This window comes from Oreochromis aureus, linkage group 10 (assembly GCF_013358895.1).
Source record: "Oreochromis aureus strain Israel breed Guangdong linkage group 10, ZZ_aureus, whole genome shotgun sequence".
Classification (NCBI taxonomy): Eukaryota; Metazoa; Chordata; class Actinopteri; order Cichliformes; family Cichlidae; genus Oreochromis; species Oreochromis aureus.
The window spans coordinates 3,071,593-3,132,540 of record NC_052951.1 but is presented as its reverse complement, the minus strand read 5'-3'; the positions used below and the strand labels follow the sequence as shown (position 1 = coordinate 3,132,540).

At 42.7% G+C, this 60,948-nt stretch overlaps 6 protein-coding genes across 6 annotated transcripts in view; 5 read left to right on the top strand and 1 right to left on the bottom strand.

The window, feature by feature from the left end:
• The first annotated feature begins 463 nt into the window (after positions 1–463).
• On the top strand, positions 464–10,834 carry ei24 (EI24 autophagy associated transmembrane protein). Its single transcript, XM_031755850.2, has 11 exons — positions 464–627; positions 1,744–1,880; positions 3,655–3,800; positions 4,667–4,727; positions 4,876–4,942; positions 5,028–5,152; positions 7,166–7,285; positions 7,385–7,496; positions 7,584–7,695; positions 9,262–9,336; positions 9,421–10,834. Exons 2-11 carry the CDS (start codon positions 1,839–1,841, stop codon positions 9,581–9,583), a joined length of 1,023 nt encoding a protein of 340 aa, XP_031611710.1. The 5' UTR covers positions 464–627; positions 1,744–1,838; the 3' UTR covers positions 9,584–10,834.
• A 565-nt stretch (positions 10,835–11,399) lies between these two features.
• Positions 11,400–19,449, top strand: stt3a (STT3 oligosaccharyltransferase complex catalytic subunit A). The gene is made up of 18 exons (XM_031755848.2): positions 11,400–11,535; positions 12,261–12,381; positions 12,476–12,536; positions 12,627–12,748; positions 12,865–13,010; positions 13,919–14,009; positions 14,401–14,507; positions 14,593–14,757; positions 14,916–15,096; positions 15,179–15,334; positions 15,423–15,514; positions 15,917–16,072; positions 17,082–17,270; positions 17,400–17,516; positions 17,593–17,695; positions 17,902–18,090; positions 18,254–18,369; positions 19,087–19,449. Exons 2-18 carry the CDS (start codon positions 12,294–12,296, stop codon positions 19,123–19,125), a joined length of 2,118 nt encoding a protein of 705 aa, XP_031611708.1. The 5' UTR covers positions 11,400–11,535; positions 12,261–12,293; the 3' UTR covers positions 19,126–19,449.
• Positions 19,450–19,864: 415 nt separating this feature from the next.
• On the bottom strand, positions 19,865–22,699 carry si:ch211-266i6.3 (cytoskeleton-associated protein 2). Its single transcript, XM_031755833.2, has 7 exons — positions 22,552–22,699; positions 22,173–22,253; positions 21,357–22,039; positions 20,960–21,278; positions 20,805–20,865; positions 20,482–20,722; positions 19,865–20,381 (listed from the first exon to the last, which is right to left on the bottom strand). Exons 2-7 carry the CDS (start codon positions 22,212–22,214, stop codon positions 20,117–20,119), a joined length of 1,611 nt encoding a protein of 536 aa, XP_031611693.1. The 5' UTR covers positions 22,215–22,253; positions 22,552–22,699; the 3' UTR covers positions 19,865–20,116.
• Positions 22,700–23,624: 925 nt separating this feature from the next.
• Positions 23,625–30,790, top strand: thap12a (THAP domain containing 12a). The gene is made up of 5 exons (XM_031755867.2): positions 23,625–23,816; positions 24,659–24,776; positions 24,943–25,041; positions 28,189–28,225; positions 28,361–30,790. The coding sequence occupies exons 1-5, from the start codon at positions 23,731–23,733 to the stop codon at positions 30,172–30,174; spliced, it is 2,154 nt and encodes a 717-aa protein (XP_031611727.1). The 5' UTR covers positions 23,625–23,730; the 3' UTR covers positions 30,175–30,790.
• A 1,390-nt stretch (positions 30,791–32,180) lies between these two features.
• Positions 32,181–45,983, top strand: si:dkey-250d21.1. Its single transcript, XM_031755841.2, has 11 exons — positions 32,181–32,554; positions 34,288–34,408; positions 35,019–35,126; positions 35,228–35,264; positions 35,399–37,203; positions 37,305–37,335; positions 39,639–41,407; positions 41,495–41,543; positions 41,654–43,452; positions 43,650–43,686; positions 43,799–45,983. The coding sequence occupies exons 1-11, from the start codon at positions 32,460–32,462 to the stop codon at positions 45,331–45,333; spliced, it is 7,386 nt and encodes a 2,461-aa protein (XP_031611701.1). The 5' UTR covers positions 32,181–32,459; the 3' UTR covers positions 45,334–45,983.
• A 6,027-nt stretch (positions 45,984–52,010) lies between these two features.
• wnt11 (wingless-type MMTV integration site family, member 11) overlaps positions 52,011–60,948 on the top strand; it is a 9,883-nt gene continuing 945 nt past the window's right edge. The window contains exons 1-6 of the mRNA XM_031755857.2: positions 52,011–52,358; positions 53,908–54,103; positions 55,765–56,009; positions 57,881–58,158; positions 58,258–58,550; positions 60,867–60,948. The exon at positions 60,867–60,948 is cut by the window's right edge and continues 945 nt beyond it. Coding sequence (XP_031611717.1) covers positions 54,021–54,103; positions 55,765–56,009; positions 57,881–58,158; positions 58,258–58,550; positions 60,867–60,948 — 981 coding nt within the window. The 5' untranslated portion in view covers positions 52,011–52,358; positions 53,908–54,020. The remainder of the gene's footprint in view (positions 52,359–53,907; positions 54,104–55,764; positions 56,010–57,880; positions 58,159–58,257; positions 58,551–60,866) is intronic.

The following is a 60,948-nucleotide window of genomic DNA, read 5'->3' as shown; positions in this document are numbered from 1 at the left end:
AATCATTGCTTTATTCACTACCTGCTGCAGTTGTATGTGGATATGTTCTAAATTTATTTTCATGTTATTCCATCTTGAGCCGATAGCAACACAGCAAAGCCTTTTTAAAACTTCATTCTGCAACCTTATACCATTATAAGACAATTCAAAGAGTGCCTTTAGACAGGCTCTGTTATTTCTGGTTAATGTTTTTGAAATGATGCTAGCTGTTCAATGTCTTTACCTGAACTCAGTCAAGTAGTTTTGTTGCCCAAAGCTAACCAGGTGAAAAAAACCTTTTTATCTAGCTTCTCTCACAATCATACAAACATCAGAGATGAAAATAAAATATCACTGTCGTCTTAATAACTTATTATAAATACGTAATTAATGCTCGACACACAATAAAATGCGTCATAATGTGGACACACCCCTTAGCATTTTAATGAGCTTTTACTCCACTTTCTCCTTTCGCCTTCCAGTATTGAGGACTACGCTTCCCATGCTCCTTCGAGGTTGGAGTTTGCGCAATTTGTTTTCCACGGCCCTAGCTGCTGCCAGTGGCTGTATGCTGTTTGTTGTGTTTACATTAAGGAAGAGAAAGAAAGAATTTCCCAACTTATTGTAACACCGTGACTGTCGCATGAGGTAAGCACCAGACCTTTGTTAAATGTGTGCTCTATCTGTCTGTTAATCACTTGTGTGGACGTTATCAGGAAGAAAAAGTCTACAGTTAAATTAGTTGTTGAGCGATAACATTTAGCTAGCATCACAAACAGACAAGCTAGTTGAACACTAAAGAAACCAGCGAAAGTCATAGATTACAGGGCCATAGGCAACATGCTGAACTCTGTATATGAGATTATGCCAGTTTTAGAGGATTTTTAAGCAGACCACATTGAGCCAGTTAGCCCTGAGTGTGTGTTATCATCTTTTTGTGCTAACCCACTGAGTCAGCTTGCTAGCGTGAATAAAACAGTATCGCACAGAGACAATAGGGTGGACAAACGTTTGCATCTTAAGACAATGGAGAGGACATCGCTGGTGTGTAATGTCACCATGCAACAAATAAGACGATAGCAGCGTTTATGAAACGCATATAAGCTTTGCTGCTCTTAGCAAGGCATTAGATGCTGATAGATTTTGTGCAGAAGTTATTAAGTTGTGATCTGTATTAAACTCGTTAGGTATTCTGTAAAAGCACGTGTTTAGTGTGCGGACAAGGACAAAGTAAAGATACGATTTAGAAGTATTTTAGAAAGACTCTGATATATATTTTTTGTCAAATGTGGCTGATAATGGGATGGTTTTTAAAATAAAGAGTTACATCATCATCAGCTTGTGAAACAGTAAAGTAAAAATGGCGACCAAATAGCAAAACGCTGAGAGAATTTGCCAAACATTGTATTGTTGAACTATCTTAGTATTAGAAGGCTTTTTCTGGTGTATGTGAAACACTGACTAATGGAGGTTTATTTTTATGCATGTGCATGGAAAACTACCAGATTTAGAAAGGCAACTGTTTGTAAAAGCCAAATGATAAGCTTGTTATACAGATAGCTGATTAATTGAAGAGGTAAAAACATTAAATATTATGTGACAGTTCAGTTAACAAAAATCACAAGAAAATAGTTTTTCAAGCAGTTGTGTGTCTTAGCAAAGCAAGTAGCAAGAGCTGTTAGCATCTGCATTTCAATGGTTTAAAGTTTTCCATTCAGTAGCTCCGGCGCTCACTCTGTTTCCTTGGGTTTTGGTTTGTTGCAGGTTACTGGGTGAGCCCCTCCCTGCCATGAGAGCGGACCACCAGGTCACCAGCCCCCCCTCCTTCTGCAGTTGATGGATCTGCAGCTGGTGCAGAGATGACAGACAGCGTCAGGGCTTTCCTCCGCGATGTTGCGACGGTTAGCAAACACTGCAGCCATAAATAATTTATGACATAACGTGCAAGTATGTAGTGTATGCAAACTGAAACAGAAACATTCAAAACAATGCACCCATTCAGCCTTGCTGGTTGAAACAGTAGAGAGAGCGAGCTGAAGATCGTAATTCTGACTGATTTCAGTGACATACACATCATTTAGCAATTTAGCTTAGTGTAAATAGTATGTTCTATACATTTAGTGTCAGAGTATTGGATGTTAAAGTTCTGCTAGTAGCCAGTTTTGAAACTTGGCAGACATCTTGGAATAAGCCCAGACTCTCATTTTGAAGTCTCTTTCTAAATAAAAGTAGAGAGATCATTTCAGTGGTCACTGGGACAGAAAAACTGCTTGCACAAGTCATATTCAATAAAAACTATCTCACAAGTTTGGAAATTTTGCTCCAAGTTTAAAGAGCTTTTTGCTTCTTAAGTTACACTGTTTAACAACATTAATGCTTCAGTAACAGTCCAGTGCAGAGCCAACACAAACAGCATCTCTACTCATCCCACGAGAGCACTGAACAAATGTCACGCTAATTCACAATGTGGATCCACAGTAGGGACATTTGCCTTATTGTGGGGCGATCGTGGCTCAAGAGTTGGCAGTTCGTCTTGTAATCGGAAGGTTGCCGGTTCAAGCCCCGGCTCCGACAGTCTCGTCGTTGTGTCCTTGGGCAACACACTTCACCCGTTGCCTACTGGTGGTGGTCAGAGGGCCCGGTGGCCCCAGTGTCCAGCAGCCTCGCCTCTGTCAGTGCGCCCCAGGGCAGCTGTGGCTACAGTGTAGCTTGCCATCACCAGTGTGTGAGTGGGTGGATGACTGAATGTAGTGTAAAGCGCTTTGGGGTCCATAAGGACTAAGTAAAGCGCTATACAAATACAGGCCATTTACCATTCGCCATTTACCATTTATTGTGTTAACGAGCAGAGAGAGGTGCCGCCATGCAGCATAAACTGCATGGCCATGCATCTGTGCAACAACGAGATTGTTTCCTGTTTCAGCACTCACTAAGTGCATAGAAATATTCATCAGAAATTGAATCTGTGACTGAAGTGTAAGAAGAAGAGCAAACTCAAACAGACAAAACCTCCAAAGACACAATAATGTTTGCATACGTTTCTCTAAGTGGCTTTACTGTGAAGCAAGTTCATCATAACCAGGTTTTCTTTGGATTAGCTGGCTTTACAAAACCTAAAACCCCAGGCATTGGTCAAATCAGGACATCATCAGCTCACCCATGGAAATGCATGCAATGAAGCTTGCATCACACAGTTTGAGCTGAAGTTAATGCCAGAGGCTGATGTTGCTCTGCAATTACTGATTCAGCAGATCGTTGGCAATGTTTAGGCATTATTCAGTAAGGTCTTTAGAATGACTCATTCTTTTAGAAATGTTGGTAAAACCAGACTGCATGGCCATGAGACTGACAATGTGTGACTTCAAAGATTAAGATGTGTTGCCCAATGCTTTTGTCTATTTAGTTTATGCAAATTCAAAGCATGACAATGTAAAGCGCAGTTTGCGCTACTGTGACTACAGCTGGGCTCCAGTGACGGTGTTATTAAGCTATTTGAAGCATTACCTGTAAAGCCTGAACGTGACTGGGTTACTTCAAGAGCCTCCAGAGATAATGTTTGTCTTTGAAATAAGGTCACATGTTCTTTACTTGCCTCACAGGGATCATTCATTACAGAGTAGATTTCAGACTAGTAGAAATGCTCCAACTGTCTCTTTTTGTATTTATGCTCTACAGGGGATCAAGGACTCCATATTGGGGATTGGAACAATCTCCAAGCTGGATGCTCGTATCCAGCAGAAAAGGGAAGAGCAGCGGAGGAGAAGGGCCAGTGGGGCCCTGGCACAGAGACGGGCACAGAGTGAGGAGCGCAAACCGGACAAGTAAGCACCAGAACACATTTTGTTTTCTTCACTCATCCACAGTCAGATGTAGGGCTGGGCAAAACGATTATTTTCCTAATCGATGAATCTAGCGATTAATTTTTCGATGCATCGATGAATCAAATGATTAATTTTTCAATCCAAAGCAGAAGCTGCTTCTGGATGCCGTCGTTTGAGGTGCTGGTGCATAGCCGTCATGCTTTTATGATAGGCCATTTCCACCTTACAAAGCCGACAAACGACTGAATCACTTCCTTTTCTGTTAAACTATCCCCATACTGTAGATCTGCGTGTTCGGGTGGAGTGATTTAAGTCGACTGCGGCTGCCTCACTCATGTTGCCGCTACTCGCTGCCGCCATGTCTGTTTTGAAAGTGACGACGCATCAAAGTACATTTTTGTACGTCGACGTATTTTATGTGTCGACGTAATCGATTACGTCGACGTGTCGTCCCAGCCCTAGTCAGATGTCTATGTTCTCACATCTCATATAGAAAATATTAAAATCCTTGTGAAATATCGCTTTTTAATAGATCTAATTTTGCACCATTTCGTCACTAATCGGATGTCTTTAAGAGAAAGAGCTGGCTAGATTATTCTGTAAATGCAATTGAAGAGCAAGTCTTTTATGGGAAGTAATTGCTGAGCTTATGAAAAAGAGCTGTTTGTAAATGCTTCTGTGTTTTTGTGTCTCTAATACTCGTAAATATAATAATGTGTGAATTACAATATGTTATCTAATTGGGGCCATCATCATATCTACCCTGCAAACTGCAATACGCTGACAGTTCTCAGGGGTTTGTTTAGAAGTAATGAAATCAAGTCATGTGAAAGTGAAACATCGGTGTCGTTCATTTTCTCTTCTAGTGAACCCAAAGTAGCCAGCAGGATTTTTCAATGCTGTGCCTGGAATGGAGGAGTGTTCTGGGTAAGCTTAAACCTGACTGTTACTGACTCAAATGTGAAACATCATTATCCACTAAAGTGTCAAAGCTGAATACCAAAGTTAAACAACCACGCTATGCAGGGAAGCACAAGTTAAAGAATAACAGCGATATTTCTCTTTCTCTTTCCAGCTCAGTCTGTTTCTCTTTTACCGGGTGTTTATTCCACTCCTGCAGGCTCTCACGGCAAAAATCATTGGTATGAATGGCTGCTGCTCAATCTGGATCAAGTTTTCTGGTACGTTACGGGAACCAGATAATTAACAAAGCTGTTTTTACTCCAGGTGACCCCTCCCTCCATGGCAGTGTGTGGTCCTGGTTAGAGTTCATCCTGACGTCCGTCTTCAGCGCTCTCTGGGTCCTCCCCTTGTTTGTCCTCAGCAAGATTGTCAATGCCATCTGGTTCCAGGTCAGGGCCTGTTTTAATATCAGAGTTCCACGCCATGCACACAAGATGGTAACGTTTTTTATGCCCTTCAGGCATCAGAGACTGTTATTACTTCTGGTGTACGATTTTCTGTAGTAGCATTCCACTTTAGCTCACAGCGCAGTAGACTATACTGAATCCGTGTTGGCTGCTGAGATTTATAAAGCCAGCGCTGCCTCAAGGGCTGCTGACTCTTCCTGTGTAATGGTTCAGACTGGTCTTTCATCAAAAAGAGCCACAAAATGTAGACAGAAAGAAGAAAGACAGAGGATACAGAGAAGTTTAAGGGGTGTTTAATAAAGCTGTTAGATGGCATTGCAGGGCTTTATTCATAAAGAAGCTGTAGACACACATATTGCTTCTATACATGGATGAGGCCATATGTGACGTTTAATTATACAGAAACAGTCTAAGGTTAAACTTTTGTTTGTCCTTCCTGTACAACAATTTTTTATAAAAATTGGGATATTGTGTAAAATGGAAATAAAAGCTAAATATGATTATTTTAAAGCAACTATTACAAACTGAAAATTGTTGTAATAAAAAAACCTGAAGTTATGTAATGCTGTGTGCACCTCATAACTATGTTCTTTAGTGAGAGGTAAGTAACGGTTTAAAAGAGCATCCTGGTAAGTTAGAATGGGGTCATGATTTTGAATAACTCAACCATACGGTTACAGAATGTTTCTCACAGTAAAGAAAGTCATGTGAAAAAGAAAGTACACTCATTTTCCCTTCCAAACCTTCACATATCTTCAGCTATCAGAGCGTACAAGCTGAAATTAAACCTCAGATGACTTTTTTTTAAAAACATCAGTTAAGCTAAAATGTAGAAGCAGTGTGTGAAAAACCAAGTCCACCCTTACTGCTTTCACAGGAATTGAAAATGTAAGTAGTCGCGAGGAGCTAATTAATTGTTCATCAGCAAGTGTGAACATCGCTTTGAAGCAGACATTTTAGCAGTTTGCTGATCGTAGAGAAATATATTGGAGGTCATCCCCTCCAAAAAGAACCAGCTCGTGATTGGTTTATGCTAGGGTCCCACAGCTTAAAAAATAACTTAAAAAAACCCAACACCAGAAGTATCAACATACCACACTGCTGACCACCAGAGGAGACTACCAGCTCATCATCAGGTGTGATTTCCACACGTAGGAGCAGATGAGCCAGGGAAAGGAAAGCAGTCTCACTGAATCTCACCGATTCAGCAGAACCTAGTGGCATGTGTGCATCATGTCTTGGATCTAACTGAATATGAATCCATTTGTGACTACCACACCAACAACAGAAAACCTCAAATATTGTAAAGTTGTTGTTTTTTTTAATGGTTAAAACAGGTTAATCACCCTGCTTCCACAAGAAAGGGGTAATCAAACTCACTTCTTCTTGCTGATGGAACAAGCACAGTGCCACACACTGTCAGAGGAATGGCCCACTGGTACTGCCTGCGACTCTCATCAGTCTCATACTCCTGACTCTGATGAGCAAGTGGAAACCAACTGTGCTCAATCACAGAGCTGCAGAAAGGGTGATGCATGAGGAGGCAGGAGAAAGCAGAAGCACTATGGGATGTAAAATAATACGGCACATAATATTATTCAAATATACCCTCTATTAATTCAAGTCTTTGTGCACAATATACAAGGCTTAAAATCAATATGAAATGAGTAATCTATTTAGATCTTTAAAAAGGACATCTTTGTCAAACAAGACCTGGCTGATTTCAGCACGATAATGCCAAATCACATTCTGCTATACAAAACCTCAGACCTGTCGATGAACTTGTGACAAACATTTGTTGTGTTGTCAAACGGGGAAAAAATGACAAAAGAGATTGTGATCTTTTGAGAGGATGATATTCAAAAATAAGAACTGGAAAACATTTTCCCAGCAGGGTTGGTTGTCCGTTACAGAGTTAAAAGCAGTTATATTCCAAATGAAACCTCCAGTTTGGCTGCAGTGACACTGATATCATTACATTGCTCTGTGTTACAGGACATAGCTGACCTTGCATTTGAAGTGTCTGGCTGTAAAGCTCAGCCATTCCCCAGCGTCAGTAAGATCATTGCAGACATGCTTTTTAACCTCCTCCTCCAGGCGCTCTTCCTCATTCAGGTACATTTTATCCTTTCTTTAAAATAAATCTGCATAGCTGCCTGTGTTTCTCGCTTTATTCCAACTAGTGTCGTCATGTTTACTTTCCTGGTCCTCCAGGGTATGATTGTTAGTCTCTTCCCCATCGATGCCATTGGACAGATGGTTAGCCTCCTCCACATGTCTCTGCTCTACTCCCTGTACTGCTTTGAGTATCGCTGGTTCAACCATGGTGAGTCCTCTGTCAGCTTCTATACAGACACAGACTCTGAATTCAATGTGAACCTCTAAACGATGTGTTTCTTTGTGTCTGTCTAAGGCATCGAGATGCACCAGCGGCTGTCCAACATTGAGAGGAACTGGCCATATTACTTTGGCTTTGGCTTACCCATGGCTCTGCTGACCGCCATGCCCTCATCATACATCATCAGGTTAACACTGTTAATTATTCAGGACAAAAATAACCTGCATGATTTTTTTTTTAACATTTTTACAAGTATTTTGTTTGTGAGGTCCATTTTCAAGTCATGTTTTATTTTTTTTACACCTTATACATACACACAAACTAGAGAAATGTATATAAAACAAATAAAATGCACATATTGGAGAACAAAGTGCTCAGAAGTAGTGCAAAGGACTTGGTCTGTGTAGGGAGTCCATATGTGATTGGCCTGAGACCATGGCTCAGATTGGTGAGGTGGGTGGGGGTGATAGTGTTTGTTGGCCCAGGGGAAGAAGCTGTTTGTGAGTGTGGAGATGTGGGACCTGATTGACCTGAGGTGCCGACCAGAGGGCAGTGAGTCAAACAGGTGGTGGGTGGCGTGCAAGGGGTCACGTGTGATGGCCCTGGTTTTCCTGAGACGGGAGGATCTGGCGATGGCCTCCAGGGGTGGCTGAGGGCAGCCAATGATTTTTAGGGCACTGTTAATTACCCTCAGGACAGCCGTCCTGTTCTCATTATTGTCCCCTGTGTACCAAACACCCAGGCAGTAGGAGAGGACGCTCTCCACTGGGGAGCAGTAGAAGGCCAGCAGCAGCTTCTGGTCCAGGTTATTCTTCCTCAGGACAGGAGGAAGTGCAGCTGCTGTTGGGCCTTCTTTACTAGCGCGTTTGTGTTGTGGATCCAGATCGGATCAGCGGAGATGTGGTGTGCCCAGAAAACTGAAGATGGAGACAGATTCCACCTGTTCTCTGTTTATAATGAGAGGGGAGGGGAGTGGACCTGTCTGTGTCTCCTGAAGTTCATTATGAGTTCTTATGTTTTAAGGACGTTCAGCTTTGGGTTATTTCTTGAGCACCATCGGGACAGGTTTTCTACCTCTACCCTTTATGCTGTCTCATCTCCATCGGAGTATGGCAATCACAGATAGCAAACATCTGTGTCCTGCCAGGCGTCAGAGTCCACACTGATGCCTGGCAGGTGTGTTCACCTGTAACAAGGAGAGTTACTGTACAGTTTTATAGATCATGGTAGGAATGATTTCCTGAAGTGTTCTTTATGGCAGCGCTGTTGAATCACTCTGAGGGAGACAGAGCTGTGCTGCCTCAGAAGTGCGGAGTAGAGATGGGCTGTCCATGATGGAGAGCAGTTTGTTCAGTGACCTCCTAAACCTCACTGACTCAGACGCCTCCAGATTCTGGCCAGTGATGGTTCCAGCATCTCTGGGTCTATTGCTGACTCTTCTTCCCAGCATATAACAGCAAAACAGATGGCACTCGCTACCACAGACTGGTAGAAGATCTCCAACATCCTGCTGCACTCATTAAAGCTTCCTGAACTTCCTCAGGAAACAGTCTGCTCATCCCCTTCACTTTGAGAAGGGGGGGAACTCCACTATTTATAATTACAATATATTACAATGGAGTAATTAGTTATAAATACATATAATGAAAAGTCACAAAACATGTCAGAACTTTTTAATAGAGAGGAATCTGGAATTTGGACCTTCTGCTCTGTTTTTAATGGTTTTTAAATGTTATCTTTGTTTTCTATGCAGCGGTTGCTTGTTCTCCATCCTTTTCCCTCTGTTCATCATCAGTGCTAATGAGGCAAAGACACCAACAAAGCTGTAGTGAGTGTCCAACAAACACACTGTAAGAACAATAAATAAAAGGATCTCTTTCACAAGTGACTGATGTTGATTTCACTCTTCCAGCCACTTCCAACTGCGTCTCTTCTCCCTGGTCGTGCTGATCAGCAACAAGCTTTTCCACAAGACTGTCCACCTGCAGTCATCACTGACGTCATCTGCCTCCACGGAGAGGCTGTCAACGCCTCACACCTCCCCGACCCGCCAGAGGCTGCTGCCCACCCAGTGAAGGAGATAGGATAGTCACCAACAAGTGGTTTCACTGAAAAGTGATTTTTTTCTTTTTCTAGATGGATCGCCCTTAATGAAGATGAGTTCAGCTGGTTCATGTGGTTCAGGACAAAGGGTTTACATGTTTTTGTGTAATTTGTGCCGCCTCAGTTACTCATTTTTATCCACCTTTTCTGTGTGACACAAAAATCGACTGACCTGTGCCTCACACTCAAAACACTTCAAATACTAAGATCCAGACTTCTTTTTACTTTGACTTTTCTTTCTTTCTTTGTACAATGTGCCATTTGAGTGACTCTCCTTTTAATAAATTACAGCACAAGACATCACAAAGTTTTAATTTCTTTAAGCAAATGTGACTAAAGAAGGATATTTTTCTCTTTGAAGGGGCTTGTTTGTGTTCAGAAGCAAAGCACATGTGTGTTTTCTTAAAAGTCACATCCCTCCCTCACAGATCCAACACTTTCTTGCACACGGACGTGTTTCTCTATTAAATTCTGCTCTCCTCACAGTCCCGTCTGCAACCTTGTACAGTTATAAAGGGAGGCTTTTTAGTTTCAAATCCCCACAGCTTTGTTTTCAGTAGAATACAAGCATCATTTCAGGAGCTGCTATTAAAAGGCAGAGTGACCTTTTTGTAACGGAAATCAACCACAAAGTCACTTGTGTGCGTTGACAAAACTGTTCCTCTGCGTCCCATCCCCAAAATAAAAAGTCTGGATTCTGCTGTCTAACGTCACAGTGCACACGGCTACACCGGCAAAGGGCAAGCTTCATTAGAGCTTTTAGTGTATTGATAGATGAGACGACACTGCCAAACTGCTACATCTTTAACTTTACTTTGACCACTTCAACGCTAATCTCTATCACAAAGGAGTCATGTAGCTCGTAGCTTTACAACAGACAGGTGATCAGCCTCGACTCGCTTGCTCTAGTGCCCCTTCCACCTTAAAGAGAGCTTGATGCAAATATAACTGATCCCCAAAGATCATTGGCTGTTTGGTTATTTGTGCTGTACATAATGTTAATACCTCCTGAATGTTCAGTCAGAAGCCCAGCGCCACACAGTAACCCCACCCAAACCTTTGTCTCATCAGAGCTAGTGGATTTGGAGAGGGGCCATGATTTTAAACAGTGTGCAATTATTGTAAGAAGAGCATAGTGTTTGTGCAGACTGAAATTTGTGAGTGAGGTTTTGTAAAAGTAATACTTCTAATTTGAATAAAATTGGTCAGTATTCAATATTTGAGCTCTTGTGTTTCTGTGTTTTTTGTTTCTCTACGACATTTCAAACTCAGCATTGCAAAGATAAGGATGGATAAATGATTTATATTACTGAAAAGCAGATGGGGTCTTTGGGTTGTATTCCAAATTGTTCACGATTGATTAAAAAAAATGTTTCAGGCATCTAACAGAAAGGTATCAGAGATGTTTTGAGAACTGGCTTAACACAGATCCAGATGGACTTTTGTACTTGATTGAGCTAAAAAGATCTGTAATTAACTGATCAGCAAAAGATACAGTGGGAGGATTCATTATTTGATCCTCTGTTACATTTGGAAGATTGTTCATGTACAGAGAAAATACATTTCTAATTTTTTATGGTAGTTTTATTTTACTAGAAAGAAAAACTTTACATAAAAGTAACAAGTTGATTTGTAAGAGGAAACAACGTGAAAAATAATGAGAATGAATCTACACCAACGAAATGAGGTGAAATTATTTTCCACCAACAGGGGGCTGTGTTCTTTTCTCGGTAAGGACACGTCACTACACTACAGCAGCAGGGTAAGGAACAAAATCTGATTGACATCCAAAGAACCAATAAGATACGAGAAAGTAAAACGTTGAATGACACATAACCAATAAGCACGCAATATGTTCTAGTCGGGGCGGGATTAGCTCTCGGTGAGGGTTGTGTGTGAAAAGTGAGTAGCAGGAGCGGAGCGGGTAAGTGTCTGAAGATTACACATTAAAAAGCGTTAGCCTTTCCAGGACTACCAGTTTTTGTTTTTTGTTGCTATATGTGAAGGAGACGCAGATACTTCTTTTTAAAAAAATAAGCCAGAGAGTTGGTGCGTGACTGTGGTTTTCATTAAAAAGCGGCTAGCAGGTTAGCCTAGCAACTAACACACTTTGAAGTGGATGCAAGCCGGCCTGACGCTGACTAGCAATAACACGCTGCATAAACTACAACTATGCGTGAATGCACTTTACATGTGCAGTTGTTAATATCTGGTTTAACAGTACTAGCTGCCGTTCATTTGCTCTTTCTGTGATGTCGGTTAGCTGTCAGCACTTGAGGCTCGTTCTGATAGTGGTGCTGTCTTGAAAGCATGAGGGCTCGTTGGAGCTTAGAGGTTCGACTTTACACTTTTCGTAAAACCTTTTTAATGCACATGTGAAATAGACGGGCACAAATCCATGCAAAGGGTTTCCAGAGTGGCTACTTCCTGCTTTGTGACGCCACACGTTAGTGCGTGGCCTTATGTGGTTGGGCTGGACGTGGAAGTTAACTCCTGACATCTGGATTGCTGGTTCTGTTTCTTGGAACCTGACTTGGAAACATATTCCGCAGGATTTTTAATAAATACATAAACAAATGTCAGTACTGACTAAAAGTGCATCTGTAGTGTTTTCTATAGTGCTTAGAGCCATTGTCTTTCTCCCATTAGGTAGTACGGGTAGCTTTCCCTAACCTCGCCAAGATGACCAAGCTGGGCTTCCTGCGTTTGTCCTATGAGAAACAGGACACGCTGCTGAAGCTACTGATCCTGTCTATGGCCGCTGTCCTCTGTGAGTCCTCTGCTCCCTGCATATGACAGCATGGACAACACTATACAACACACACATCACAATGATCCATGTGATTTTTCTTTCCCCTCCTCAGCATTCTCCACCAGGCTTTTCTCTGTGTTGAGGTTTGAAAGTGTCATCCATGAGTTTGACCCGTAAGTACTGCCTGCATCATCATTCATTACATTAATAGTTTTTTCCTCCTGAAGAGTCCCGTCTCACCTTCACCTTAATGTCACAACCAGGTACTTTAACTACCGTACCACCCGCTTCTTGGCAGAAGAAGGATTTTATAAGTTTCACAACTGGTTTGATGACAGGGCTTGGTATCCTCTGGGGAGGATCATTGGTGGCACCATTTATCCGGGTAAGACCATAAATTGTTGTAAGATTCTCCTGTCATGTGGAGCAGTTCGTGTGTTATGTGAGTTTTTGAAGGCTGACGTCAAATTATGATGGTGTCCTTCTGTTTTCTTTCTCCAGGACTGATGATCACGTCTGCTGTCCTGTACCATGTCCTACATTTTTTCCACATCACAATTGACATCCGTAATGTCTGCGTCTTCTTGGCTCCCCTGTTCTCCTCATTCACCGCCATAGTCACGTACCACTTAACCAAGGAGCTGAAGGTAAAAAGGAAATCGCCCTATGACACAGACACATTGTTCATTAAGAATCATGTAACAGGAAAACATTTTCATTGGGTTTGGTAATGGATTATAGTTATAGTTAAGTAGTCTACTTTGTTTGATATGAATACAATGGACAAAAAAGAACATCTAGTCATTATAAATTAACTTACCCACCAGGAGACTTCAGCAAACTTTTAAGTTTAGACTTTGTGAAAGTTGCAATAATAACTTGATTTGATATATGCAGGCTCCAGTTCTTCATTATTTGTTTCCATGCTCTGCCCCTCTCAGTACAGGCACAATAACAGCTGCATTGATCAGTGTATTAGTTCATGTTACATTGCTTATGACTGGTCCGTATTCATCAGTTACATAGTTAGACGATAATCCCAAATCTCTATCTTTAGTCCCAAGACTGCCTGATGGAACTGCCGAGTTTGAATGTAACCAAAGTGTTAGGGACACAATCCAGGACATGTTTTATTTGGGACAGTTCAGTGTTGTACAGTTTATATCTGGCTTAGTAGGGACCAGTACGGTTTTTTGGTCTCTGTCCCACATATGGTAGATATAAGGTGTGTTTTTACAGAGGACATGCTCAGTTTGGTTTCTTTATGCTTCCTCGAGTAAAGCTTGAAGGAGGAAAACAGGTGGGCCACTCGTTAGCTGAACATTCCAGACTATTACCTGCTCTCTGAACACAAGGGCACAAATCAACACAATTAGACATCAAAAACAGACTTCACACTAGGAATCCAGGACTTTAAACGGTATTCACCAAGTGTCTGTGGGGTATTTGCATTGAGACTGTTAGAACAAAACTGAACATGGTAAAGACTCTTTATTGCAGGACCGTGGTGTTAACCTGCACTAGTTTTAACTAGGTGTGTTTTTTGTCTCTTCAGGATGCAGGTGCTGGGCTCCTGGCAGCTGCCATGATTGCAGTGGTGCCTGGTTACATCTCTCGTTCTGTTGCTGGCTCCTACGATAATGAAGGTAACTGAAACTCAGTGGCTGCCCATTTTATTCATCAGTCAGAAAAGGCTTTTTCCCTGGTAAACTATGTTATATATTCAGTCAATAATGAAAGTAAAGCTGTAGCATTAGAGGATATACACCAAAAGTGCAAGAAAGAAAGAAAGAAAGTGTACTTTATTGATCCCCGTGGGGAAATTCCTCTCTGCATTTAACCCATTCACTCAGTGAAGCAGTGGTCAGCCTTTGGGCGCCCGGGGAGCAGTAAGGACGGTACCTTGCTCAGGGGTACCTCAGGGTAGCTGTTCAGGGGAATCGAACCCCCGACCTTCCGATCATGGGGCCACCACTCTACCTACTGAGCTATCCCTTCCCAAAATGGTATAATAAGAAAATGATTGTCCCTGCTCAGGTATTGCCATCTTCTGCATGCTGTTGACCTACTACATGTGGATCAAGGCTGTGAAAACGGGCTCAGTGTATTGGTCATCCATGTGTGCGCTGGCTTACTTCTACATGGTGAGGAGATGCAGCTGATCTGCATGTTGTACTGAGTGCATTAAGAGGTGACTGTGGTCATGAAATGGTCTCTGTGTGCATTTAGGTTTCCTCCTGGGGTGGCTACGTGTTCCTCATCAACCTTATTCCCCTCCACGTCCTGGTTCTGATGCTCACAGGCCGATTCTCACACCGCATATATGTGGCTTACTGCACAGTCTACTGCCTGGGCACCATCCTCTCCATGCAAATCTCTTTTGTTGGTTTCCAGGTAAAAAGAACCATCTCATTTCATCACCTGACGCACCCTCCTTCCAGGACGGTTTTTTGTTAAAGATTTAAAAAGTAGTGATATTCTCATGATGAGAAGTTTCACTGTGCTTTGTGTCACACTGTTCAGTTCCTTGTCTCCCTTTTTTCATTTACCAGCCGGTGCAGTCATCGGAGCACATGGCAGCCTTTGGCGTGTTTGGCCTCTGCCAGATCCACGCCTTTGTGGACTACCTGCGCAGCAAACTCAATGCTCAGCAATTTGAGGTGCTGTTCAAGAGCGTCATCTCTCTGGTGGGCTTTATCCTGTTGTCTGTAGGTGCTGTTCTCATGCTGACAGGTAAGAGGATTAACAATAATAGTAATGAATGGGAAAACCTTTGTAAAAGCTTTTAACGTGACATGATAAGTATGTTTGTCAGGTAAAATCTCTCCGTGGACCGGGCGTTTCTACTCCTTGCTGGACCCCTCCTATGCCAAGAACAATATCCCCATCATCGCCTCTGTGTCCGAGCACCAGCCCACCACCTGGTCTTCATACTACTTTGATCTGCAGCTCCTAGTCTTCATGTTCCCAGGCAAGTCAGCAAAAGCACAGAGTAGCACTGGCTTAATGTTCTGTAAGCACTCCAAATTTCATTCCAGATTACCTTTCTCTTCTTACAGTCGGTCTGTACTACTGTTTTAACAACCTGTCGGATGCCAGGATCTTCATCATCATGTACGGAGTCACCAGCATGTACTTCTCAGCTGTCATGGTACTGCTGCTTAAATGCCCTTTTGTGTGTGTGTGTGTGTGTGTGTGTGTGTGTGTGTGTGTGTGTGTGTGTGTGTGTGTGTGTGTGTGTGTGTGTGTGTGTGTGTGTGTGTGTGTGTGTGTGTGTGTGTGTGTGTGTGTGTGTGTGTGTGTGTGTGTGTGTGTGTGTGTGTGTGTGTGTGTGTGTGTGTGTGTGTGTGTGTGTGTGTGTGAGAGAGACACATGCCATCTGAGATAGTTCTGGGATTTTAAAAGTTACCTGATGGCATCACTTTTACACCATTAAATGTAACCGAAGCAAACAGGAAATGGTTTCTAGGATGTTGTATGTACCCTGTCTGTGTCATATGTTGGTTGTTTTTGAGTTTTTCTTTTTTAACTGCATTGTTTGTTTCCTCCTCAGGTGCGTCTGATGCTGGTACTCGCTCCAGTCATGTGCATCCTGTCAGGCATCGGCGTGTCCCAGGTTCTGACCACTTACATGAAGAATTTGGACGTCAGCCGGCCAGACAAAAAGAGCAAGAAGCAGCAGGATTCCACCTACCCAATCAAAAATGAGGTGAGTTGGGTGACAGGATAAGCTTGCTGTGGAAGGTGGTGACAGTCTGACTTTTGTTATGCCATGCTCGTGTTGTGACATGAAAGTCTGTGCATTCGGACAGGTTAAACCTGTAAAAAAAGGTTTAAAATAATCCATCATTGTCAAGCTCTCAGCTCAGTGTTTTATAGTCTTGATTTCATGTCTAGTTTAAAATCTTGTCCAAGAGAAAGCAAACCTTTTCATCTCTTCTTCTCTACAGTTCTTGTATTTGATATTTCATGCAATTTGAAACAGATACTACACCTAAAAGTGAATTGTTGTATAACTACTGTTAGGTTTACAAACAATTGTGGGATAGGTACACTGCATTGTTGAAGGTTCACAACCTTGACCAATTAAAAATTGTTGTTTAGTTGAGATTCTTCCTCATGATTTAGATGATTTTGCAGTGTAGCGATGGGTGTAAAGCTACACCGCAGACTGACCTGCACCAGCCAAGAAATGTAACTATGTATTGCATTTACACAGATCTCAACAGCAATGATAGATCTGTTTGATGTAACATGCAGTGTGACCTCAGTGTGTTGACAACACAAAGATGGAATTTGCTGTAATTGTATCTCGTTTGTGCTAATGTTAGTATCCTAGCAGTCTTCGTGTGTCTTAACGTCAGTAAATGTTGTTCAAAATTTGTTTGCTCCAAGTCAACATGAGCGCTCCGTTTCACTTGTGCCTGCAGAGCAATGTAGACACGCCCACAAAAATTATAAGTGTAACAACATTACTCACTAGAGGAATAGAGTTTAGCAGATCCACTTCATAGGTTCTCTCTACACTTTCTCACTTGAGTATTTGGCTGTTTTCACCTTTGAGACAAAACTCAAAGATCGGAGAAATCTCCTCCCATTCTTTATTTCCATTACCCGTTAAGTGGCCCCTTTCCTGGTTTTAAACTACCTTATCCCAAATAAAGTGTAGTAATAATGAATATAAAAGCGTGTTGACATGCTCTGTGTAAACCTACCAGGTTGCCAGTGGGATGATTCTGGTAATGGCTTTCTTCCTCATCACGTACACGTTCCACTCTACCTGGGTGACCAGCGAAGCCTACTCCTCTCCATCGATTGTCCTGTCAGCCCGTGGAGGCGACGGCAGCCGCATCATCTTTGATGACTTCAGAGAGGCCTACTACTGGCTCCGCCACAACACTCCTGAGGTCAGTTAATCTCCACGTGAGGAAGAAAATGTGGATCATTAAACTATAGATCGTCGTCATGAGTGATCAACAGTCACAGCCATTTGATCAGGTTTTCCATTTACGTATCTGAGTGTTATTTTTCCTCAGGATGCCAAAGTCATGTCATGGTGGGATTACGGATATCAGATAACTGCCATGGCTAATCGAACCATTCTAGTGGACAACAACACATGGAACAATACTCACATCTCCAGAGTTGGACAGGTAAGCTGGGTGACCTTTAAGGTGACATTGTCTATAAAATCCTGCTGTGCTGACCATGCTGCTGTTTCTTTTGCAGGCCATGGCATCCACAGAGGAAAGGGCCTATGAGATTATGAGAGAGCTTGACGTCAGTTATGTTCTGGTCATCTTTGGAGGGCTGACGGGCTACTCTTCAGATGGTACGCCGCCTAATAATCTATAACTAGTGCAGCACTTAAGATGTTGTGTTTTTAAGCTTCTAAATGGGTATAATTGAATTTTAGGGGTTCCATTTTTTTTTTTTTTTTTTTTGTCAACTCATTAAACATTCAGCACATGAAGTAAGACATTACTGTTTTGAGAGTTATAAGCACCTTTCTAATTGGTGTATGTGTTTGCATGACAGACATCAACAAGTTTCTGTGGATGGTCCGTATTGGAGGAAGTACAGACACAGGCAAGCATATCAAGGAGCACGACTACTACACTCCCACCGGAGAGTTCAGGGTGGACCGCGAGGGCTCGCCAGTCCTGCTTAACTGCCTCATGTACAAGATGTGTTACTACCGCTTTGGCCAGGTCTACACAGAGGCCAGTGAGTATTTCTAGTACCTTCCAACCCTAGTCTGATCTATTTATCACTTTATATGAGCCTCTAAAATCCCAACTGGAGGAACGTGATTCAGAAATTTAAAAAAGCAAAACAAACACACAGCCAGTGATGGTTTTTCTGATTAATTCCATTTCCTCTTTTGCAGAGCGCCCACCTGGTTATGACAGAGTGAGGAATGCTGAGATTGGGAACAAAGACTTTGAACTGGATGTACTGGAGGAGGCCTACACAACAGAGCACTGGCTGGTTAGGATATACAAGGTAAACAAGCTAACTTTGTCTCTATAGGGATCACAGTTGGTATAGTTCTGTATTTTCATGTTGAGTGTTTGGTTCCAGAATATTTCCATCGTAGGTTTACTCATTTCAGTTTTTATCACTTTTAGTTTTTCTGATTATTAGAATATGAAGGGGAATTGTTCAGGCGCAGAATGGATATTACAATGTAAATAACACTTTGACTGCCATCTGCATCATTAGGTGAGATGTGTTGACAGATTTTCCCCAAGCAAAAACTAAAACTAAAGACATTTCCTTTTTTCCCCCCCTTTATTTTAGTTTTATTAATTGTCCTTTTACCTAAATTTGGAGTTTCAGCTCTGACAGCTAGTCAAATTTAAAAGCATGATTGACATGAAACTGATCGGCAAGCAATTTCATAAATTCAAGCACAAATGAGCATTTGCTTGCAACTGCCTCAACCTTCTCATATGCTTCTTATCTTACAATAGTAAACACTGTTTTTAATTTAGTTAAATGTTATATGACTAATCTGTAAAAGCTTAAGTTTACTGATGAATACAAATACTTGTGACTTTAATCTTTGAGTGATTTAAAAGGTAGTTTGTTTGAGGGTGGGGCTTTTTGTGTCTTTTTAATAAAGTGACTTTTCCACAGTTTATAGCTAAACTGTGTAAAGATCTAAAATCAGTTTTAGAACAGAACTTTCTAAACTAACAGTGTTCTCCTGTTCTCCAGGTGAAAGATCTGGACAATCGGGGTCTTTCAAGGACATAAGGTGCACAGAGAGCAGTGAAAACGGCCTTTAAGCGCACTGAACGCCTTCCTCTGTGGTCAGCAGACGAGCGGGAAAAGAGTACCTTTTTTATATACCTTTTGTTTTGGGGAAGAAAATGGCATCACACATTTCTCCTTTTTCTTTATAGATTTTCATTTTTTAAATTTTGTTTATAATGAAACATCTCATCTGGGATCAGAGGGAGATGATGTCAAAACGTCCAGTTTGATCTAGGAAGTGTATTTTGCCAAGAGGTGGTCATTTGTGAGCGGTTGGAATTTTTACAATGTGGTCAATTAAAGTGGGATTAAATCGGAATACAACTGAGTGTCTTTTTTTCCCCCCTTCCTCCTCACTGAAATGCAGTGCAGGCTGTAGTCAGCTGTTGATATTCAGTTGGATCAGTGTTGTTGGCTGCCCAATCCTCTTGTTTCTCATGCTTTGAACAGCAGGCTAGGAGCAAAAATGTAAACAGTTTACTGCTGACCAATCACGTAGGTAATAGTTGATATGGAAAGCAAGAAAATAATTAGATTTGCTTTTGTTTTAGTCTCCTCACCCACTTTCTGCCAGGGAACAAATGATCCACGAGCTACTCTAACAACAGCCAATTAGGTGCCAGAATGCTAAGCCTATTATTGAAAGTAGGGTTACTTAATATTTTAACTCTTGCTCACTTTACAGATGGAAGCCAATTCAATTTATTACATAGGTTCTATAAAAAGATGCACTCAACTCTTTTTTTTTTTTTAACGACAACTTTAGAAAAGTGTTTAATTGTCATGAAGTGTTAACTTTAGAAAAATTAGTATTAAAGGAAAAGCAGGAACATAAATACAGTTTAGGACAATTCAATATTAAAATCATCTTTAAAGTGTCCATTAGGTTGAGTCCCAAGCATTGCTGAATATCCCCCCCCTTAGAAATAGTACAAATATAGGTTGTTGTTTTTTGTTTTTGTTTTTTTTTTTTCTTTTTTTTTTTTTTTTTTTAGAGGCTGGACTCGTCCGGGAGATCTGCCACCAGTGCAGCGTTCTTTCTGTAGATGTAGGCGTTAGGATTATCATCTAGCTTCACCAGCTCAGCCAGCGATGACACGCAGGGATCGTGATCGACGAGCATCTTGGGCAGCTGGCTGGATTTGTTGTGGATGCGGGAGGAGCGGCGCACAGGTGTCAGAAACTTGAGATCATTAATGTTGCTCTTTCTCCTGGATGCACTCGTGCCGACCTCACCTTCAATTGTTTTTCTGACACTGAAATGTTGAGAGAATCATTTTGTAAGAGTTAAGAATGAAGTGGCTCAAATAACCAAGTAACTGAATAGATTTGCCAAGAGAACGTTGACTGGCTCACCTTTGCAAGTATGGCGTCGTTTTCACGCTGTATCTGATCACTGATGCATCCTCCATCACGTCATCATCACTTTCTACATCATCTGTCTCCACTTTCTGATCATCACTTTCTTCTGCTTCATCCTTCACCTGCTTACCAGCATCCTCAGGCATGTCAATCTTCAGTTCCTCCGCTTTACATTCATCTATAGGCTTGCTGTCCTCCATTTCACTGTTGCACTTATCTGTCAAATCTGTGAGTTCTTATCAACACAAATGACAAATATGTAAACAAAGGCATATGTATAGATATTTAAAGAACTGACATAATACTGATTATTTTACCATCACTACATCTTGATGGCGTTTCCATGGCCTCCAAGGCATCACAGAGATTCACAACAATCTATAAAACAAAGGGGAGGGGATCTTTGATGTTCAATATTATACATTTTAATCGAGCTAATTAGAAGATGAAACCATGCTCCATTTCTGCTTACATCATCCACTCTGTCTTGTGACTCAGCAGACAGATCCCCATCAGAATTTTCTAGGTCTAGTGTAGTGTTCATGATCACTGGAGTTTGGCTGGATGCCGTTGGTCCTGCCCTATGAGTATCTCCACAGGAAACAGTGCCAACAGCAGTGTCAGCGTTGTCCGTTTCCAGTCTTGGTTCAGGCATGTGGCGTGCAGCAGGCTGAGATCGAAGTTTGACGACAGGTTTTGTAGAAACTTTGGTTTTGGAGGGCTTTGCTGTCGACATGGCTGGTCTCTTAAGAGCCTTGCCCTTTGAAGCCAGCCACTCAGCCAGTTTTGCTCTGTAGAAAGCACATAAATTAAGTTTCTTATTTTATTGTAATACAGCAAACATTGCATGTCCGTGTGGAACACCTTACTTTCTCTCTTCTGCAGTCTCCATAGTAAATCTGTATTGACTGATAGTGTTTGAGGCAGGAGGCTTGCTGACCTTCTTGTCAGGTTCTGAAGTCTGTGTCTTTAGGTTGCGAGTTCCACCTGCCTTGGTGGGAGCCACAGTAGTGTTTCTAGAGCCAGCAGTGGTTAGTGTTGCTGAGACGATTCTTGCAGGAGGGCGAGCAGAGGAGAATCCAGCAGCAGGACGACTGCTGGCAGCAGGCTTGGAAACCTGAGCAGGTCCATCAGACACCGACTTGGACCTCACTGGTGCAGGTTTTTGAGTACCATGTCTCTGCATCTCAGCAGCAGATTTAGATCTTCTTGCCATTTTTCCAGGCCTTTGGTTCTCCGTTTTTGGTGCCAATGGGTTAGGATCCATCATACCTGCACTTGCCTTCCAAATAGACCCAATTTTTGACTGGACAATCTTTCCTTTATACATTCCTAGAGCATTTCTTGATGACAACACAGCAGCTGGTACCGGTTTCTGGGCCTCAGAGACTGACCTAGTGTCAGCTTGTTTAGCCTTAGCTCTAAGGGGCTGACTCTTTGGTAGGGTCTGCTGTTTTGGGCCATTTTTCAGTTGGAATGGCACAACAGATGTTTTCTCCCCTTTTATAATTAACTTTCTTTCATGTGCAGGCTGGGCATTTTCCTTGTTTCCCTGTTAAAAAAAAAAAAAAAAAAAAAAAAAAACACACAACATTACATCATGAGATCTGCTAAATTGAAAATGGGCATCTGTGGATAATTTAGCTTTCAAAAAAAAAAAAAAAGTGTCATTTATGTCAGCTTACTTTCTTGCTGATGTGGTTCCGTCTTGACACTGCAACTTCCATTGTGTAGGCCCTCAAAACTGATTAAATTAGTCAGGAATGCTGGAATGTGAGCAAAGCAATGAAACACTGCGTGAATATAGTGATTGAATTAGTTATTAACATCACCTTGCACGTTAAGTGCTCGAAGTGGTAGCATGACGCGAAACTCAGTCATTTAGTAAAAGCTAAGAACTTAAACTCCTCTTTACGTGTTGAATACGCATATACAGTACTCTGTCGTAAATTAAGGTTAGCTAGCTAGTATAAAGCTAAAGAATAACACGTTGGACATAATGAAAATGTGCCGTTAGTCTCCGATAGTTGACTTAAGTAAGGCTTATATCAAACACTGACTTACCCCGTCTGCGTTTCGTTATAACCTTCCAAGAGACCCCTCCACCTCAGCGCCACAGCTCAATCTGAGGGAAAAACACACCTCGTTTTGCTTCTTCAGGATTTGACTTGGCACTGCAGCGCTCCAATTGGTCACCCCTGTATCGCGAGAAACCAAAACCAACCAATAAAATATCTCCAAACTAAGAGCGAGAACAACAGATAACGTCATTCTTCCATCCGTCAATTTTTTTTTTATCCCCCCTTCTGTTTAAATGTTTGAACCCAAATAAAATTCCTGTAATACCGGTCCGTGCTGACCGATACACACCCAAGGTTGCCCTTAAAAAAAGAAGTCGAGACAGTTAAACAGCCGCGAACACCAGCTGTCAGGAATTAGAGTTGGAACAAATGAATACACGAGAGTGTGACTTATGAAAGCCTCTACTGTATTACGCGGTGCTTTTATGTCAGTCTTCACAAGGCTTTAACTTTGTTTTCTGCACAAGTACATAAAAGCAAATTCTCTTTTTAAAATAAAAATAACAGCCAATGACTGTGTGTGATATATTAATATTACGGATACCACGCCTCAGCACAAACACAAGATACATTTGGGATTATGCCTCAGCATGTTTTTAGAGTTTGAAAAGACCGCTGAGGATTATGGGACAGAAAAGAAACGCGCGCTCATTTGATGCACGTTATTCTCCACGTCAATCTAATCATGTGCTAGAATAACAGCCTTCAGAATAAAGTCGTGTGAGCACGTGAATTATAACGGCATGTATTGCATACCGAGTAGGCAATTTGTAATATTTATCCATGTGTTTGTTGTTTGTTTGCTTATATGTGTCGCGTTTTAGGCATTTTCATTAGGTCTATTTAAATTCATAAACCTTTGTTGTGGGTAAGCTAGAAATATAGAGTAGTTTAAAAATAGCCTTTAAAACGGTAAAGAAGTACAGCAGCTTTTGAGTTAATAAGGAACTCAAAATCTTTTCCTTAAAAAGTAGAAGAATTATAAAATACTAAAATTATTTTATAAAATGATATAAAATTATTACCCAGTAAGCCCAAAGTATTTTATTTTGAAAGCACAACTCGGAAGCTCTTTTATGCTTCCGCTATTGATGTTAGCAGTTCTTTTGCTACCCTCTGAAAATATAACGATAAAAGGGGTTTCTTTCGTAAAATATATAGAATGCAAAATCACTGCGCTGTGCCGAACTGTCCCAGTGGCAAATCTGACCCTCAGCCTCTCTTCCGGTTCCCGAATGATGCAGAAAGGTAACTGATGTTAGCATTGCAAACAGTAACCCCAAGCTAGCAAGAAGTGAGAATGTGTTGTGTATATTTATAGAGGAAAATTGGGCACGGTGCGCGTGTTTATCAACTGCCACGCTTTTTGCAACCTTTGCATTTAGCTATTTAGTATCGTTTTTATTCAAAAGCATTTGGTAGTAAAAGTGTTCATATGTTCACTTTTTTGCATATTGCTAAGCACATCTGGAAGATCACGGTTTGGTAAAAGCAGTGTTACAAGATTTAAGCAGGGTAGAAAATAAAGTTTTAAAAATGTGAATATCAACGAGCCACTGGCAGTTAGGTATTCAAACTCACCGGCCAATCCTTGTAAATCTTTAATTAGTGTTTGAACTCTACCAGCAGCTTCTATAGTTTGTGAGACATATAGATATCATACAGTATCCTGTGTAGAGCATGTTATTTCACTTAGTATATAATAAAGAACTAATTGCCGATCTCCTGCACCGTTCCTCGAGAATACACAAAGCTATAACGTTGAATTTGTTATTGGCAGCTTTTGAAAATTGCCTTGTGTGATCTATATGCTCTGAAGCTTCTGTGTGCATTCATAGCTTTCATATTCAAAACATTGTAAAAGCATCTCTTGTAAGACTTGTAAGTCACTATACTTCTAACCCAACCTAGCAATTGTTTCCAAATTCAATAAAAATCTCTGTTTTTCAACATTGTATATTCAGTCAGTCTCTATATCATTTTCATATCTGCAAATATGCGGTAAAGGACCTTGTTTAATTAGTATACAGTACACTGAATCCCTCAGCCAAACTGTTTAAGTTTATCCACAATTTGGTTTCTTATTTCAGGTCCAAGAAGTGGGCTGAAAAATGCCAGAGGCAAGACCTCATTGACAGATCACCAGAGCACCTGTACAGATACTACAGAGTTTGTGGGAAACATTTTGAAACGTCTTTGATTGACAGTGTAAGTACTATTGGTCCAAATTGTCCATATTACAAGAAACAATGGAATTTTCAGTCCTTATGTAAAATCTGAAAAAATAAATTGGGGTTTTAATTTATTTTTATTGTAGTTCAGGTTTCACCTCAATAACATTTTTATGAGGTCATCATATGTGTTTTGGTTACAGGATGCTCAGAGTACAGTGCTGAAGGATGATTCCATACCAACTATTTTTGATATGTCAAGCCAACCTCAGAATGGACAGGCGAAGCGCACTAAACAGACGGTGGGTTAAATAAATCAGAAGTGTTCAGGGATGCGAATTTCTGATAAAGTCAGACATTTTTAATTATTGATGATCTATATTCTGGTTTTCTTTGCAGTATACTCAGAGGCTTTAATGCACCAAAGTTAAAAGAATAAATATAAATGAAAAATTATTAGATATGCAGCATACCGAAAACTAAACGAGCAAACCATCTTGGTGGATGGGAGGATAAATAGAGGAATTTTTGTGATAGAAATGCCTAACAAAAGCAAAATATGATAAATGCAGTTACATGGGGCACGTGAAAGTTAGTGTGTGTCAGCACAAAAAGAGAGGAAAAGGAAAAGCAGTCATTCTGTGCTCTCACAAAATGAGAGAGGCATTTCATGTTTGCACATAAGGGGGTGAAGAAAATAGTGGACATTGTATGTTATACAAACCAAAAAGAATGAATAACTACTGTGTTTTTAACACAACGTGGTTTAAAAGATAGTCAACAGTTCTTGTATGGAACAATAAGAGTGAGCAATATAGCTCCAAAGTTATATCACGATGTTTCCATTCTTCTTTTCCACTGAACTACTGTCAGTGATGACAGACTACATAATTTGTATTGTCAGTCTACTGACACACGGCCCCAACAGCACCGTTATAGTGCAACAATAGAGACGCAGGAGTATATCCACTAACAAATGTAAGCACAAAAGGAGGCAGTTTTTTGCTACACATTTTAAGTAGAAAATCACTGTGTGACACTTAAACAGTAACTAAAGTAAACTTCTAACTTTTCAGGAGCCTGAACAATATTGTAACACAATAAAACTGTAAAATATTGGGATTGGGATGCTGTGTCTTGGGCTGAGCTTTTTAACCAGCTGCTTAAAGCCCTGCATGTCCACCATTTAACTGCAACAGTAATTTCCATGAGCCTTTTGGTCTTCCTGTCCTATGGAGTGTAACTGTCTCGTGCTCCAGCAGTGCTCAGTCGAGTCATTTGTATATGATGGTGTGTTTTTTGCCCAAGTGGTGAAACACCTTGTTGCTTCCACCTGTAGCAACAATAGTTTTCTTGCACATTTTTCAAAGTACTGTGCTTTGTTTGTAGTGAATGGTCAACAGAGGCTGACATGTGGCTCTCAGACATGTCTGGGCTTGTCTCATGGTTGCACAGTAGGAAATGTAAACGCATACCGGCATTACACAAGTGAAGACTTTATTCATGTTTAACATTATGTCTTTAAAATTGAGGAAAGATTTTAATATTCATTACAAAGACAACTGAGAAAGGACAGATACCTTTATTCACAATTAAACATCTGGTTCTTGCAGTAATAGGGTCTTTTTCTTATTATTCTTTGGTAGTAAGTAGGGCGGGGCAAATAATAAAAAGTCAATCAAAACCAACATCTGAAACCTCTGATTGACACATTCCTGCCCATGTGGGTTATTTTGGTTTTTAAATCTGTTAATACTCCCCTCAGTACGTACTGTCCCCTTTAAAACAGAATACTTAACTGACATCAAACTCACTGCCAAACTTGAGGAGCTTGTGCCAAATAAAAAGCAGTGTCTGTTATTCAGACACGTTTTTGGCTTTAGTGAAGATAACACCAAACAAAAAGAAGAAAACAAAACACTTGCATGACAATTATATTAAAGAAATATCCCAGCATTAGTAGATAAGCTTATTTACAGTAGAAACCTAGTGAACTACAAGGAAAGAGAGTGTGCATGTTGATGTGTTGATGATATTGCACTGTAGTGTGGTGCAATATCATCAGTAGAAGACAACTATTATCGAAGCACCAGGACTATTAAGTACTTCGGTAATACTCTTAAGTATTGCTGAATGGTTGCCAAGTGAGGCAAGGCGATCAGGACTGAGGGGGTGACGCTGCCAGAAGGCAGAATAGCAGATATACAAGACCACTGCAAGCACTGGCCTTTTCGAACCATAGAGATGCACAAGGTTCAGCTGCAGCAACATACCTCCAGGAGGTAAGACAGGTGCTGAGAAGCCAGTTGAAAAGTAGGAATAAAATCCAAGCTGGAATAATAAAATGACCACAGGTCGAAAACTCCTAATCATGCAACCTCCCAAAGTCCAGCATCCTGTCCAGAGCGGTGTAGTCCTAGTAACAGCTAAGGCACTGCACAGAACCCTCAAACTCACAGGCCTCTGTTAAAGGACCTGAGCTTGAGGAACACACTGACCACAGTGGGTGAGAGGGAGCTTTTATATTCTTCTTGTCCTCATAGGGCTGTATTGTAATTATGCTTACCTACCAAAGCTGTGCTCCAGCTGCTGTAATAGATTGCACGAGATTATAACAGTATTACCTTTGGTTACTGAAAACTATTTTTCTAGCAGTTTTCACACACGCACACACTCCTTTCTCGTAGTTCACTAGGTTTATACTGTAAATAAGCTTATCTGCTAAAGCCGGGATGTTTCTGTAATGTAATTGTGCTGCAAGTGTTGTAACAGAGTAATAGTGTTACCTTTGGTTGCTGAAACTTTTTTCCCAACAGTTTTGTTTTCTTCTTTTTGTTTGGGGTTGTTTTTTTTTTCAATAATTTTCCATAAATTGCCCAGCCCTAACTTCACCTCAAATCAGCAGCTAAGCGGTCGAAACAGAGTATGATCAACAGGACAGTGATTCCTGACACAGATGAAATCTTCTTCTTTTGTGGATAAAAGCAAGGCCCAAAGCCCAGAACTGAACCCTACTGAATATTTGTGGACTATAGTAGTGAAAAACAGCTCCATGCCAGGAAACCAACCAGTTCTGCCAAGAATATTCTACCAGAACTATCCTAGATGCTTGTTAATGACTACCAAAGGCATGTGGTCAAGGTGAAACGTGCCATTTAATCAAATATGTATAATTTCAAACCTGTGTGAATTAAAGAAAATCCAAAAGAAATTCAAAGTTGTGCACCAAATTCTTGTATTTTCTGAATTCATTACAGATGTATGCTGTAATGAATTACTCTATTATTCATCTTGGGAAAAGGACACTTTAAAGGAATTACTGAAAGCCTGAAATTACCATAACAGTCATGCATGTTTGTAAACTTCTGACCACAAGTGTATATTATCATTGTATCACAGTGGCATTTTAAGTGGTATATATTAACTCAATTTGTATTTCTTTTTGGTAGACCAAAGACAATGAAATGGAAAGTAAGGGAAGGAAGAGTAAGTAGAAATATCAACACACACACACAGATATTTATTAATGAAAAATGAAACTATAAACGTCCCACAGGCTCATTTGTTACAAGAGAAATGAGTTATTGAGTTTTCCTTCAAGTGTTTCCTTTTCTTTTTCAGAAATGAAAAAGTCTCAAGCAGCAACAGCTAAGGAAGACATCCCAACGTTATCAGAGGAAGAAGAATACAAAGAGTATCTGAAGTCATTATTTGAAGTCCTTCTCCTGCTGGCAGAGCAAAGCATTCCTCCTACAGGGCCTGCTAATAATGACCAAGGCCTTGGGTCCAGCAGCTTTCAGGCATTGCTAGATATTCGCATCATGTGTGGAGATGAAGTCCTAAAGAAGAGGTACAATGAAAATAAGGAGTGCTGCTCCACCGAACAACTGAATCAGCTGATTGAGGTGTGTGAGAAATTCATCCGCAGTAAGCTTGTGGAGGAAATTAAACAAAGCAGTTTTTTCTCTTTACTCACTGGTGATCCAGTGAAGATCTCTGGAGAATGGCAGCTCCCTGTCTTTGTTCGCTATGTGGACGAGTCTAACTTTCAGAGGGAAAGGTTTGTCGGATTCTTGAGCTTCGAAGGAGATGGGGATATCCTTGCAGAGAAGCTCCTGTCTGAAATGACTGACAAATGGGAATTAGATATGGAAAAGTGTAGAGGACAAGCCCACTCGTGCTCAGGGACGCATTTTAATCAAATAAAAATATTGGCTGCCAAACTAATGGAGATGCATCCGAGGGCTGTGCTCACACTGAGCTCCAGGCAGTCCTTGAACATGTCACTGGCCAGTGGTTTGGCTTCGTCAGGGGTTCAGCTTGTCATGTTTACCTTTAAGAAGATTGAGTCTTTTTTCGGTCAGTCCCCGTTACTGCAGCTGGAGCTCGAGAACGCAATTTCAATTTTCTACCCTGACAACGAGGAGAAAGCCAACGAACTGAAAGAGATCTGTCGCACCGGATGGACCAGAAGAAATGATGCGTTTGAAGTGGCAGTGGATATCCTGGAGGCACTGCTACTCTGTGTAGACAGCGTGCATGACAATGAAGATATGAAATGGAGTGATCAAGTCTCACAAAACGCTTTAGAGATTTCAAAAGCACTGACCGACTTTGAGTTCGTGATGGCGTTGGTTGTGCTGAAAAACGTGATGACGCTCACCCAACCCTTTGGGAAAAATATACAAGGGAACGCAACAGAAAGCCATTTAGCTGCAGTCAGTTTAAAAGCTGTGTTGCATTCTCTGAAAGAGGTGTCTGACAACATCGACGTGTATCACGAATTCTGGAACGATGAGGCTCTTACCATAGCTGCAACCATGGAAATTTCAGCAAAGCTTCCTCGGTCGTTCTTGAGGAAGCATCAGGCAGAATGTGGATCCATTCGGCCAGAGAGTTACTACAAGGAACACCTGTCTGTTCCTGTGGTGAATCACACCATCCGAGAAATGAATCGGCTCTTCTGTGAAGACCACCTGAAGCTTCTCAGGTGTCTGTCGCTGATCCCTGCTGTCATAGAGCAGCACAAATCCACAGAGCCCGAAGAGGTGAATGTGCAGGCATTTAATAATGACATCCCAAATGCAGGAACCCTCTCTGCAGAGTTGCACTGTTGGTGGGTTAAATGGAACAAAAAGGGAAAAGGTGAAACTTTTCCCTCCAGTCTCCATGAAACACTGCAGCTGGCTGACGTCAAGTTCTTCCCAAACATGCTGGCAGTATTCAGACTGATCGGAGTCCTGCCTACCTTGGCTTTGGAGGACAGCTGCAACGTGGCACACAAGCGCTTCACAATGTACATGGAGAACACGCCTGACAGATTTAAATCCAAAAGCCTTGCTCTTTTGAACAATAACTATGATGTTGGGTTTGATCTGGATTCATTGGTCGATACCTACATGAAGACATACCCTGAGGTGCAGCAGGAGTCGTAGTCGGGAATCACGCTCGGCGGAGCAGAGACAGGTGTTAGATACTTCCTAACACATACAAGCGTCGCTGTGCTGGCTCCAGAAACTGAAGACAAAATGACAAGTTCACCATCTTGTTTTGCCCATGTCGGCCCTCCATTTACAGGAAAACGGCCTCCTACGCTGCAGCGTGGCTGCTTGGTGAACGTTGAGTGCAGCCCTGAACTCTGAAGTTCTAGTTTAAAATTTTTTTGTTATGTAGAAACGAGAGAAGTGGTCTGAACCCCAACCCTTTATACTCTGTGCTCCAGTCAGTCTTGCTGTTTATGCTATATTTATGTAATCTGGCTTTGGGGGGAAAAAATGGAAAGATTCCAACATCATCAGATAAATTACTGATCAAGATCTCAGCAGTCTCGCTACAGTTTCTTGTTCCAAACTGTATCTTTGGTAGAATATGAATACATAGTTTTGTAAGCTCTGTTAAAGCAGGTAAGGTTGTTCAGCTATAAATCCCTCCCTGAATGTGTCAGTAAAGAATTGGGCTCTTTGATTTTTTTTTTACATTTTGTCATCCTGAACAAAATTTCAAATGCTGATTCAGCTATGCTGGTGCTTTGGAGATACACTGTACCTACCACTATCCATCTTCCCTGTCTGAATGGAGTGCGGTGAGTCACTTGTCTGCCCTTAAACTACATTTTCTCTGTAGAGTTCGATGTAAATATTAAATATGAAATATTATATGACTGAGGACTCAGAGCATTCCCAAACTGCAGCATGACCGTAGTTTAAATTTTCATTTTTGAGTTCTTGAAATGTTTCTTTTACCTTTCCTTTTCCTTTAGATTGATCTGGAAAGAAAAAAAGGCTATTAAGAGAATTACTTTTAATTTCTAATTTGTGTATAGGAGGTGGCTGTCTGTTTTCCTGAATATATATGTGGACTTTTCAGGATTTGTTTTTGGTTTTTTGCACAGGTTTCCATAATTTGGATGCATTTTCTTTGTTTTAAAAAAATAAAGCCATAAAATTATTCAGACAAGTGATTTCTTGCTTGAATATATCACCTTTTACTGTGGACATTTTAAAACAGCAGAAGAAGAATTTTGGCATAGTTCTTTATCGCCTGCTTCTAAATAAACCCAGTGTTCACTCCATAATAATTTAACATCAGTGACTCTTTCATAGCAACTTGCTGGAGTGCTTATAGAATTGTATATATAACCTAAAAGAAGAAAATTAGGTCAATTACATGCTATTTTCATTGTAAATATTACTTATAAGAGTAAAAAGCCAGTAAAGTATACTTAAGGTGAGCCATAGTCATCAAATCGGCTGCTGTCTAACTGAGCTGTGTCCTCAGAAGTCTGGACTCTTGAGTGTACTTGCCAAAGAGGAACTAGCGAGCATGCAAGGACAAACTGCACTTTAAACTGACAAACGCCGACTTAAAAAAAACAACTCCAGGCCAATTCAAAGGCTGATTACTTTGATGGCTAAGGTTAAAGGATAGAATTAATTCATGATGCAGCACAGAAACAATTGAGTAATTAAAAATTAAAATTATTGGATATGTTAAATTTGTATTCATTTCTATTTTGGAAAACTGTGTATTCATAAATAATTCATTTCCACATTTTAATTAATTAATTGTCTGGCGTTTCACAGACAGGAGGTATATCACTGAAATGAAAAACACAATCAAATGTGCTCAAAGAAAAGGAAGCGCCAAGTCAAATTCAAAGAGTGTTCAGTTAGAACAAGAAAAGTACGACACCTGTGCTTAATGTTTGTGTAATGACATTTTATTGAACTGCACCAGTAGCTGATGCATACGGAGGATTTTAACGACGCCATGCCAAAAGTTGTGAATGTAAATCTCGTTTATTTGTATATCCCAACAAAACAAACCTTACTTTTATTTAATTCCTACGCGCATTTTCAGGCTACATCAGAATAGGGAGTAAGTCATCTTGACAATAATGCTCTTTGGTCGTGGTATTCTGCCCTCTGCTGGTGAATATTTTTATTGCAGCACTTAGTTCCTGGTTGATGGGATAACACGCTTTTGGCGACTTTGGCTCAGCACGCAGCATCAACTTTTGAAAGCATGGAATTAGTAGGTTCTTAGTCTGGCAAAGAGGCAATAAGCGAGAATAACAGTGAAAGTCAACTGTGTCGGTTGCAGGTTTTGCCCAAGGCATGACTCTGTAGACTGTCCTACAGGTTTGCTCACAGTAGGCTTGCCAGCTTGCAACCGCCAGCTAAGCTAGCTAACTTGCTTGCTAGCTTCATTGCAATCCAAAATGACTGACTGCTGCGCCGCAGCGAACTGTGATTACCAGCAGCGGGGATCCGAAAAGACCACTCCACTTTTTAGCTTTCCATTGGATCCGGAGCGGTAAGACTTATGCTTATTTCATTGAGATGCAGCTCTAGAAACGAGCCGCCGAGCATGCAGAATAAATGTGTTGGCTACAGGCTGTTAGCACTGGCGTTAGCCTAACATCATGTTGGCTAATAGTGACACAACTCGGTGGAAAATGGCGCAGACTTAACGTTACTCCTGAAAGAAAAGTCCGTGTGAAATAAGACTCCGGTCACTCGTTCAGCCTCAGAAACGGACACCGACGTGAAAAACGGCCTGTTTGGGATTACCTTTAAGTTCAGTCATTTCACACACGCTGAGAAGCCTTAGTTAAAAACTTTTTTTTGTGCTCTATTTAAATCACCATCAGTGCACAGCACTTACAATCCCAGCGGTGCGGCAATATGAGAATGACTCGCGTTACCTTAGCACAATTAAAACACATGTAATTAATAATGCTTTTGATGGTTTTTGGTTGTTGCTCACAAAGCTGCGCAATTCCATAGTAATTTTCCATCACAGCTCATTGTGTAGCGTATAAATATTACAATATTTAAGCAGTGTCCATGTGATCGCCCTGTGAATTAATGGTTATCTAGTCCGTCCTTTTATCTTTTTGTTGTCGTGAATCATAACTGCCTCTGTTGACCGACTTACAAATAAATTCGAGAATGAATAAGGACTGTGACTGAGTGACAGATGCACGCTAGCTGATTGAATCACGGTACAGTGTCTGTGGACAGGAAGTCCTCCATGCCAGAGGAAATACTGCCTACTAGCAGATCATGGGGTCTAAGACATTTAAAGGAGTTTTACACTAAAGCCAAAGCTGGAGGCAATAAGCGCCCATCTGATGTTAAAACAGCTAATAATGCACTACTAAAGCAATTCAGTAGAGATTAATAATAATAAGGCTGTGTCAGAGGGAAACGAGCTCATGTGAATCAGCCAAAGCTACAGTCACGGCAGTCATTCACAACTTAATTCATTTAATTTGTTTCAGTAGTGCCACCAGTGAGGCAAAGTGCAATTATGCACTCTGAAGAAATAAAGACAGCCAAAAAATAAAACTGCATTGGCTGTAAGTTTCAGTGTCCGTAAAAACCCAGAACACAAGCAGTGCAGTCATAGTTCTGCTTCACAGTGAACAACGTTGAAGTGAAAGTAAACAGCATAACGCTAAAGAGTAAGGGGCTGCTTAGGCTAAGGGATCTGAACTGTGCCACATCTCCCAACGTGGACCCCAGTTTATTTGTGATCAGTAGGTGAGCCTGAGCGTAGCACGGTAACAAACAAACACTACACTCCAAATCCTCTTCAGCAGCTGCAGTCCCTGTGTTAAGTAATTCATTAATCTATGGGACACGTGTGTGTTTGTGCGCGCCACTGCTTCCAGAATTGGCCTCAGTTAAACCACAATGCATAAAATCATGAACCTCATTGTGCCCCTTAAGAGAGCTTTCCAGATACGTGTGTGTGTCTGAGAGGAGTAAGAGAGACGGTTTAGGCGCTGTGACAAACTGTTCATTATGCTCACTGTGAGTGAAGTTCATCAGGAGAGTTGGGTGGGTGACGGTCGTGCTTGGATGCAGTGCATAATTAAGTACATCCTAAGACATTTCAATGCTTTGAGAACCCGAATGATGTTTGGGGGCTTTTTGGGTTTTTTTTGTTTATGTTCGGTGTTTCGCTGGTGTCAGTTTTACTCGGTAAGTATTTGGTTGTGCCTCCAACAACTGACGCCTTTGTCCTCATGTGTTTTGCAGCTGCAACCAATGGCTGGAGAACTGTCATCGTCCAGATTTGGCTTCAGAACCTCCTGAACAGCTGCATAAGCTTTACAGACTTTGTGCAAAGCACTTTGAGCCGTCTATGATCTCTCACCAGGTGAGAAGCGGGTCTGCTGCTCATTGCTCTCAGTTAAGATCATCTAACTAAACAAAAGGCTCTTTTGCACCTACTCGACTTGGGTTTTAGGCTTTTCCATTAGGTGGTAGAACCTGGTACTGTTTTAGTACCTACACAGCCAGGGTTCCAAGCAAGCAGAGGTTTTTGTGCTAGCTGACGACAGAATCCAGAGGGATTGTAAGGCTGTAGCATGCAAATGATGTCACAGGGCTTTCAACCCCACCCACACTGAGGTGATACTCAGTGTGGGTCGAGTAGGTGCTAGTAGAGAATTCCAGTTCATTAGGTACACGTGGGCAGCCTAATATCATACTGCGTTTGTGCAGCTTATTGATGTCAAACACAAGTGCTTTTTTGCAAGCACATCTGTGATTTTCAGCATAATGCAACTTAATAAAACTATAAAAGATTCTTCACAGTTTTATTAACACCACTCAAACTATAAGTGCAAAAACCAGCTTTGTTTACAAATGTCAGATCATAATGATTTCTTTGTTATAAGCCCCTGTATTTGACATTTTGATATCAGAGAAGTGCATCGAGTGTGTCTGCTTCATATTTTTGTTTGTGTGCGTGTTTGTTTTGTCAGAGTGCATCCAGTTGTGTCTTAAAGGAAGATGCCGTTCCAACAATATTTGACGTCACAAGGCCTGTGAACAATCAGTCAACCTACAGCAGGAAGCGAGCTAGAGATCCTGTAAGTGTCTGTCCAGTTCTTTGAATTGCTCTTGTTGGAATGTTTTTTAAATCGAACATTAACATCCTAAAAATCTTTAATTATCCATTTCATCAAACTAGTCGGAGGAGGATGATACTGCTGTGAAAAAGACAAAAGGTACAGCAACTGCTTTGATTCATTTTTTTAAAATTTCCTCAAGGTTTTGTGTATTTTAGTGTATTTGCTCGTGTTTTAAATACTGACTGAGTGAATTAGTGTTTTTGAAATCAGTATGTCTTCTCATGCTTAAGAAAACACAGCCGCAGAAGTGACGGAGGAGACGAAAGAAGAGAGCGGATGTGGAGAGAACAGCGCAGCAAGTGAACTGCAAAAAGAAAACCAAACCCAAGAGGATGTAGCCACCTCCAAAGCAAAAGAGACTCTGAAAGTCTACTTTAAGGAAATCCTGGCACTGACGGGATTCAGCATCAACGGTGCAAACATCAATGCCGACGAGCCGATCGGAGGCGCGAGGGGTCAGTGGGCGCTCAGTCAGGTCTGTTTGGAAAAGATCGACAAGAAGGAGATCCTGCAGTTCAGCGAAGATCTCATGCGAGAGGAGATCCAGAACAGCCTCAGGCTGGCAAGGTTCTTCTCCATTCTGCTTCAGGATGTGACCAAGATAGAAGGAAAGGAGCAGATCCCGGTGTTCATCAGGTCCGTCACAGTAGCTGGGTTTCCACAAAAGCACCTCGTCGGGTTCTTGCCGTGCGACATGGATGGAGAGAATCTGTTTTACATGCTCCTGTCTGAGCTGCGAAACAAGTGGGGGCTCAGAATGGAGCACTGCAGAGGACTCACTTATCTCGTTACAGGGAGTATGTGTCAGAAAATGCGAGATCTCACTTGCCGAATTTTGCAGGAGTTTCCACAAGTCGTGCTGTCGCCAAGCGACCCGTACGCTTTCAACATATGGATCATTCGCTGCATGCCCGTGCCCTCCATCCAGACGGTTGCAGACACTGTAGAGGAAGTGGCCTCGTTACTCAGGAGAACACCAGAGTTGTGCAAGCGACTGGAGGGAAAGATCCAGATGACATACGGGCACATAAAAGGGGAAGTGGACAGGATCAAGGCAGCTATTAGTGGGAACTGGGAATACGGCACTGATGCCTTCCAGACCATGCTAGAAATTCTTGAGCCATTCCTGAACTGCATCAATGAGATCATTTCAAAGGTAGATGAAGACACTGCTGAGCAGATGGCTAAGCTCAAGCCCGTTTTGAAGAATTTCAATTTCATTATGACACTCGTTGTTCTGAAGAACACCCTCTGCTGTGTGAGCATACTCAACTCGAGTCTCAGGGGAATAATTAGCATCAGCAGTACTTTGCAGTACACAATTTCCAATGCCTTAAAGTTGGTAAGCAAATACCAACAAGAGCTTGCAATATTCCACAGGAAATGGTTTTCAGACGCAGTCGGTCGAGCGAAGAAGCTGGGAGTGGAGGTCACCAAACCGGAGATGGCTCAAGGGGACGCGACCGAGACGCCGCTGGAAGACTTTTACAGAGAAACTCTGAGCCGGCCCATCTTGCAGTACCTCGTCGCAGAGGTGAAGAGAGTGTTCAGCACAGAGATGGTGAGGATTCTCAGATGGCTCTCGTTGGTGCCGTCTTACATGGCCGACCATAATTTCAGCATCCGCAGGGATAAAGTAGCAGACGCCAACTTGAACAACCTCGCGCGGCCCGACACGTTCTACGAAGAGCTCGGCTGCTGGGAAGTGAAGTGGAGGCACGCGAGCAAGCGCAGGATTCTTCCAACCACTGTGTTTGCTACGCTCAAGATTCCAGATATCGGATTTTACCCGAACGTGCAGAGCTTGCTGAGGGTCTTGGGAACTGTTCCCTGCGTAAACGCGGAGGCAGACGTGTATGGTCAATACCACATGGTGCTGGAGCGCTGCCACTCGTACCTGAGAGCCACGCCAGAGGATCAAAGACAGTGCAGCATGGCGTACGTGTACGTTAACCAGGACGTGCACTTCAGTGTTGAACAAATGGTAGATTCGTATGTCCAGAAGCACCCAGACATCCTACAGATGCTGAAAATGGTGAGTTGATAAGCCGAACAAATGTCATATCTGACTTTAATCAGTGGTGATCATTTATTTATCCTGACATGACGTCACATTGGTGCCTGTTTGTGTTACAGGATGATGATACAAAAGAGAAGCCTCCACAAGGTGAGATTATGAAAAAGCAAATCATGAAATAATTTTCTGCTTGTTGTTCACACATTATGTGCCATTGAATAGAGTTAAATGCAGCTGTATATAGGAAAAGTGCTCATTGTGCACAATGTAAGTAAGTGGTCCTGTAAAAGAAGTCAACTAAACAGAACTTTATTCAGAACAAAATACGGTCAGGATGGTTGGCCTCTGCACTTGAAACAGCTCCATGCTCAGCCTCCTCCAAGAAAATAACTACTGCAACCTACACAAGTCACTGACACAACAATATAAGCCATATATGCACACCATCATTTAGAGCAGCGGTCCCCAACTCCCGGGTCACAGACCGGTATTGGTCCATGAGTCGTTTGGTGCCGGGCCACGAGAGTTGAGGTTCGGGTGTGAAATTTATGGTTTTCAGAGTTTTTATCGTTAACTCGGTTTCCCTGGGTCTTTTCCCGTGTTGTAGTTGTGTGTCTTATTTTGAAAGAAATATTTACGCGTTACCATAGCGACCAGAGCGCATTAAGAAGCAGAGAGGAGGATGTTACTCTCAGTGTTGTTGGTGCATTTCAGGAGGACGCTGCTAATAAAGTTACACAGTGAATTTGCGTTTATTATTATATTTATAAGATACCACAGCTTTTGTCTTGGTCGTATCATTTTATTTTGTTGTATTTATCCGCGACACCTTAAAGGCCGGTCTGTGAAAGTACCGTCCGACATTAAACTGGTCTGTGGCGCAAAAAAGGTTGGGACCGCTGGTTTAGAGTATAGAGTAATCTCATAATGTAATAAAACAAATTAACCACATTAAATAAACTGTTTGCTATATAACTTTGGTGACTCCAAATAGACCTGTTCGATATAACGATATATATCGGATGACAATATGAAAACATCTGTCATTTCCTATTACGCTATCGTTTGTTTCATGGTGTCACAAAATAATAATAATAATAATGGATTGGATTTATATAGCGCTTTTCAAGGCACCCAAAGCGCTTTACAATGACATTATTCATTCACGCTCACATTCACACATTGGTGGAGGCAAGCTACAGTTGTAGCCACAGCTGCCCTGGGGCAGACTGACAGAAGCGAGGCTGCCATATCGCGCCATCGGCCCCTCTGGCCAACACCAGTAGGCGGTAGGGTAAAGTGTCTTCCCCAAGGACACAACGACCAGGACAGAGAGCCCGGGGATCGAACCGGCAACCTTCCGGTTACAGATGCGCTTCCCAACTCCCTGTGCCACAGTCGCCCAATAAACTAAACTGGTCGCCCAAAAATAAACTGTTTACGGCAATATTTTTTTCATCGTTTTGATGGTCACTGTAGAATTAATTTCCTAAAGTCCTCTCTTTATCTTATATTTAAAATAACCACACTACGGACGGACAAGCGACTGTTATTATGCGTTGTCGTTAGCAACAATGACAGTAAACCCAGCGTGTGGCTCTGCCGTCCGCTTGTTTATTTTCCACATAAACCTTTCACAATAAAGCTGAAGATCCTGCTGAGATTTTTCAAAATAAACTGAAATGATGACAAACAGAAAGACCAGTCAAAACAAATCGAGGACCTTATCTCTAAACGAGGGGCTCCCTCTGTAGCATGGACATGGGTTGGTTATGAAAAGTCTGATACAGACCAGAAAACTGTACTATGCAAATTACGCAGGAAACCGGCCCCACCTCAGACTCAAACAGGGCAAACCTCTGCTACCACCTACACAAGATTCACGTGAAAGAGTGTGGAGAGAGTTTACGGACGAGAAGCAAAAAAAAAAGAGCCGTCAGGTGCTCCAAATAAACCTCAGACTCAAACGTTAGAACAGGCTTTTCCCCGCAGCACACCACCTAATAAATACTCACAAAGAAAATGGTGGCTGTTACAACTTATGTCTAAAAATGCATAGTTTCATACATTGGTCAAAACACTCGACTCCAGGTACACGAACCCACCTGAGAAGACTTCATACAAGTCGAGTGTTTTTAAAAAAAAAAAAAAAAATTACATTTTTGTGATTATATATCGTTGTTGGGACAATAAATGTCTTATATCGGGATATAAAAATTTTGGTCATATCGCACAGCCCTGACTCCAAACTAACTCAATGAGGTTGAAGTGTAAAACTTGACTCTGATTACATTCATTCATATTTCAAATTCACATAAATATTATTCACATAAATAGTATTTTAAGTGGTTGTGAGCAAGACTATCACAGTGGGGGAACTAAACTGAATTTAATGTCTGTTGTGCAAACTTGGTGTATGATCAAATCAAAAACCATTGTCGCTGTCGTTTCAGTGACTTCCTTTGGAAACCACGCAGAGAAGGACACTGAGGAAGAACTGCAGCTCATAAACCTAGAGATGGATGCAGACAGGCTTGTGGAGATGAAATGTGCAGAAACCGACAGAGAAGCTCTGAAGTCTGCACTACAGGCTGCAGTGACCTCTGCATACAGCAGCCAAAGCAGGCTCCACGGTGACGCGTGTCCTCCTCAGGATGGAGAAGTCGAGTACGTGACAAAGTCTGAAATGAAAGAAGTTCTCAGTGTGTGCGAGAACATTGTCAGAGAGGGAATCCTCATGGAGGTGGGGAGCTCGTTCTTTTCCTTGTTTATTGACCGCGTTGTTAAGATGGGCGAGAGAGACCATCTTCCGCTCTTTCTGCGGTTTGTGGACAGTTTCGATGTCATGCGCTTAGAGCTGATGGGATTCCTCGAGGCGGATCTGGAATGCGATGTCATGGTACAGCGTCTTATGGAAATGGTCACCGTGGAGTGGCATCTCGATTTGAAAAATTGCAGAGGTCAAGCGTACCTGGGCTCTGGTGAGGTTTCCTACAAGCTGAAAGCCTTTGCTTGCAAAGTGCAAGAGAAGTATCCTCTGGCTATAAGCACACACTGCTCTTGCTACTCTTTCAACACATGGTGGTCAAAATCCATCCCAGTGCCTGCTGTTAAAAGAGCCCTGGATACATTTGAAGAGGTGTTGATGTTTTTTGGCAGTAGCGTTGCTCTAGAAAAGCAGCTCGACCACGTGATAGACTTTGGTCTCAGAGAGAGCTACGAAAAAGTCCAGGAGTTGCAGGGCAAGTTCTGTTCCTGTTGGCAAGAGAAGCACGACTCTTACGAGGTGTTTGTGCAGATGCTGGAGCCTCTGGTCGAATGTCTGGAGAAAGTCAAAAACAACCCACAGAGATGGAAAGCGTCTGTATCGGAACTAGCTGGAGCACTTCTCCATAAGGTCATGGAGTTTGATTTCATCATCGCCATGGTGGTGCTGAAGAACGCGTCCTCTTTTACCAGAGAGCTGAGTGCTGGTATCCAGAAGGACCAGTTCACCGCTGCATCCCAGCTTTGTCAGATCAGCGGTATTGTGGCCACTCTGAACCGAGTGAAAACAAACATGAAGGTGTTTCACCAAAACTGGTTTGACGAGGCCTGTGCGATGGCACAGAGTCTGAGAGTGCAGATTGAAGTGCCTGAGAACTCTTTGCCACGGGACAGCATGATAAAGCCGGTCGGTTATTATAAAGATGGCCTAAGCGTGCCACTGGTAGACAACCTGATCAATACTGTGAAGGATCATTTCTCAGAAGACCACAAAGAAGCTCTGAACTTCCTCTCCCTGGTCCCGTGCTCGGTCACAGTGAGTTACGTGTTTGAGAGCTTGAAATCAAAGCCGCCCCTCTACAGCAGCGATCTGCCCGACGCCGACAACTTCTTCACCGAGCTGTGCTGTTGGAGAGTGACGTGGAAGACCAAAGTGGCGTCCGTGACCATCCCGAGCTCCATATTTCACACGTTACGCCTGCCACTCATGCAGTACTTTGGGAACATCAACACACTGCTGAGGATTATGTCGGTGCTGCCCAGCACAGCGCTGGAGGACTGCGGTGTTGTAATGCGCCACAAGAAGTTCCAAGAGTACCTGAGGGATACGAATCCCAAAGATAGGTCACCGTGCTTGGCTCTGCTGCAGGTGGGCACGGACTTCAGCAGAGACTTGGACCGCATGGTGACCCAGTGTTTGAAGGTTACGCCACAAGCCTTGGAGGGTATCTGTCTGGTATGTGCTTCTGTTTTTTAATAGAGTTTGTTTTATTTTGGATTTCTTTAATGAACACCGGAATAATATACCTCGGTATTCTTACAGGATAAGGAATCCAAGAGCTTCAACAAGAACACTGAAAATAATATGGAAGGTACGGTTGCTGTGAGATGCTTTTTACTTTTGATGTTATGTTTTTGAGGGGGTTTGCCATGTTTTTAATACTTGTCAAAGTCACTGTGTTGTTTTTTTCTCATTTATTAGTTGATTACATAAAGGAGGAGGCTGAGGAGCTCAAAATCCCCCAATCTCCAGACAAGATGGAGGAGCCCGAGCTGAAACTGGCAGATGAGAATGGGAGCAAAGGTGATAATCGTCAGAGTCTGGCAACACTTTTCCGGCTGGCTGCACTACTAGGGAAAAAGAATAGCACTCTTTGTGAGCTCTCAGAAGAAGACCAAGAACTTTTTATCCAGGAACTAAGGATGTGCCACTGGTTTGGATGTGACGGAAAAAACACATCTTCTTTAGGCAGTGACGAAATGGTGAAGCTCCTCATGAATGGAATCAGAGACGTCATACTGAAAGAAATACAGGAATCTCCGTTCTTCTCACTCATCACAGACAAGGCTGTTAAAATTGGCGACAAGACCCATCTACCTGTTTTTGTGAGGTACGTTGGAGAGTCGGCTCCAAAAGTCGAGCTCCTGGGCTTTCTGCCGTTCGATGAAAACTGCCATGTTGATAGACAAGCGAACAACCTCGCAAAGATTCTCACTGAAGACTGGGGTTTGCCTATGTCGCAGTGCCGGGGGCAGGCATTCATGCAGCTGGGCCCAGGTTATCAAAGCTTGAAGAAAATGTCTTTGGAATTCCTCGGGAGCTACCCGCTTTGTGTTGTGACACCCAGTGAGTCTTGTGGCCTTGCCCATTGGCTGGCGAGAAGCGTGCCTTGCCCGTCGGTAGCAAAAATGCTGGATGTTACAGAAGACCTGCTGCTGTTCTTTGACGAGTCTCCTAGTTTGGAGAGACAGTTGGCACAGGCTATCGACGGGCTTTTAAATATGCCGAGGGAGGCCCTGGAGGAAATTCCAGAAACCTGTTGTTCGAGGTGGAAAAAGAGGGAGGACTTTTTTGACATACTCGCTGACACATTAGAGGGTGTTCTTAGCTGCCTAGATGCCGTGAGCTCTACTGCCACGGGTGCCAAATCAATGCATGCACAAGTTTTGTCTACTGCTCTGAGAAATATGGATTACATCATCACGCTTGTAATACTGAAGAACGCGTGCGCTCCTCTTCGTAACTGTAGCACTGTTTTTCGCTGTGGAAACCCTGCTGATATTCTCTGTGAAGTGGAAAAAATCCCCTCCATCATAGAGATTCTCAACAAAATGTTAGAAAATGTTAGCGCTATGCACTCCACTTGGTTTGAGCAAGCATTCCAGCTGGCGACCAGGGTCGCTCCAGAGCAAGTGTGCTTCTCAGAGGAAGCCAACAGCTATGAATCACCAGAAATATATTACAGAGAAAATCTCAGCGTCCCTCTTCTGCAAAGTCTAATTGATGAAATGAAGTACAGCTTCTCAGACAGCCACCTAAAGGCTCTGTCAGTCCTGTCGTTGCTGCCTTCTTGCAATCCACAGCCTGTACTATCCGAGTCGACAGACAAGCCTTTCAGCCTCTACCTTACAGATCTACCCGAGCCCGAAGTTGCCGAACAAGAGCTCAACACCTGGGCAGGCGTGTGGAGGGAGAACTACCAAGATGTTGCTCTTCCAACATCCATCGCTGAAACACTAGTCCATCCCGAGTCCAAGAGCCATCCAACTGTTACCTTACTGCTTAGGCTAGTAGCTGTCCTGCCTAGTGTCAGTATGGAGTGTGATCTGATGAAGACTACCCTGAATTCGATGAGGGATCTGTTGAGAAACACTGTATGCAAAGGAAGCAAAACAGATCATGTGATGCTCCTCTCTCACTGCGCAACACTAACGAGGCTGCCAGAGGTCATTGAGAAGTGCGTGGAGGTTGATCCAGAGAGCAGTCCATGCCTGTCCCAGGTAACTTTAATACACTCTTCATTTTGATTAACTAGCCCTGCCATTAATTCATCCCACCAAATGTTCAAGTCAAGACTCTTTGCCAGTTAGGAAAAAGCTGCTATTTTATAGCTCAAACGATGATTTCATTGCTAAACAAACTGCCCATCATAACAATCTGCACAACACAACTCTCATGGTTACGCATTTATTTTCAGGTAATGGAATTTCTGCAAAAACACAGGCTGGACAGCGGTAAGTGCTTTATTGGCAACAGAATATCGGTACAGTAGTTCTAACAGACACCAAGAGTAGCAATTTCTGTGTGTTAACAAATGTATTCAAATATTAATTATCTTTTAAATAGCTGCCATTGAAAGAAAACCAGCAGCCCCAACAGAGTCAGATGGCTCCAGTGTAGCAGAGAAAGCCAAAGATGGTGAGGTGAAATCCGCCGAGGATGACGTGATACTGGAGGTGGTTCCAGGACCGAGAACAGCAGTGTCCTTCTACGAACCCCAGCTACGTGAAGAAATCCTCAAGGAACTCTGGGACTCTCAGTTCTTCACAGTTATAACTGAGCAAGCAGTTGCAATTGACGGTGAGCTCTATGTCCCGTTGTGCATCAGGTACTTGAACAAAGAGGACATCCAATGTGAGGAAACGCTGGCCTTTATCCCCTTTAGCGAAGACCCAGCCGCCCTTGCGAATGCTATCGAAAACGCCCTGTCAGAGAAGTGGGGGCTCAACATGGAGTACTGTAGAGGTCAGGCCTCGCTGAGTGTTGGTGAAGTGGGAGCTCAGATGAGGGCTGTAAGTTTAGCGATAGCTAACAAATACCCGCATGCCATTAGAACTGTCAGCTCTGCCTTGTCTCTCAACGTGTGGCTCGCTAGGTCTTGTCCCGCCGAAGAGGCAGCCGATGGAGCGGTTCTCATCGGTAAGCTGTTGCACTGGCTCACAGAAGACGGGAAACGCCAGAACAACCTGGAAGATGTGATCATTCAAGTGTTCCAGCGCGATGAGGGAAAGGGCAACGAGTTGAGGGACAGGCTCATGAAGAACTGGGAGAAGAGTCACGACATGCACGAGGTGTTTGTAGATACCCTAGAAGCAATCATGCTGTGCTTGAATGAGCTGAAAGTGGAGGGCAGTACTTCAAACCAGCAACAAGCATCTCAGTTCTTTGACTCAATCAGAAACTTTGAGTTCATTCTGTCAACGGTGGTGCAGAAGAACGTCTTGGTTGTTACAAAAAAGCTAAGCCAGTCGCTTCAGGGCAAACCCTTAGATATGTTGCTCGCTGTGAACAACTTGCCTGATGTCAAAGCATCCCTCAGTAAACTGAAGAGCGATCTTGACAGCCATCACAAAGTGTGGTTTGAGGAAGCTGTTGCCCTGGCGTCTAAACTTCACATTACGATGTTGCATTCAGCGCTCCTCGAGCCGTTGAGCGAGTTTTACAAAGAATCTTTAAGCATGAAAATTGTAGAGCATTCAATAGCAGAAATCGATGACCTCTTCGCAGAAAAAGTGTTGGATACCTTAAGGTGTCTGGAGATTGTGCCTTACGCAATGTCCAAAGTAGAAACCAGCATTCTTAGTGGTCTTGTGTTCCGCCTGTACAAGGAGGACTTGCCAGATCAGGCCTCCCTTCACTCTGAGATGAAGTCATGGAAGGAGAAATGGTTGGATCCTCTGGCAGGCTATCTTCCGACTACTGTGCTCGACACACTCAAGACGTCACACATCAGAAGTTTCAGCAACATTGAAACTCTCCTCCGACTTCAGGTCATCTTACCATTTTCAAGGAGGGAGAGCAACTTCAGGCAGGGAAGGAGGAGTTTACAGGAGTTTTGTGAACAGGAAAAGAGATCCTTCGCTGAGCTGCATCCTCTGTAACGGCTAGCACGTTTGAGCAGTGAGCGTCAGTGTGATGTCACCCCTACCATACTGAAGAACTCGACACATGTGGAGGTCCCAAGATCTGAACTCAATATTGCTCTGTACATTATCGATCTGAATTCTTTGAGATTCCCTTTGGTTATAATCATGCAAAGTCCTATCTTATGCTTTTTTGGTTTGTTTTTATTCTGTAGTTTGTACAGCTGTACTGCCAAGTGGGACCAGTGTCTTGGCAAAAAAAAAAAAAAATCAAGAAAACAAATGATGCTCCACTGACAGTTATCAATGCTTGTGTGCCTTGATGCAAAACTAATAATTCACCCCACCAAATCATAACACTGATGTTTAAAGACGTCCCATTAGCATTCAAAAATACTTGTTTTTTGGGTTTGTTTGTTTGTTTTTCATTACCAGAAATGACCATACTGACTTCTGTGTCACTGTTATCAGTTGATTCTAATGATTAAATTGCACCCTTGCGTTTTACTGGGCACAAATAGAAATGGTTAGCTCCATCATATCTGATGTTTCCTGTCTCTTTGCAGGAATGAATTTGCTGTAAACTTATCTTTGAAAGAATGTTTCCTTAATAGGAAAACCTTCATATATATTTGTCAAAAAAGTAATAAAATGCTCCAAAAAGATGCTTTGGGTTTCAGACTTCTGGTTTTCTGTCATTGTACATGAGGTAGGAACTGCTTTAACTGCCATATCAGTGTGTTAACACAAGATGGCGCATTGAGGCCATCAGAAACACTTGACCGTGGTATGAAGTGCCTGATGAATGCTGGGATGTATGGGATTGGTTATAATGTGTATGTTTTCTTCTGAGCCAGGTTTTATAATAACAATGCGTTCTTCCTGAAGAATGCTACTTGATGACACATTGATGATTGCTAAATGCTGGTCATACTGTTGTATTCAGTGGAGCATGACTTGCATGATTCACTTACTGATCAACAAGGATGTGGGTTTAAAGGGAGGTTTGTTATTAAGGTCATACAACCACTAAGTTATCTGTGGACAGCAGGTAAAGTGTGTTGCACAATTGCTGTTTGTCCTCCAGCAATGAGTAAAGGCACTGCTACGCTCGGCATGTAAGAGACTGCCGGCTACTTTTCGCTAGTGATGCAAATCAGCGCTCTTTGGCTGCATTGTTACAACTACGCTTTGGTTAATGTGTAATGTTTTCAGAATGGATGCATTCTGTAGGTCTGCTGCAGGGCATTGTCTGCCTTTCTTGTCAATTATTTGCTATTAATTCCAACATGGTGAAGAAGCAAAAATTTCAAAAAACCCTGCTGTGCTGAAAATTGGACAAACAAGGTTACGTAGCTGTTACCATTTAAGACTTTGTTTGAGCAGTAGGTTAATACTTTCTGTCTGGCTGTTGGAACAATGGCAATATTGTTGCTCCACATTATAAACTAAATTTAAAGTGGCGTCGCACAATATTTTAATTTCTGGGTTATTCCCGTCTTCCTTGGAACCTGCTTATTTACTGAAGGAATCTATACTGACAAAACACCAGAGCTTATTTCAAATCTGATCAGATTTTCAGTTTGTTTTGATTTGACTAAATGACTTCTGTGTCTGCTTGTTTCTGTGACAAAGTGGCTTCATTTCCAGGCTTCATGACTTATTAAAACATGTTTGCTGACATGAAAAGCTTCTATTATCTAACACTTTTTTTTAAATAGCCATGTATTCTTCCTATGAGCTGGAACAGCACGTCTCCCCGACAATGGCCCGATTGTTGGTGCCCAGCTCAGTGTGTAAGGAGGGTCTCTGCATCCCCTCTCAGCTGCTGATTCTGCCTCTGCTGTGGGCCACCAGCCACAGGGTTTGAGGGCCTCGCTGCAGCAGCACGTATATATGCCGTTTTGCAATAACTCTCCACACTCCCCCGTGAGCTGTACACCTCCTGCAAGCTGCACTTTATTTATTTACATGCTGGATGTGGAGCTGGACGCTGTTATTCTCAGGTGTGGCCCGTACGTTTGAGCATAAAGAGCACATCCTGCAGAAGGTATTGCCATAATTGACCCGTGGACCGGGTTTCCTGCTGGAAGTCAGGGTTCTGCGCTGATGTAAGATCCGTGGCACTCTGTAATTATGTCCATACACAGCCAGGATTTAACTGCACTCTGGAGGGGAAGACAGAGGGCTTAAGTGGATTTTATTTCAAGGTTCCCTTTCAGGGAAAATTGGCAGCAGGGGCAAGAATTCAGATCCTCCTTGTACTAAGAGCAAAACTTTTGGTTTGAATTATTCAGATGTCAGCTTATTGATTTTATTTTTCAAGAACACTTCATCTGTACTTGCCATTGTAAAACTATATTGTTTGAGACAGTAAGTAATATGTGAAGGGTTGTCCTAGTGTGTGCTCCTTTACCAGCAGTTGTAAAAGAGATCCTCTGATCATAAATAATGATTCTATGCTCACAAGCTTCATTTGTGTCTCCGAAATGACCCGTCAGGTCGGCTCGCTTCCTGAACCTGTGCAAAGCGCGACGTTTGGTGTTTGCCCTGAACCGTTTCCACAGAGCAACGGGCACACAGCTCGGAATTTCAAATTCTTTTGTATTCCTTGAAGAAGTTGGCTTTGATCATTTATAAGGATGCTCTGGTGCTCTCACGCCTCCATCAACCACAATCTAAAGGGGTATATTCATAAGAACCAGATGTATCTGCACAATTTATCTATTGTGCTGTTTGGAGGCCTGCAGCCAGGCTGGTGCCTGTCCTTGTGATTCTTCTATCGCTCTCGGGTTTTCTGTTTACCAGGAGGGGCGCGGGCGGAGAGACGGCGCGTCCCAAGCTGCTGAAGTCATCTCCCCACCCACAGGGTTCACTTCAATCCCCTCTGCCCTCAGCACCTTTTGCTCCTCTTCAGCAGCACCTCTGCAGACACCCTGAGATGGTGTCACAGCCGCAGTGATTAAGGATCCGTGCGAGGCAGCGCTGCTGTCCTCGACACAGGACAAAATGTCTCTTTTTTTTTAAAGGGGAAACTCAACCCCCCACCCCCAAAAAGCAGAATCCACATTTGTTCGTTTTCAAGCTCCGTTTTAATTGATGGCTCGAACTGGCCGAGCAGGGACGAGTCAGACTGTAGCGGTGATGTCAGGAGACAAATCCTGCAGCTGCTCTGTAGACGGTAAATAACAGAACAGATCCTGAGACATTTTAATGGATTATAGACACATATTGTAATTCACAGCTGTAGGTTGCGGCTCTGCGTTCAAGTATAGCTCGGATAACGTGAAGCGGGGAAAAAAAAATCGGCATTTGTGATGAAATTGTTAATTGTCCCAATCTTCTCATTTCCATCTTTGGTGACAGTAGTTTGTGCTCACTGCAGAGAAAAATAAGTATTTGAGCGTGTTTGCTCTTTTCCGTGCCACAACTGGACTTGTTTAGCTCTGATATTTATGATGTTCTGATGATATGGCATGCCTGAATGCGTTTGATTAGCTGCATTACTGGAATCCACTCCTCCTTTGGCTGGTTAACCCATAATGTAGGCGAGTTTTATGCCCCAAGCTCAGGTCACCGCATCCATAGTGATGGTATTTATTTCGGGAATGATCGTGCGGTGGCTTCGCGAACACATAGCTCGTCGTGGTTGAAGCGCAGTCCGAGCGCTCCTGGAGGACCACATGACATGTTTCAAAAAGTGCAGCACATCTGTCGCTTGATGAAAGGGCCCCGTCTTCAAAGCCCAGTACAGACCAGGGCTGTAAACACACGGCATACGAAAGATGTGGGCCCAGGTTTGTGCTGCGAGGCACAGACTTTACAAAGGTCGCCGGTTCTGAGGTGAGCCCCACTGTGAGCTATGGCATGCCTTCACAGCAGGGACACCACAGGGTGATGGGATTTTCACCTGACTGATGTGAAGCTGTCACGGTCTCTCAGCACGTCAAATTGGATGATTTTCACCCCTCCGAGGAAGCTTTGACATCCCGTTCTCGTTATTCGTCGATAGTCAGTCACAGCAGAGCCCTGCGCTGTTCAGTGTTTGGTCGGCGATGAGAGGCAAAATGAAAACTAAACGATACGGTTCACTGTTTCCATTTGAACATTCCCTTTCAAGTTTTTGGCTTTATTGCATTCATGATGGCTGTTAATCAGACTCCTGCTTTGAATTTAATATGGAATGCTATCTGTTGTGAGAGCAATTACACTGGTGAACAGGCAGATGTGTATGTAGGGCCACCTCATCAGAGTTAAACCTTTATCATTTTTATCACAGCGGTTTTCATATTTCTGCCATTTTAGCAAACAGACAAAATGAAAAGGACCAGATTTAAAAAATAAAAACATGACAGTGAGCTTTTTCATTTGTACTAAAATCAAAAAATCTCATCTTATTTTACATCATCTCGAAACATTAAGAACGCGTGATTTAATTCTGCACTTTATTTTAACATGAAACTTTTTTCTTTTGCACTGCACCCTTGGTCGAAGGTTTAGTTTTGCATCTCGGCAGCAGCATGGGAATATTTTCCCCAGGCATAATAGCAACTCTGCACCCATTCAGCCCCTGATCCTCCTGGGTGAAAGCTGAGTGTCCTTATTCCACTTCCCCCGGTGAGCCTCCTGACTCACGATATTGGCTCAATCCTCTTGAGATCTGCGAGACAATGGCCCAGCGCTGTGAGACTCATTCTTCATCAGACATTAATACTGTATTCAGCCGGAGTCGGGCAACTCCGCGACAGAGCAAAAACAAGAAAGAAAAAAACTCAAACATTTACACTGTGGTGAAAGTTTTGCAAAACAAAAACTGCGATGTGCAATTTGCACATACAATATTTCTCCGGGGCTGATAAATGACCCTTTCTATTTATGCACATTTTACATGTTTTGGTTTTTAGAAGTATTTCACTGTAATCTGAAGGGATTTATCTCATTTGCTGCTTGGCTCATTTGAAAATAAACTCCCAAGCTCAGGCTCAAACCACTGGGTTAAACAACAGTGCGATACAAATGCCGGTTTTGGAAACTGTAATTATAGTAGGTATTTCCATAGACACTCTTGCTCACCAGTGATCCCAGCATGTCTAAAGCTGATTACAATGACAGTTTAAAAAAAAAAAAGAGCATGTAAGTGTAACCCTATCTCCGTAAAGCTGGTTTTCATCTGAAATGTAGATTATCTGTCATACCTCTGCTGGTATATGACATGAGTTATTTCGCTATCATGAACTCCAGTGGCTCTCTTCTGTAGTCAGAAGAGTTGCTTGGAAGACAAGATGTGCAGATCAAGGGCCAGCGTGTTGATCTTAAACTCAGGAATGGAGAGCCTGTGTGTAAAATGTCTTTGTAGACGGGCCCGGTCCTGCTGGAAGCTCCACGACTCCCACACACACCCCGACGCCGTGCCCATTCACAGTTGACTGCCATGTAAAACACATCGAGTCTCTCTTGGAACCGAGGATCGCATACCTTTGTCCCGTGAAAAGATACATACATACATACATACATACATACATACAACGCTATCATATGCCTTGATCTGTTTGGCAACAGATTTTAACAGAGGCAGAGGGCTCGTTGTGTCTGTAAATGCTCCAGAGGACAGCATGACAGCACCTGGCCTGCTGCTCCCTGCAGTGCACGAGGCCAGCCGTGCTTAGCTGCACCAGTTGCAAGGTCAAGGTCTGGACAACAGCTCAGTACTGGCTTCTTGTCTGGGCGTTGGAGGTGCAGGAGATTCTCAGGGAAACTATACATTACTTTCCCACAGCTGGCTCGGCGACGTATCACTTTCAGTGTGGTTAAGATTTAAGGAAATCAGCCAGTGCAGGAAAACTTGCTGTAACTTTAGGAGGCTTTTATTTGATTTTTTTTTCTCAAATAATATAAGCTGGAGAGCATTTCTGTCTGTGTGCATATGTGTGTGTGTGTGTGAGTACCACAATATCATGTCACACTGTATTATAGCATATATATTGTAACATTTTTATGGGATCCGCTCTTAATAAATAAAAGCTGTCACTGTGAATTCAGAGCATCGTTTACCTTTCGCACTGGTTCCAATTTAAAAATTTTAGTGAAGATTTATATTTCACGTCAGGGCGTGTCCACTGCTAGGACATTTCCTTTATTCCATTATTTCCAAGATTTATTAAAACACACAAAAAAGAGAGAAGGATCAAACAGAGATATTCTCCTGCTATGCCCCTGTTGTATTGTTGGTGACTTGACTTTGATGCAAAACACGAGACAAGTATAGAAAATAAAAGTGTCCACATGTTATCACAGGTTTGACACAGTTTTTGAATTTCTTTCTATTTTTAACTACATTTAATATAATAAATAAGTCACAATAAAAGACTTTATTACTTTAAAACAAAGCATAAGAACAGAGCAGGATTGAGGCATGAGAATAAGAATCTACAAACAATCCGTTCATATGAACTCTAATATTTGAGGTGAGAATATTTCCGCGGATCTTGATGAGCAGCCACAGGCTGCTCAGAAAGCTTCAGCAATACCGGGATGTTGCGGGAGCATGACAAGCCTGAGACACTGTAAATGCTTTTAAAATAAGATCAGCGCGTGGACCATTCATCATCAGTGACACGCTGTAAGTCAGTCCAGCTCCCTGTTCCGGAGCACTTTCAGTCCAGCAACATTTCATTATTTCCCAGTAGCCCTGCATGCTCGGCTCTGGACTGCTTTCTTATGCTAATGCAGGTCTGACATCAGCAGTGAGATCAAAGTGGGGCAGGGGTACTTTAGAGCTGAGTCTGCCCTCATTCAGGCTCACTCACTCATTCTCCTCTAGCCCAACCTTGCTCTGTCCCGCTCGCACTCACTGACCGACACGGCTGTGGTACACACCATGCGTACCTGCCCGGAGCTATTCTGCCACCCCGTGCTGGATTTTACTAAAGCGTCTGGCTGACTGCGACACGGACAGCTCTGTTGAAAGGATACTGAGACTGGGACTGGACTTTTCCCCGCTTGTGTTGATTTATTGAACGGGAAAGCCGAGATCGACGGCAAAGGTGAGCCCCAGCTCGTCTGGCTGCAGAAAAAGCCCCACGGGCTGTCTTAGAGCTCAGTGCGTAAAAGTTTAGGACAGAAATAGAAGAAGGGAGTTTTTGCTGGGAAAAAACTGCAGGAGGAATTTTTACTAAAAATATATGAAGACTATTGATCCCTGCTACTCTGGTTTGCTGGCACAGATTTAAATTTAAATTTGGTGTTTAAAATATAAAAACCTCGATATCAGCGTGCGTCGTGAGATTTGACTAACAGCGTTACAGACTGATGATAAGATGACATTAGATTTAATTACATTAAAATATGATTGTTTTGCATTGAGTGAGTTTTCAAGCTTTAGAGGCCACAGTCGTTCGAGGGGGGAAAAAGAAAGGAGGACTAAATAATCCACGATGCGCCCTGGCTCGCTTAACCTATCTCGGCGTGATGAGGGGCTCACATCTGATAGGCTGGTGTGTGTGTGTGTGTGTGTGTGTGTGTGTGGGAGTGAGAGAGAGTGAAAAAAAAGGTTATCAGCCGTCATCTTTTAGAGAGAAACACGAGCTGCCCCATAGACCGCTTTAACCAGCAGGGCCCGCAGAAGTAAATCTGGACAGAGGGAATTACGCATTTGACGCCAAACGGAAAACAAGGGCCGACGCTGCTCAGAAACTCTTTTTACTCGATTTTTAAAAATCTTAGAGCATAAAGTAAGCGTTTGAAAGGTTATTAGTCACACCGCTAATTAATATGAGTAATTTTGAAGGGGCCAGTGAGCGGCGAGGAGCGGAACTGTGTCTTCACAGAGCGCCATTTATCAGCCGTTTATTACCTGCAGCGATAACGCGCTCACTTTAAGCTGCCTTCAAAGAGCTTTCTAATCAGCGGGCAGATAAACGCCTGTGACGCGCTCCCTGTCCGCTGGCCCTCCATCTCTGCCTTGATCCTTGCTGGTGTTCTCCTAATGCCAGCCTAAATTGTTGAGATTTTTAGAGCCGAAGAGAGCGAAAAAACGAAAAAATCTTAAATATAAAAACTAAAAATATGTTTTTCTCCAGAGCGCTTAATCAAAGGTTCTCCTTCTGCCTCGAAGCTATAAAAAAAAAAAATCTCCCTAAACATCACATCAGGAATTATCCTGTGCTTTGTGGTTAGTATCAGTGGTTCACTGTCTTTTCCAGGTAATTCCAAAATAACAAAAAGTAGGCAAGAAATAATTTTGACTTTAAAGTTTTACTGTAACTTCTTTAGTTTCTAGTGTGTGTATCTGCATATTTAAGGAAGCTGAATGGATTTTCCCTGTCCTGTCCTTGAGTGCTTACATTAGCCTTGATGTCAGGCTATTTTCTTAAGAAGCACAGGCTTGCTCATTTCCATTTTGTCTGTCTTTGGTGTTGTGCGTGTGTGAGACTGCTGTCAGAAAACTCATCTCATCCCTTTTTATGATCATTGCTTCAAAACTCAAACACGCAGTGTTTTCATCTCCCTCTTCACAAAAAGTCTGGAAATGCTTCAGCTTGGCGCATCACAGCAGCTCTAAGTCACTGATGTTTTCTTTGTGATTTATCACAGGGTTTAGAAGAAGGGGCGTCGTGCCATGAGCGCTGACCTTTGAGTGTGAGCCGAGAAGTTCATCGAGTCTTTTGTGTTTTGTGTCCTGCGTAAGCCGGAGCTACTGTCCAACCATGAGGGGCAGCTCTCATGTCCTGCCTCTTGGTGTGATCGCGGCTCTGATGCTGTCTCAGGTCTGCTCTGGCATCAAATGGCTGTAAGTATTCTCTCGTTCCGTGGGGTCGTTTTGCCATTTTTACACAACGCTTTGCATTCAAGGAGCGTCAAAACAGATGACATCATGAAGATACACCATACTGCTCTTTGCTGCATTTGCTTCATAGAGGGGAGGGCTCATGGCAGCTTTGAAATGGGCCCCAGCATTCCTGCAGTTGTTTCTGATGGGGGCTGTGTGCTCTGTCCATGTGTGGTGATGAGTGCTTCAGAGTATGAAACCAAGCCAGCAACTATTTTGTTTTATTGATTGTAATGTGGCCTAAGTAAGAAAAAAAAGAAATGGCTGCATGAATATTTCAGTTTTAATACCCCAGATTTAATTTACCATCCGCTGTATACAAAGGCAGAGAGCAGGAAATAAAATCGGGATGGCGAGGCGTCATGGTGGCGCAGACAGTGATGTCACTGCTTTCTGCGTGTAGTCCAGTTTTTTCCTCAAATCATAAAAACAGCACACTGCAGAAAGACGCCGTGCAAGCTGAAAGAAAGGACGATGGCTACTTTCTGCTACACGCAAACAATAACTTCACAACGAACAAGTCCACAAACATCCAGGTTTTATTTATGTTCGTCAATCTTACGAACCCTGGAAGGTTTCCTTCACAGTTTTCAGGTCGCTTTGCATGTTAATATTTTCCGGCTTTTTGGGGTGTTTGTCTTGTTTCTCTGACCTTCTGGGAAAACTAAAGTCTGCATTTAGCTGTAGCAAAAATATCTGTGACTTCCTATCAGAATGAAAAGTTGCAATGCTCATAGTGGGAGCGCCTGAGCAGATGTGCCAACGAGCGGTGGGATGGCACGCACCAAATCCCAGTGAGAAGTCTTACAGTCTTTATAACGCACGGAGGTGCAATGCAAAACAGATGCGGCTGTAAACACCTGTGGGTGCCCGGTTACTGTGAGCCCAGTGGAGTCGCAGCTTTTCATCGGGCACAGAGCGGCGGCTCCTCGGCCTCCTAATGCAAAACAGGCCAGGGTGCAGGCTGCTCGGTTCTCACGGACGAATCAGCAGTGTACAAAGCGACAGATCCCACAGATCAGAGCCAACCTGCTCCACTTGTGCTTCCTCTGTTACATTCATTCCCAATAAATTGTTCAAATCAAATATGTGCTCCCTTTAATAGTGATTCATGTGCAACCGAGGCCACAGAGTGCAGTGCTTCCTGCAGAAACACTTAGATGATAAGGGGATCTACAATTTTCTATCTGGCTTCTAGATTTTTTGGCATATCCTCGAGGCCTCTCGTGCCCTTTAACCAAAGACCAAGAACGTGTCACATGTATTTTATGAATCTGCAGCTGACTTTCCTCTGGAATTCTCACTGTGATAAGATGGTTCTCCGCTGCAACGCATGCCAAAAATGTTTCCCTGCTCGAAGTGTTATCTGCAGCAGTTTTCCAATTGTTTGTCAACAGCCAACGTGTCTCACTGTGAGCTTGAATTGTGCCTGCACAGGGAATTCAAATTGCTTACACACCATTCCAAATAAAACTCACGGCATGCCTGTATTTCCACAAACGTGATAATTTAACAAGTCATAAAACAAGCCTTTGTTGCCGTCACCAGCGCAATAAAAAGAATAAGTACTAAATAATGCTGACCCAAAAACTTTTGTTTCTGCTTCTTTCCCCTCCACGCAGAGCGCTGTCTCATACTCCCGCATCATTACACATCAACCAGACCCAGCACTGTAAGCAGCTGCCCGGCATGGTGTCCTCCCAAGCTCAGCTGTGTCGCAGCAACCTGGAGCTCATGCAGACCATCATCCAAGCTGCTCGAGAAGTCAAGAAAACGTGTCAGAAGACTTTCGCCGACATGCGCTGGAACTGCTCCTCCATTGACATACCCATCGATGCCCCCAAGTACCGACCAGACCTCGACCGAGGTACGCTTCATAAACCAAACATGCTCCTCGTGTTTTATACCCACGATTCTTTACAGTTTGATTTACATAGAGCCAACAACAGTCGCCTCAAGCTGCTCTATGTTATAAGGTAAAGACCCCAGGATAATACAGAGAAACCCCAACAATCAGACCACCCCTTGAACAAGCACTTGGCGACAGTGGGAAGGAAAAACTCCCTTTTTAACAGGAGGAAACGTCCGGGCTCGGGGAGATATATTCATGTCTGCTGTATATGTAGTTCCTGTCTAAAAAAACAACAACCCTGAAACAGATTTTGGCCTTTTTTTAAACAATTTCTAATTTAAAGAGGACTTGTTGCCTCATCATCGAGCTCTTTTACTGCCAGCATGTGTTCCTGAGGCATTCTCCTACAGAGCTGTACGTTCAGTGATATATAAATTATGTCGCTATTTCTGAAATCTCCTAAAAAGAGTTTCACGCTGCACTATCGCTTACAGTGTGACTTTGCTGTTTTATTTTGCTAAAAGGATTTTTGAACCAGCAGCAGGTGGGGATGGGACTGGATAGGGCGAGAGGGGTAGCCATGGCTGCCATTTGCCAAATGAACAGGAAATGGCTCATCTCTGTCCCGGGAAGGCTTTGATCTAACAGCCCACGCTCATACGTGATTTCTTCCTCTTATTTCCAATTGCCCCCCATCCTGTAGCATGTGTGCTTCCCATGTGCGCACATCGCCACCAATTACATCAGCACTCACTCTGTGTTAGAGCATGACCACCGATGTTTGAGACAGAGAGAGAAATAGAGAGCTGGAACACAGACTGCAGAGAAGGTCGCCATGCAGAAGAAACTTTATGAGTTTTTTTCTCTTGTCTTGTATAAAGTAATCATTTTACATACATAATCTTGCAACGAACATAAGGAAAATTTGAGCACTATATGTCTGTGTAAATAGACTTTAAGGTACTTTTTCTTGTAACGTCCCACATAATGACAGAAGAGTCCACATTTTCATTGGCTATGCGCAAAAGAAAATCACAAGTCACCACAAAGTCAGAATGTATGCAGATTTCTGCATAAATCTGATGGCCACTACCACAAAGAAAATTAAATCCAGCTACAACAAAAACTACTAAGATGAGGGGAAGTGGGTGGAAGGCGATTCTCTGGTTTTATTTATGACTTTTTTCAGTTATTTTGAATTTCACAGAGGGATAGCACGACACAGTACATGTGAAGCTCACAGTATCGCGAAGATGTATCGAAATTTCAGACTCACCCTTAGATTTGGTGACACATTGTTCTACATAAGTATACTCTGCGCGCCACATTTAGTTTGTTGGGATATGGTCAGGAAGGAGCAGCTATCTCGGAGTGAATTACAAGAGATGGCAAAAATAGGACTGTAGAGAAACAAGAAGAAAACAGGAAAACACAGAGAGAAAAGTTAACAAGCAGTAATGGCTTATAAACTCGTGGGAATCCCACCAGCAGCCTGAGCTTTATAGCAGAATAACAAAATAATGGGTCAGGGTCACCTGATCCAGGATGTCGTATTAGCTTTACTAAAAGGAAAGCCTGAAGCACAGTCCTAAAACGTAGTGATTACTTTTTTGATTATAGTATCGTTAAGTTTTATTACTTTTGATTTTCTTGTTTGTGACACTCTTGGAGAAGAAGAAGAAGCTATCCACTGACATCGCACTAGTCTTTAGCCTGGTGACGATGATAGGGAGCGTAATCACTGGTTTCATACTAACAAGGGTTACTGATTACCGAACACTTGATTTGAGAGCAGAAGTTGTCTTTTGAACTGCTTTGAATGTCAGCTCTGCTATTTTACGTGGCATATTTTGCTTTTTCACCTTTGCTGTTTCTGTTTCCATCAGGAACAAGGGAGGCTGCGTTCGTCTACGCCCTGTCTGCGGCTACCATCAGCCACACCATAGCGCGGGCGTGCACCACTGGAGATCTGCGGCTTTGCTCGTGTGGTCCCGTCCCGGCAGAGATTCCAGAGCCTGGATATCGCTGGGGCGGCTGTGGTGACAACCTGCACTACGGTTTGATTATGGGCTCCAAATTCTCTGATGCTCCCATGAAGATGAAGCGCTCCAGCTCCCATGCCAACAAACTGATGCACCTCCACAACAGTGAAGTTGGCAGACAGGTACATAGTAGAAGAGTGAAAAAAACACAGACTCACTTCCATATTTGCCTGTCCCGTATATCGTAGTTTAACTTCCGTGTCCTCCATCTTCATCTCTAGGTACTGAGAGAGTCAGTAGTGATGAAGTGTAAGTGCCACGGTGTGTCTGGATCCTGCTCTATAAGGACCTGCTGGAAAGGACTGCAAGACCTTAGGGATATCGCCATGGACCTTAAGACCAAGTACCTGTCTGCCACCAAAGTGGTTCACCGGCCCATGGGGACACGTAAGCAGCTGGTGCCCAAAGACATTGACATCAGGCCGGTGAGGGACAATGAGCTCGTCTACCTGCAGAGCTCTCCGGACTTCTGCTCCAAGAATGAAAAACAGGGCTCTGTTGGAACGCAGGGCAGGTAAGACACCCACGATGCACCAGTTTGTGTGTGTGTGTGTGTGTGTGTGTGGTTATTATAGTTCTCTGAGCACGAGTCACATGAACGCCAGAGCTATGTAGCTGACAAAGAGGAAATGATCAGCTCTGAATGTCCGCTCATCCAGGATGTTGACTCAAGTGCTGTCCTGCTTGGTGGCAGTGTTTGATTTACAGGCTGGCTGATAACAAGTGCCTGCCCCTGAGAGAGCCTCGTCTGTGGTGTGTCTGAGCATGTGCCACTGAAAGGCCCACTGTGACTGGAGTCCTTGTCCCGCTATCTAAAATGAATACGAATGTGGTTATTCTTAGGGCCGAGGGCACTATAGCTGATATTGATTTGAGAGGGCCACACAAAGAGGGAAATCTTTCATTGTGCCACACAGATAAAGATTTACTTTGGCTGCTCACCTTCAGTATTTGACAGGGGATGGTGCTCCTTTGTTAGAAGTTAGAGGGAGAGGTTGAGCTAAGAGATACCAGGTAAATAATGCACACATAACTTTTATGTTTATTTAATTTCTCTCATGTGTGTTGCTGGAGACCGTTCAGGTTCATTATTTCTTTGTGAATTACAGGAGAGTAAAGTTCCCGCTGTAAAAACCTGATCTTACACAATTTCACTTCAAGTCCTTTTAGAAGTGTCGTTTAAACTAAACTGATAAAAGAACAATGACCAGTGAAAGCTTATAAAAACCTCTCAAACCTCTTTTTTTGTTGTTTTAAGGTTTTAAAATGTTTGTTGTTTCAGTTTGTAAGATTTCAGGACTTCAGGAGTGCCATTCCTCTCTTTTATGGTATGTGAGACCAGATGCACACTGGTTTACAGGAATACATGTAGTTTTGTGGACTGCCATACTTCCATGCTACCAGAATACAATCCTGGCTGTATGAGCTATGGAGGATATAAATAAGACCACCGTACATGTGTGCACATACAACATGTGACTAGCAAATCATACGTCCTTCAGCCTGATGTCACTGCACAGATAAACATGGACATGCTTCATGTCAAGGACACTCACTCTGTTCGCTGCATCCTTTTGGCAGGCTGATAATGCAGCAGCCTCACAGTCTGCAGCATTAGCGCTCCTGCAAAGTCACCAAACAGCCGTTTTGCTGTTGTTATTAGTTTAAATGTTTGACGCTGATGCTAACTGTTAAGCGTTCCTGTGTGGCTATTAATTATTTCTGTTCGTATGTAGGCAGATTTTTCTGCTTCCCTGCTTCATAGTTGAGGAGCTGCTTTGTTCTTTCCCGTTTTGCTGCTTGACTTAAAGCTCTTTTGTGCTTGAGTCCTCGTGGCTGCTCTGTGGTCAGGTATATATAATGAAAGAGCATTTAAAAGCACTTTTCTAGTCTTAGTGACCTTCAACATGCTTTGCGCTACAAGCCACATTTGCTTACATTCTTTATTTTATAGACTTTACTTACATCTAGGGCCAATTTACAGTCACCTGACATGCATGTCTTTGGACTAAAGCAGCAGCAACGGTTTTTCTCTGAGACAATCTGGGGCAGGCAAAGTAAATTTGAGCCGCACTCTGTAATGGATAAAGCGTGATCACCGGTGCAACAGAGAGTCACGTCCCCGGAAAGAGGCTGGGCTTTTGTCTCAAATGACTTTAAACCAGCAGATGTGAAACCACAGAAGATCGTACTTCTGACAAAACATAACTGTCCGGGGTGGCAGCTCCCACCGATGTCATAAACCTGTCTTGCATTCTCAATGACTCTTGTCCCTCTTCCTCCCCTTCTTTCACTCGCAGCGCGGCAGCCTTTAGCTCGGTAGCTCTCTCACCCTGCTGGTCATTAACACTTTGCCATCATAAAACAAAGCAATTATGTGAAGAGGGCCAGATAAAGAGAGGGAGGGCAGGCCTGTGTACTCGGTGTGATTTATGGCGGGGCTATTCTGTGCTCATTCTAAAAGATGCCCCGGGCTTCTAAACGAGAGGCTCCAGAGCATCCACTGGCCAAAGACAAGGAAACAAAAAGAAAAAATGGAAGAAAAAAATGTTTGGGAGAAGGAGAGCGCAAAGGTTAAAGCGCAGAGTTCGGTCAAACCATTTTAAAGGACTATTGTTGACTCTCGACAGGCTGCGAGATTGTGCAAAACGTTTTAGAATGGAGCTGTTAACTTAATTGTCTCGGGCAGGAACTGGAAATATTTTAGCTTTCACGGCTGATTGCTCGCTCCAAAATGCGCCTTCTTTGTCCTTGCCTCGGCTAGAGAAATCAGCTATTGCAACGGAAAATTAAAGTCACAGTCTAACTGCATGTTTTTCATGTCTGTCAGGCAGTGCAACAAAACCTCGTCAGGCAGTGACAGCTGTGACCTGATGTGCTGCGGCCGTGGCTACAACGCGTACACAGAGAAG

Bases quoted from the DNA above. Each gene is read 5' to 3' on its own strand.
- ei24 (XM_031755850.2), top strand. From the start codon at position 1,839: ATGACAGACAGCGTCAGGGCTTTCCTCCGCGATGTTGCGACG. The intron at 5,153-7,165 runs GTCAGGGCCTGT...TCTGTGTTACAG, and splicing joins TCAATGCCATCTGGTTCCAG to GACATAGCTGACCTTGCATT. The intron at 9,337-9,420 runs GTGAGTGTCCAA...TCACTCTTCCAG, and splicing joins AAGACACCAACAAAGCTGTA to CCACTTCCAACTGCGTCTCT.
- si:dkey-250d21.1 (XM_031755841.2), top strand. From the start codon at position 32,460: ATGACTGACTGCTGCGCCGCAGCGAACTGTGATTACCAGCAGCGGGGA. The intron at 34,409-35,018 runs GTGAGAAGCGGG...TTGTTTTGTCAG, and splicing joins CGTCTATGATCTCTCACCAG to AGTGCATCCAGTTGTGTCTT. The intron at 35,127-35,227 runs GTAAGTGTCTGT...TCATCAAACTAG, and splicing joins GGAAGCGAGCTAGAGATCCT to TCGGAGGAGGATGATACTGC.
- stt3a (XM_031755848.2), top strand. From the start codon at position 12,294: ATGACCAAGCTGGGCTTCCTGCGTTTGTCCTATGAGAAACAGGACACG. The intron at 14,508-14,592 runs GTGAGGAGATGC...GTGTGCATTTAG, and splicing joins CGCTGGCTTACTTCTACATG to GTTTCCTCCTGGGGTGGCTA. The intron at 15,335-15,422 runs GCAAGTCAGCAA...CTCTTCTTACAG, and splicing joins CCTAGTCTTCATGTTCCCAG to TCGGTCTGTACTACTGTTTT.
- thap12a (XM_031755867.2), top strand. From the start codon at position 23,731: ATGCAAAATCACTGCGCTGTGCCGAACTGTCCCAGTGGCAAATCTGAC. The intron at 24,777-24,942 runs GTAAGTACTATT...TTTTGGTTACAG, and splicing joins AAACGTCTTTGATTGACAGT to GATGCTCAGAGTACAGTGCT. The intron at 25,042-28,188 runs GTGGGTTAAATA...TCTTTTTGGTAG, and splicing joins CGAAGCGCACTAAACAGACG to ACCAAAGACAATGAAATGGA.
- si:ch211-266i6.3 (XM_031755833.2), bottom strand. From the start codon at position 22,214: ATGGAAGTTGCAGTGTCAAGACGGAACCACATCAGCAAGAAA. The intron at 20,723-20,804 runs GTAAAATAATCA...TGTGTTGATAAG, and splicing joins GCCATCAAGATGTAGTGATG to AACTCACAGATTTGACAGAT. The intron at 20,382-20,481 runs GTGAGCCAGTCA...TCAACATTTCAG, and splicing joins ACGACGCCATACTTGCAAAG to TGTCAGAAAAACAATTGAAG.